Source organism: Alnus glutinosa, chromosome 13 (assembly GCF_958979055.1).
Source record: "Alnus glutinosa chromosome 13, dhAlnGlut1.1, whole genome shotgun sequence".
In the NCBI taxonomy this organism is placed as follows: Eukaryota; Viridiplantae; Streptophyta; class Magnoliopsida; order Fagales; family Betulaceae; genus Alnus; species Alnus glutinosa.
Window position 1 is genome coordinate 23,860,634 of NC_084898.1, and position 71,093 is coordinate 23,931,726.

A 71,093-nucleotide genomic window follows, 5' to 3' on the forward strand; every position below is an offset into this window, starting at 1 on the left:
TTGCGCACGGAGCTATCTGCGAAAATGAGCACATCTGATCATCAGCATATATTGAAGAAAGAAAGAAGTGCCTTAATTAATTCCCTATAAACTACAAAAGCAATATTGAACATGAATCCATATTTTATATATAATTAAAGACACTCATCCAACGTTCAAGATTAATGCATAACTAGACTGATTAATTTATATATATATATATATATATATATATATATATATATATAACATGATAAACTCAAATTAAAAAAAAAAAAAAAAAAAAAAAAACTGCAATAACATAGAAAAAGGCAAAGAACCTTAGAAGTGAAATAATCATCCAGTTAGAAACAACTACATACGAACTCTATTGAAGAAAAACACAACCTATATAAACCCTAAGCGACATTTTATTTCAATGAAACACCAACGATGCACTTGAAACCATTTATTTTGTGGGTTACGACTCTGTCTCACAATGAATGCCTTTGAATCATGACAACAAGCAGAAAGCGTTATTTAATTCTTTCCAAAAATTTGCTATGCCCGATGAAACTTAATGAAGCAAATACTATGAAACTTATACTTCGTTGGGTTCAGCATAAAACGGTTTTCATTGTAAAATAATTTTTAGGAAGTTATTTTTCAGAAAAATGTTTTCTGCCGAAAATATTTGTCGGTGTTTGACACGTACGGAAAATAATAAATATTTTTTATATTTTCATCCATTCATATTAACTTATAAAAATCAATATTTATTCACAATATAAAAACTATTAATCTAAAATAATATTATAAAAAAAAAACTAAAAAATTATGTTTAACTAAGATATACACATTAACTAACAATAATCATATATTTTACAAATTGAGATTATTTTAAAAATTTATTTTTAAAGTGGTAAGAATCTGACCATTTGAGCCAGATTCCAACCAAAATGACTAGATCCCGACCATCTGGCAGAACGGCCAAATCATGGCGATCAAGCAACGTAACCTCTCTCATTCGACGAAAAGTGACACCCTTGGCCTTGATTGATTCTCCACATTCTCTACATCCATGTTTAATGTCTGTACGTGGGCTACCATAAATGCATATTCTATCATCCTACTTACTTAGGTGCTGATCAAGCGGATATTTCAGAATTATTAGGTGCACGCATCCGCTTCTCAAAGTATGGTTGGTTACTCTTATAACTCGGGATATTGATGGAAGCATCTTTTTCTTCAATCCTTTTACAAAGCTAAAAAGTGGAACTTCCTACATTTTTCGATATACCGCACTTAATCATGCCAATGTGCTTTTCCTCACCCCCAACATCGATCTTCGTACTGTTTTGTTCTTGTACTCGGTTTCCCCAAGTTGGACTTTTCATTATACTAGGAGTGTTGGACGAATTTTTGTTCCATCAACTTGCAATCCCATTTTATACAGAGGGTTATATATGTTATTGCTTAGAAAATATAAGAGCAAATGTAGCTGTATTTGATCCGAATGGTGATGATGACCCATGTCACATGACTGTTCATATTCTCGAAACTCCCCTTTTTAGATGGGTGGTTGAATATTCAGTTCGCGAAAATTACTTGGTGTAAAGAGATGATGGCAAGTTATTCACAGTGTTCATGGTGGATGATCACGAGAGATCAATTTATGTTTTAAGACTAAATAAAATAATTGGCATGCGTAATATACTAAGATTTGCTCTGATGGGCTGTTTTGTCATTTGTGGGTCGAAAGTCAAAACCGCGTGGATTTGATCCGGACATTTTCACATGGTTTGTGAGGTATAGTCGTTTTGCGCAAGAAGAAAGTTGGCTTGACAAGAGAGAAGTTTAGAGCCTTCACGTCTGATTAACTAAATGTTTAGCCAAAAAACTTTTATTATTATTATTATTATTATTATTATTATTATTATTATTTTATTTTAGTTACTAACTTTTTCAAAGCATTGCAGCTGGTTGAACATTTTTATCGATTACTTTTACTATTCCCATTTATTTTTATCTATTTTTACTATTGTCAAAGATGAGAGACAATAAATTGATATTTTTTTTAATGCATTGTTATGCTATACAATGCTCAACAATAGTGGCAAGCTGGATGAGGATAATCTTAAAAAAAAAGCTGGATGAGGATCGAATTTTTTTTTTTTTTAAAAAAATATTTTTTGTCACATAGTTAGTTAAAATAATATTTTAGATATTTTGGTTAGGCAAATGTAAGTGCTCTAAAGAATGTCGAGTTAGGGTTTTGAGAGCTTTTGCTTTGATTTACAGATATAAACCTCACAGAGGTAAAGGTGACTTTAAAAATAGAAAAATGAGGTAAAGACATAAGGAAAAAATAAATAATATATCTTAGTGTTTAGACTTTAGTCAAGCAAAATCTAAAGAGTGTTCTTTAGTGGGCCCCATCTCCAAGGGGAGAGAAATTTGTTGACCGGGCAAGATGTAGAAGAGCTGAGGGAGGGAAAATTACTCTGAATGTGCGACGTTACTATATATCATTTATAATTTTTTATGTGTTTTTAAAAGGTAATTAGTTCAATCGGCTAGGAGCCATGCCTCATGAAGCGGAGGTTATTAGTTTTCGAATCCTTCTTCCTCTTTTGTGTGGATATATCATAAGGAAAAAAAAAAAAAAAAAAACATAAACGTATTGTACATCTTCTTCTTCTTCAAATTCTCTTATCATTTTTCTATTTTTTAAAATCACTACTGAAATTTATAGGATCAATGTGAGTTTCTTGCATGGAAAATATCTCTCTCTCTTAGAGGATAAGCTAGTACATACAAAGGAGGATTTTTCTACTCCTACACTAAATCTAAAGGAAGAGAGAAAGGGAGAATAAAGGAAGGGCTTTTCAAATTGGGTTCCACCCTTCCTTCTTATCGTGAAGCTGGTGGAACCGTGGAAATGTAAAATTATCATCGTCACCGAAGCACATTAGGTCATTTGAAGATGTAAAAAGTACAGATTCTTTGTCATCTTAACGGAATTATGTTCTTACTCTTAGCGTTCATTTATTATATTTATTTTATTATAGTTAATGCACTGTGTTTAAGTAAAAAAAAAAAAAATTAAGTTAATTACATAAAAAGTCACTTAAAACATATTATATTAATTGATGTAAAATGAGCATAAAAAATAGCTTTACTCAATTGCTAAAACGCAATATTGAAACTTCATCAACCCAATTTTGATGTTTTTTTCAATAAGACACTAAATGAAAATACCAGATGTAATCATTCATCTTATAGTGGATGGGTTTTTTTTTTTTTTTTAATATCAAATTTGAAGTGAACTTATCTCTAGATTCTCAACTTTGGGGCTTGGCTCCTTCATCGGATAGGTGAGACCCTGTCCACCAGGGTATTAATGGAATGTGATTTACATTAATTAGGCATGTAAATTCTTATTAGGGGATTTGAATCTATGCCCTAATGTGTGGATTTAGATTCTCTCCCGTTCAAATAAATTGGAGAGTATACAATAGTGTAATGTGAATGGCAAAATTGTCCACAAAAATGTGTAAATATAATTTTTGCCCATCACATTATACTAACTGAATACTCTCTGATTCATTTGAACTGGAGATGATCCTTGTTCCTAATATATACAGTGTACCTAACCACTTTAAAAAAATTTCTAGGCCATTAAACCACCACTTTATATAGTTTAGATATATAAATTTTTAAACAAATAGTTCAGCACCCAAACACACATTCAGTGCAGAAATATATACATATATATATATATATATATATATATATATATATATATATATAGTATGAGCCAAATAGAATTTTTAGAGCAAAGGACTACATAATTTGCTTTGTGTAGGCCTTTATAAGTCACCACATGCTAAGAGACTATAAGTCAAATTACATATTTGTATGGTCTTCGTGTACTTAGAGACGCCTTACGCTTTTAATGATATTATCGATTATTTATTAACAAAAACAAAAAATGTCCCCCTAAACTATTAACAGTTGCAATTGACCCCCGGAACTACTTGCTCCTCTCACTTAGCCCTGTTAAAATTTTTGTTTAAATTCGAGGAAAAATGAGTTACATGCTATGCACACCATCCAAAATATCTAAATATAATGTACTCTTTGACTCTCAGAGTCTAATATATTGGGTTTAGAGTGTGTAGGCTATCTGTTTGGGCAAACTAGATCATAACTTAGAAATCTTTAAGTCCTAAAGTTTTGTTTTTCAAGTTTATTTAAAAAATATCATATGGATCATAAATAATGTGTATGTTATCTATTGATTTTGTAGGAGGGTAAATTTTACTTTGCCTCTGAAGTTTTTTTTGTACTTTTGGGTGTGCGATTTTTTTTGTATTATATTATACTTTTCTTTACTATATTCAAATTTACATATATTGAGGAAATTTATTTTTTGAAATTATTTATTAATGGTTTAGAAAAATTGATACAAAATTGAAAAAAGTTGAACAAACTTGAATAGAGTTTAAGTTTAGCAAAACAATCCAAATATATATTACGAAAATAATAAAATATGATATAAAAAATGCTTTACCTAAACATGCTTTTCTCTAAAGCTTTGCGAAGCCACAGGAACGGGTTTTGATCTGTTTTCAAGAATTTTTTAAAAGTTGTTTCTTTAAGTTTTGATCCATTTAGCTAGAATTTTTGGGCCAAATTTGTGTTTTTTAATTTTGGGCCCAACTAAGTTAATGACAGTTTTATTATGGCCCTTAGTAATTAGGCCATACATGGGCTTAGTTAGATCAAAAGGAATGATACATGCACTCATAGTACGCAACAAGTGCATTAAGAGTATTTTGAGCATTTTCCTAAAATTATAAATGTTTTGTCAGTATAGGATAGCGGGAGAAATTTTTGTAGACAAAGAAATAATCTTAATATTTAATAGGAATAACTTCACTTATAACCTCTAATCTTTTATCACTTTTAATTGACAAAAGTATCCAAACTTTAAAAAATGTCAATTTAAGGTATCCATCTTTTAATTTTTTTTCAATTTCAACAATCAGTTAGAATTTATCGTTAAATCCTATCAAATTCCAAAAATACCCCTATTTTTTTTTTTTTTTGGGAAAAAAAGGATAAAAAAATTACTATAATTTAGGTATTGGTTAATAGAATTTAACGGAATTTACAAAAATATTCATGCCTGAATCTTTGAAACTTTATATATATATATATATATTTTTAAAAAAAATAAACACAAAGTGTTTGAAAATTTTGATAGAAATTAACAAAAAATTCTAACGAACGGTTGAAATTGAAAAAAAAAAAAAAAATTAAAAGATGAATATTTAAATTGATACTTTTTAAAGTTTAGGTTCTTTTTTTCAAAAGTAATAAAAGATCTAGGGTTATAAATGAGAATAATGCTTCACCACCACTACCCAAATATATCATTTTTCACCACCTTATCTATGTGATCAAAAGGTAGTTAGGTCACCCCACTACCTTTTGATAAGGTGATCCGTTCTGACGTTATGGTCAGAATGGATTTGGCCAGTTTGGCCGGAATCTGGCACAATATCACTGGAATCTGGCAACGGTGGCCAGACATTGTCGGATTTTAGCAGAAATTTCTAGATTTCGACACCGGCTGAATTCTAACCAATGCCAGAATCTGGTTTGTCGGAATCCGGTGATGGTCGACTGCGTTGTTTAAAAGAGCATCGACTGCATCTGCCGTTTGGGTAAAATGATTTACGCTTTTAAGAGCGTAAATAATTTTCCGAAATTTACTAAACATTTTTTGTCAAACGAAAATCATTTTTCGGTGATTATTATTTTTGCCCCTACTAAACACCAAAAAATGCGGAAATCATTTTTCAGAAACTATTTCCCGCCGAAACAAACATAGCATTAATGAATTTATATCTTAAGCAAAAACTGCAATTCAAAAATCACTACAATATGTCTATTTCCTTAAAATAAAAAAATAAAAAAACTTTTTTTTGATTAAAGAGCCAAATATAGGGGATGATCAAACTGATAATTAAACTACAACCCCCCCCCCCCCCCCCCCCCCCCCCCCCCCCCACATTGCATGCATATTGACTTTTTTTTTTTGGCCGACGACATTTTGTTCTCTCGCATCATCCTCCTTCACTTATGTGAAATTACAAAAAAAAAGAAAAAAAAGAAAAAAAAAAAAAAAAAAGGGTAAAGTGCAAATATCCCCCTCAAACTACTACTTAATTGTCAATATTCCCCATAAACTATCAATTGTGTTAATGTCCCCTTCAAATTACTATAAAATGTCAATATCCTCCATAAGACTAACAAAAAAACAAAAATAATCCTAAATTTTTTTTAATAAGACAAAAATGTCCTTATAAATTCGAAAAAAAACTAAAGCTAAAAAAAAAAAAAAACTAAAAGAAAAATTAAAAAAAAGGAAAAAAAAAATAATAACTGAATTTTTTTTTTAAAAAAAAAAATCATTTTTTTTAAAAAAAAAAATCATTTTTTTTAAAAAAAAAAAAATAAGAAGAAGAAAAACCATTTTTTATTTTTTTGTTTTTTTTTATAACTTTATGTTATTTTAGTTTTTTTTAATAATTTTTTAAAAATATTTTAATAATTTTATGAAGGGTATTTTTGTCATTAAGGGGGACATTGACATGTTTTGATAGTTTAAGGGAAGACATTGACACAATTGATAATTTAAGGGGAACATTAATAATAAGATAGAAGTTTGGGGAGTTACCTGTATTTTTCCAACAAAAAAATAATAATAAAAAAGGCCCAATCTCTAAGGGCATCTCCAACAGAGTTGCTATTTTAACCAGAATTGTTAAATTTGACTTCTTTTGCTATTTTTTTCAATCCAGCAGAATAGCTTCTTTAAGCTTTTTTCCTTAACAGTGAGCAGACACTGGCTATTCACTGTTCATCTGTTTACACTTTTTTTATTAATATTTTTTCTCTCCCCCTCTTCGTCCCTCTCTGCCGGCCATGAACAACCAACAAAATTAGGAACAACCAACCAAAATCGACCATGAACAAGCAACAAAAAATCATGAACAAACCAACCAAAATCAACCATGAACAACCAACCAAAATCATCAAAATCAACCATAAATATAGCTTTAGCCGTGACACATATAACCGAAACAGGGGAGACATTCAAGCTTCAAAATCAGATGGGTTCAACTAAAAATCATCAACCAAAATCATCAACCTATTTTACCAGTCGCCGGAAATCACCTCTGACTCGGCCGGATCCGCGCCTAGCTCAACCGGAACTCGTCTCAGGCCACCGAAGCTCGACTCATGAAGGATCGGGTTGATGGGTTTCGTCTGGGTTAGTCGAGTTCAGCGGTTCTCTCTCGGGTCTCTCCATCTCCAGCTCTCCCTAAATCCCTCGATCTCTCTCTCAGTGTGTTTCAGACGAAAAGAAAAAGGAAGAACAAGAAAGAGAGATCGGAAAGGAAAAATGAGGAGAATAAAAGAATAAAAAAAAATATAATAAAAAAAGAATAAGAAATAATATTTAAATGTAAGTAGAGAGTTGAATACTAAATCTGTTGGAGAGAATATTGGAAAAACAGTAGTTAAGTAGAGATTGATACTTTTTGAATAACTATTTTAACTTCAACTGCTGGAGATGCCCTATGAGGTTGTAGTCACTAAAACTAAAAGAAATCCTAATAATAAACCAGAAGCAATAGGGGAAGAAGCAGTCATTCAATTTTCATTTGAAAACCATAAACATACTCAAACTAGAGCACATGCAATTAAAAAAAATATGTGCTTCTAGCATACAAGGGATACATGTTACTATCAAAAGTGAGTTTGTACAAAATTTCCTACAAACTAATTTGTATGAAATGTATGTACCATAAAAAATGTAATGAAGTGTTATAATATTAAATTTCTAATTTCTAATCGATTTAAACCTTTAGTATTTAGAGAAGAGAGGCTGAGTTTGAATCTTATTTCGGATCTATTTGGGTTTGTGATTTAAAAATAACGATTTTAAAATGTGCCATTTGAAAAAATGATTTTAAAAAAACGTAGTTAAGTGTTTAGCAAAATTACAGTTTACCCTTTAAAATTCTACATTTTCAAAAAAACACCATTTACCTGCGATTTGAAAAATAAGTTTTATGCATTTTCAAATCTTAATTTTTTTAAAATGTAATTCTCTAACGATTTATTTTCTACAATTTGGTTTAAAATCACACATTTTGTCTATGAAATCGTAATCCTAAACGCTTCATTTCTTATTGAAAGGTTTTTTTTCTTTCCTAAATATGAAAGTTCCTTATTTTGGGCTTAGAATTTGAGCTTAACATATTAATTAAATCCCGACTTTACCATTGTGGGCTTAGAAAACATGCACCCTTTGCCCTTTGGGCCAGACAAGTTTTAACAACAATAGGAAAGAGCACGACTCCAATGCTTATGTATACCAGTGGGCCTACTGAATTCCAAGGCTGCCCGATGTGATAGTGTCAAATAGGGGTGGGTATCGGGTAAGTCGGTGTCGGAAACCCCTTCACCGACTTCCGACCGAAATAGTTGGGTAAAGTCGGGGAATTACCCGACTTTATTCCGAGAAAGAAATTTTTCGACATTTTCGGATAATTCGAAAGAATTGAAAAAATCGGTGAAGGGCGGTCGGAAAAATCGGTAGGATTACATATTTTCTGCCTAAAATTCCAACAAAGTGAACAAAGATTACAGATTCACCACACCATTCATTCAACAAGATTATAGATTTACAGCCTAAGATTCCAACAAAGTGAACAAACCCAATAACCCAAATTCGCCGAAAATGAATAAATCAAAGAAAAAAGAGGAAAAAATGAGCGCCTGAGCGGGAGTGCGGCTGTGCGGGACTGGTTTAACCGATGCCGATGGCTCGAATCTCGATTCAGTTGAAGACGAGAGTGAGAGAGACGTTCTAGATCCCCGTCGCCAGTCGGCCACTGCATCATCCGAGCGGCTGGGAGTGATTCTAGGGTTTTTTTAAGGGAGGCAGCACTGCAGCAGAAGGGGCCGGCAGAAGGGCTGACGCTGGGTTGAGACTTGAGAAATGTAGGGTTTTGCAAAAAATATGAATATATACTAGACAGCTGCCCGAGCCAACCTTCAAAGTTCAAATATAATAATCTTTCTTTTTATTTTTGTTTTGACTTTGTTGTCCTGATCTGAATAAAAAATAATAGAAAAATGGCAATGGTGGCCCATTACTAATGGTAGAGTTTTAGACTAAAAGAGAAGTGAACAGCGGCAAAAATAAAAAAATATAGTAGACTATTTATATACACAGTCGGTCGGTCGGTAATCGACGGAAATTTTTTTTTCTTCCGATTACCGACCGACAATGTAATCGGAAATAATTTTAATTTCGAATTTTGATTTTTTTTTTTTTCGGTAAGCGGTAGGCGGTTGAAGTCGGTTCGGTAGCGGTCGGTAAATTTTCGGTAGTCGGTAATCGGATAATTTGCCCACCCTAGTGTCAAAAGAGGGTTAAATAACTTTGACCCATGTGGTTTAAAGGCTTTGTTTTTTGCCCTTTATGCTTCATTTCGTATCATAGATGGTACCCTGTTTATGGCTAATGGCATAGATGGTAATTCTGTCTAACTTCTATCCAAAAATTGACGGAACTTCACGTCACTGGCCTTAAAACATCAACACATGTCGTTTGCCAAATTAAAAAAATAATAAAAACTTTACCAAATTAAAAAAAAAAATTGAAAAAAAGAGATGGATGACTCCCATGGCTTGTCTAGGAGTGGCTGAAACCACCCCAGACCTTGGCGGTGGCTCGGCCACCCTCATTTGGCCTAAGGGTGACTTCGGCCACCTTCACAAGGCCAAAAGTAAAAAGAAAAATAAAAAATCGTATAGGGTTCGACCACCTTCAGGCCGGCCATGGGGTAGGTGAGCCACCCATTTTTTTGTTTTTTTGTTTTTAATTTTTTTAAATTCTGTTAAAGCTTTTATTATTTTTAGATTTTAGATTTTTAATTAGGCAAGTGACACATGTTGATTTTTTAAGGCCAGTGACATGGACTTACGTCAATTTTTGGACGAAAGTTAGACAGAGGTACCATCTCCGTTTTTAACCATAAACAATCGATGTATCATCTATGGTACAAAATAAAGTATAGGGAGAAAAAAATAGTCTTTAAACCATAGGGGTCCAAAGGTATTTAACATTATTTTTTGTTTTTGTATTAAAGCTTCTTTTTTTTATAAAATAAAATATTCTTTTGTTTTGACACTTTAACCCCAAGACATTTTTGAACATTTTGGTAAAACAAAGTGACTTGATTTTCGTCCAAAGTGAATGACAACATGGATAGATCATGGATGGAATTTTTTTTGCCAATGTGAGATAGATTGGGGGTGAACAATCATCAATTTTTGAACATTTGGACGCCAAAATGCAAATGGGTGGATACTTTAAGGAGGTAAAATGTAATTTCCCACTATTAAAATAAATTAATAAAAAAAAGGATAAAAAAAATTAAGTGGAAGAAAAATTGTTTTTTGAAAACATGGTAGAGGACAGGGTAGAGTTAACATAATTCACTTTGACAAGTGTTTTAGGAGATTTTTTAGGGTTTAATTGCTTTTCTAGAGGCCATTGCTCATGCAAAGATTACTGGTGACCTCATTTATCTTGTATCTTCTAAACCTTTTAACTTTCATTCTTATGGTTGAAAAGTTCCAAACAATTGTATTATAATTGTATATAGATGTGTCATTTTGCATAGAAAATTCATTACAAACATTTGAGTAAATAACTTTCAATTATTGATTTACTGTTGATCAATATGTCAGGATAATTCATGTCAAAATCAAAGAAATTTTCATGTGATTGCTACTGAGCCCCTGTAGTAAGCAATACTTGAAAATGATATTGTGAATGAAACAGATCAAAGTTGGACCTTCATGCTTGTGGGTTTTGTATCTGTTTTGATTGATTATTTGGCAATGACTAACTCCACTTTAGAGTAGAAGCTGCCGCTCACGTTTTGTGAAAATGAGTGTCACGTGATAGTTTACATTTTTGTAATTGATGTGATTAGTGTCACAAATGTCATAAGTGCCATGTTCATGGCATAATCAATTATGATGATTATAAAACAGTCAGGAAACAAGGAGTTGTTACCACATACTTTAGTAGCTTATGAGAACAAACATGAAAAATTGTTGTATTGTGTGTATTAACACCCTTCTTATTCTTGGATATGGAGTGCCAAAACTGCACAAGATTTCTACTCAAATCAACTAAATGCAGCTTAATATTGACCTACCTACACGATTTTTTTTTTTTTTTTTTTTAGTTTGGGTGAATTAAATTAAATATAATTCATGTATTCTCTCCTTGGTTTTCGCGTGTGAATTCACTTTTAAAACAAATTCAGCTAAAATAAATTGAATTGAGTTGAGAAAAATAATAATTGAATTTTGAGTTTATTGACCCAAACATGAATTCAAAGAAAAAAAATAAAATTGAGTTGGATTAGTGGCTTCCCAAAAAATAAATTTCCCTTGGGAAAACATGACTATATGATAGAATTTAAGTGGGCTTTTCATCCTCTACGAAAAAAATTTTATAAAAGAAGTTAAGAAGCCTTAAAAATTTCATTTATTTTCGTTTTCCACACTTTCGCAGCACCCAAGCAACCCATAAACCAAAAATAAATAAATAAACAAGAAACAGTCAGATCTGTGGGTCACAGTATCTCATCGATGCATTACATACCAAAAGAAATCAAAATGAAAAAAAAAAAAAAAAAGAAAAGAAAAAAGAGAGAAGCTTACCTCTGTGGATTGATTGACGATTGTGGTGTTACTCGACTGTTCTGTAATGGAAAAAATAAAGAGACAGAGAGAACGAGAGGTGAGTTTCGAAGACTACCGAGAGAAAGTGAGAGACAATTGCCAACTTTCTGTTGTCAACTTTTTATTTTATTTTATTTTTTTAAAAATAAAAAAATAAAAAAATTTAGGGGTGGCATTGGGCTACATCGGGTGGCCGGTCACCCCCATTTTGGCCAAAGTAGTGTCAGTTTTGGAGGTGGCCGAACCACCCCAAAGGCCAGTTTTTGGGGTAGCCGAACCATTCCCATGGCCATTGGGGGTGGTTCGGCCACCCTCAAGGGCCAAAATGGGGGTGGTTGAAACCATTCCCATTTGGCCTAGTGTGTCTCGACCACTCCTATTGGCCAAAATCTCTCTTTTATTTTTTTTCTCAGTTTGTCCCATGGGGGTGGCCGAACCACCCCAGGCCAAATGGAAGTAGCTAGCCCCCCCATGTGGCTCAAAAGGAGTGGCTTAGCCACCACTACATTTTTGTTTTTTTTAAAAAAATTGTGTAGCCGCATATCTCAATTTCAATGGTGACACATGTCAGTTAACGTGAAAATCTGTCAGTTTTGGACGAAAAATTGACAGAGATACTATTTTTGTCTTTTTGCACAGCACAAATACCACGTATGAAAAAAAATGAAAATTGGTGAGGCAAAAAATAAAATTTTTAGATTTAAGGAGAAGGGGGGCCAATATTGGGGTTCGAGCGTTGCAAAATACATACGCACATATCGGAATATTTTCTATAATTTTTTATATGAAAAAATAATTAATGAAATTAAATCTAAACAGTTAAAAAAACTACTGTAATTTTTATTTTTATTTTATTTTATTTTAACACAAACCGAAAATTATCAAAATTTAAAACCTCCGTATTAATAAACATAAGTAGAATTGTCCATAATGGGCAAACCATCATAATCTCTTTTATTAAGTATATATGGAGTTCATCAAAACTAAAAGAACAATACATCCCGCTCTGTCGTAGCTACAACCAGAATCAGAGCACACAATACCATACAGAAAAAAATAAATAAATAAATAAATAAAAAATAAAGGTTTATAGGAACCTTCCCCCTATATTTTCTCAGCACTTTATAGAACACTGATAAAAGAACATTAGAAGATGTTCAAACTTGTTAGCTGATATCAAATGGACTCCACGTCAACTAAGGGAAAATAACATAATTTAAGTCAAATGGATATGGCATTTAGAATTACTCCTATCTAAATATTATTCACGAGCTTAAACCGAACTAAGCCGAACTTGATTATGTGAGTTTGACTCATTTAGATAGACGTATATTAAAGGCATTGTCCTCCTAGAGTATGAACATTGAACAATACTGTAAAAAATGTAGCTCAGTACGTTGAATAGTACGTAAGCTTATCTAATTACTTCAATAAATATTTGCTTTCTTTATTACAAAGCAATACAACAAATATGAAATGAGTGCGTCCGTCTCGTATGAATGTTATTTGAACTTATAATCTCTATGATTCATATATATTACTTTTTACATCACTACTAAATCAACAATGCTTTTCCATTCACCAATATTACATGCATTGGGCACTGTCTGCTTGCCAGCTTCCCATCAATATGATGGATATAGGGTTTCATGTCTAACTTACAGCCTATTAGTGATCTACCAGCTATATATTGTTCAAAATCAACCATTGGAACTTTTAAGATAACCAAATCAACACATTTTAGAATGCGAGGGAGGGGGCAATTTAATGAAATAAGAAACTAACATTCAGTCGGCTGTGCTAGAAAAGAACACAGGAACTTGTACCTGGTGGTAGAGTTCTTCAGCTCTGCCTGATAGATATTGTATGTGACAAACTTTTAGGAGAAAAAATGTGCATCCGAGAAGCTGTGAATTTTGATATTGTCAACAAGCTTCAACATATTGATAGCAGAACATAAGCATTGAAGGAAGTCTTCTAGAAAGAGAATACCAGCACACAAACTGGAAAGATAATAAGAGCATGCTCAGTGAGCCACTGACGGATGCGACAGGGAAATGGCTTATAACGCTCAACTAACAAGTCTGGTCACTTCAACTCTATGATACTATCTTTTAAAAAAAAAAAAAGGAATGATCAGGAAACATCCAACCTGAGGACCTACAGCATTCATTAAATCTTAGACTTGAAATTGAAGATGGAATGGTATACCCATGAGGATTTCTCCTTGTCTCCAATAATCTGCCAACAGCATCCATTGCCCTTTGTTTTGTATACATATAGGTCGCACTGTCCAAGCCAACATTTTTCATCAGCTCATGTCCATCTAACTCCTTCCATACATCATCCTCTCTTACCTGAAAAAGGGGTATATAATTAGAACTACAAATGTTGTCAACAGAACTCAAATACGTTGCATTCACTCGTATACAATAAAACAATAATATAGAACCAATTTTGATGAAGTTGAGAGGTTGGCAAAGGTGACAGACCCAAACTGTCCCAATTCCATCGCACAAAAATTGAGCATATGCTTCACAAAGATGAACTTCTACCCACTCCGACTGCAATTTCATTATATATATAAATCATGAATTAGAAAAATGTACATGATATTCAGAGCTAAATTTGCAATTTTCTAATCCAACTGCCCAAACACATCAGTATACAAGAGTGAATAAGTTTTCCTAGGACACACAAGTTTCTTAGCTGTTTCATTAATATCTCCATCTTCTACACAGAACTTACCATGCTTTCTATAACCTCGCACACATTCCAACTTGCCTTGATAACATTCTCCATTACTTGGACAACGCTCAAAGAAATCTGTACATGATGCAAATTGATTAAAATTTAATATCAATAGAAGTAGTAAACATCACACAGCAGCCTATTTCTCAGGACCGCTGTATTTAATATTGGAAATGGTAGTATACAACAGCAGAAAAGATTAAAGAAGGCACTGAATAGCACAAAATCAAGGGTAAAAAATGTGTTCATAAGAACATGCTTGAGGAGGGGAAAGACCAATAAGCATTGCACAGAGCATATGTAGAGAAAAGGCATGAGCTATCAACTGAAATGAGGCAGGAATACAAATGTGAGACACTCCTAAATGAAAATGGAGCTATATGGAAGATGGCACTTCAAAACAAGATATTCATACCACGCAGAAGCAAATACTAGATGGAACACCAATATATGATCGTTATACCAAGATGACCATCTATCCTCAGTAGATTATAATTCAAGAAAGTTGCAACATACATCTATTCTTGCTTTGAGACCCATAAAGGTGTTCTATACCCAAAGGAATACCAATCCACTTTACATCTTATTGCTTTATGTTAATTAAAAAAAAAAAATCAGTCTATGAAATTTTATTCAGATGACATATATAGATCATAATCCAAAAACCCGATTGCCTAATCCAACCATCAGAACTTACAGACTTCGAATGAACAAGGCATAGCTTGGAGCCCATTTCACAAGCTCGCTCATTCTCGAAAACTGCAGGAACCTTGTCATCCGTTATTCGTTTACCAGTTACCAGTAAATAAGATAACTAAGTCCAGCTCGAACCACCTACCACGCAACTCAGTTTGCCATGATAATGGTGAAATTCTATCATCTTGTTCTATAGAAATAATTGAGTTATAACCCACTAATTATTAAACGAAGACATATATAAAATCATAATTCACGTGGAGAATCAGTCACATTGTTCACAAATTGAGCCACACCTCACACAATCACGCATATTTAAACGTTTAATCCATAAAATAAACACAGAACCAAGAAATCAATACCCCATCGACTAACTACCCAGAAAGCAAATAAATTTGGGTTTGAAACTACAAATAGAGTCAGAAACTTTCATTTTCCTAGATTTATCTAACTTAACAACAGGCCAAGAGGTTGCAGCCCAGAGCGACGAACGTGGCGATGGCGAGCACTGCCACAAGCCGCAGGAACTCATCCATGGAGTGAAAGAAACTCTGTGGAGGTTCCATCAAAGAGCTCAGCGAAGCCCTTGAAGAAGAAGAAGAAGTCGGTTTAGCATTGGGTTTTGGCCTTTGGGCGCTTCTTTGGAGTGGAAGACATGGTTTCATTTGTAAGTTGTGGGTAGGGATGTACTTGATGGCTTTTAAGATTTTAAGGCCGGTTGGTTTATGACTTGAGTTTGGATTCTAACTAAGCTTTAAAATGCGTGTTCAAACTCAACTCATTTAAAATTTAGGCGAGTTTGAGTTTAAGCTCGACTCGACTTGAGTGGAGTCGGATTACTCTACAAGCTCGACTCAACTACAGCTTAATGTAGGCTATTAAATTTTCAATGTGCGATCAAAGAGGAATTCAAACTTGAATTTGTGAACAACCTCCATACTAACTATTAATAACTTAGTATGTTAGTTTAACATACTAAATACTATTATCAAAGTATTATAATTAGTATATAATACAATTCTTACTTAGCTAGTATAGTTTATGCTTATTAGTGTGTGCGTGTATATAATATATATCAAAAAAATGACCTATAAACTATAATTAACTACTATATGTATATAATATACAAAAAAAATATCAAGTAACATATTGTTAATTACATTTACTTAGTATATGTTAATTAACTAGATAATAAGTTAGTTTATGAACTAACTAGTTAGTATTTTAACTAATATACACACGTATAAATATTAAGTAACATAAATAACATATATTAGTTAATTACTAATATACATGCTTAATATAAACGAGCTAACAAGTTGGAGCGAGCCCTTATCAAGTTTTGTTGAGCGAGTCGGGTATGTATCACTTACTAATCGAGCAAATTTCTACAATAACGAGCGAGTTTTTGCAATATCGAGCTCAAGTTCGAATCAAACTAAACCGAGCAAGTATCGAACAAGTTATCAAACGAACTAGCTTATTTACATCCCTAGTTGTGGGAGTAGAGTTGTGGACAAAGTGGAAAGAAAGGACACCAACGTGTGTAAAAAGTAAAAAGAGAAAAATAGAGAGAGAGAGGGAAAAAAAACTTGCCGGAGGCCAATCATATATATATTTTTGCCATAAATGAAATTAGTAACCAGCATATATATATATATATATATACATATCAATTAGGTACAGGATTCAACCAACACAATATCCAACTACACAACAGGATTTCCTCCGTAATGACATATTTTTCGTTAAGAATTAGTGCTTCTTTTAGAAGTCGGTAGGTTGCTTCATTTCTATTATGTTCTACATTATTAATCTCTAGTGTTGTAGATAACTTAATGCACATCGAGTATCATCAATGAGGATACCATACATGCTCCAATCCATATCATCTCTCCGCAACGCCTGAACTACCTAAAGAGCATCACCTTCCAATTCTATCATTTGTGGCCCCAACTCCCTACATAAAATTGCAACCTTCAGAGTTGTAGAGGCTTCTACAGTAACAAGGTTTATGATATACATTTTGAGGGCAAGTAAGGTTGCCAACACCTTTCCTGAGCTATTTATGACTATCACACTAATACTCATCTTCGTCAATGACTTATTCGCAGCGACATTCCAATTAACCTTGACAAAACCTGTAATTGGAGCTTTGCAACAATGGGGCCTCTGGATACTAGCTTCTTCCGCTGTACATAGACGCTCCTAGGCGCTGCGTAAGGTTGCAAGTGACTCCGAGGCTTTTTCCACCATTAAGGAATGATGGATAAGAGGTCCACCAAAAATTACTTCGTTCTGACGTAACCACAAACTTCTTGCAACCCTCATTCTTCTCTTTCCAACCGCGGGCGTATTTTTCCGAAATAAATGCAAAGTCCTCGTAGTCAATGCAACTCTTTTGGATCTTACTACTACACATTCTTCATGTAGCTTTTGTTGCCTGACAACTCCAAAAGATATGCCATGTAGTCTCCGCCTCTGTACCACATAGCGGGTAGAGAGGATCCTCGATCACTTTCATGAGAAAAATATTCCCTTTAGTTGCAAAGCATTGAGGCAGGCTCTCCACATAAAGACTTTTACAACCTAAGGAGTGTCCATTTTTCATATTTGTTTCCATAGCAGCCTAAACTGTCCCGCCTTTGAGGATTCACCTTTAGTCGCATCTCAAGCCTCTCCTTATGTTGATGATAGGCACTTATCATTGTAAAATCTACATTGCTTGTTGCCCTCCAAATCTGTCTATCCCTATTATTATTAGCACCAATAGGAATTTGGCATATATCATTGATGGTTTCTTCGCCAAAGACACATTTAGTAATGTTATTTAGTAGATTAATCTATGACTATCATATAACTTAATAACGTTTAAATAAAGATAAGTCATTGAATCAGCACTTATAAAATAATAATAAAGAAAAGTCAAGAGCTAACTATTACTGCCACTTCATGTAACATCTCGCCATCTCGGCCTAAACTAGGGTTAATAAATTCGTAATTTAGACCCAAAAGTTAACAATAAATAAGGTTTGGCTTAAAGGATGGAAATATGGACTCGAATCGATACTCGGGCCAATTTTTGGCTTTGGCGATCGAAACCCTAGTGATTGATCATAACCTTTTTGGTGATCATTTGCAACTTGCCACTATGCGATTTGAGTGTTTTCATGACTCTTAGACAATGGTTTTTTCCTATAACTTCATTATTAGGCTAACCCTAACCTCTATTTTGACTGCCTAGCCTCTTTGAGTGCCCGGAAGAAAGAGAAATAGAAAGAGGAGTGAGAAATAGAGAACTGTGGTGTTTGTGAAGGATTTTTGGGAGTTTAAAGTCCAACAAGAGAGGAAATTACAAAAAAAAATAAAAACATTTGAGAACATTGTAAAAATGGTGACAACTTTAAGCTAAAAAGAGCATATAGCTAATTCAATGATAATGCTCTAAGTAAACCTTACCATGTTTGCATTTTTTCTTTAAGAAAAGTTCAAATACCCTCATCAAACTATCATCTAACTGTCATTGTATTTCCAAATTATAAATTGCAACAATGTCCCTTAATGACAAAAATACCTTTAATTGAAAAAAAAAAAAAAAAAAAAAAAACCATATATTGGCCTAACCACCCTCAAACTTGGGATGGCGGTCGGACCACCCCTAGGTGGTTTGGGGTGGCCGATTCACCCTCGTCCCCCAAGCATTTTTTTGGGGTGGCTTGGCCATATCCCATATGAGTTTTGGCTCTTTTTATTATTATTATTATTATTTTATTTATTGTTCTTATTTATTTTTCATTTTTTTCTTCGAATTTATAAGTGTATTTTTGTATTATTGAAAATTTTTCATAATATTTTTATCTTTTTGTTGATTACTTTGAAAGAAAATTGACAATTTCTGATAATGTAAAGGGTAATTACCTTTTTCCCCCATGAACTATCAAGTTTTGCAATAATCATTAACGAACTACTAACTTGACCAAAATAGAGCATCCAACTATTAAAGTTACAAGTTTTTCCCTTTTCATCAGTTAAAGGGGTTAAATCCGATGGTCAACGCTTCATGTGATCGTCGCATGCCGTCTTACAATTTTTTTTCTTCCTATTTTACCCTTATATTCGTTGTCAGTTCATAAGGGCATACTGGAAGAGGGGGGTAATTCATTAGAGGAAAAGGTAACTACCCCAAAGAATTAGAATCTACGCTAACAAATTTTTTTTTTTTTATTATTTTATTTTATTTTATAAGTAAACTCCATATCTCATTCTCTCTCTACTCACAAGTCTCAAACAACATAAAAATCCCCCAAACTCACACACACAAAGAACAAAAAAACCACAAACACAGAGGTTGAATTGTGAGAATGGCATCTAGGGTTTCGATTTGCTTCGTGGTGTTCGTTGTGTGTCTCTTCACGTCATCTCTGACAAGGATCGGTGCAGAGGATTCAGAATCGAAGGAGTTCATGCTTACCTTGGACCATTCGAACTTCTTCGAAATTGTCAGCAAGCACGACTTCATCGTCGTCAAGTTCTGCTACTTATTATCCAATGCGGAACACTAAGGTCCCAAAATTAACTATCATAACTTGTGTTTCATCTTTGTTGTTATTGTTCTGTTGTTGCTGCTCTACTTTCATAATCTTGGTTTCTTTCTCAATATATATATTTATGCCATTTGTTGTTTATTATTCTCAAGAAGTGTTCAAGAGGGTCATACTATGGCCTGGGCCACCTGAAAGTTTTGCACTACAGACAATTCAAGAAGTTGTTTATTATTCTGAAGAGTTAGTTGCTGTAGATTACAATTTGGAGTTGAGAGAACTATTTTATTTTATTTTTGGTTTTTATGAACAAAATGTGTCTCAGACAATTGAGATTAATTGAGTCAAGTTTGGTTGAGTTAAGTTTTTTTATCTGGAAATGTTATTTTAGATCTTTCTATTCCTATCAAGTAACTGTTGTTTTGTAACTTTCCTTTGAGTGTCTGATTCTGGAATGAAAATCTGCATGTATCTGTCAACCAATACATAATGCATGTAGTCTCTTTACAACTGGTATTACCTCTTTTATCATCCAATACCATGGCAGGTGGATAATGCTATTGTTTCTCAGATAACACTAGCATTATTATGTAAGATAGAACACAGATTTATGGACACATGATGCTTTTTTGTCTGTATCATAAATGGGAAGGTGTTTTAAAATTTTATTGAATTGGTTTTTGTGAAGCATGCATCCCTTATATATATTTTTAAAAGAAGAATTTAAATATAAAATTTTAATTACATAAACTTAAACCTTTTAAGATAAAAGAATGAAGAAATTGATTTGAATTGTAGAAAGAATTGTTGGCATTTACTTATAAAAAAATAAAAAAAATTGTTGGCGTAAATTATAATTTTTTGGGATAATTATATTTTTCCTTCATGAACTACCACCCTCTTTCAACATGCCCTAATGAACTGACAACGAAGACGAAGGTAAAATAGAAAGAAAAATTGTAAAACGACATGTGACGATCACGTGAGGCGTTGACCATTAGATTTAATCCCTCTGACTGACGGAAGGGGGGAAACCTATAACTATGATAGTTGGATATTCTATTTTAATCGAATTGGTAGTTTGTGAGAAATTAGCACAAAAATTAGTAATTCATGAAGAAAAAGATAATTATCCCTGATGTAGAAAAAAATTGACGCAATTTATAATTCCAAAAGACGTTGGAAATTCGGTAGTGTAATTTGAGAAAGGTGGGTGGACTTTTCTCCTTTACTTTGATTTTCCTCTTATCCCTTATCCATGACCAAAATTAAGATGACAAAAAGACAAGAGGTACAACATGAACAGAGTCCCAGATTCAGCCAACCTACACCTGCTGTTCCTTCAGACTTCAGTTTTGGATCCTTGTGTGCCCTTCCAAACGGTCCGCTGTTATTTTAGCATTTGACTGACCGCCAAGCAAAAGCCAAAATCAAGGATCCAAATCACCTGCACTACTATTTCTCTCCAATGTCTCCAACACCCTCTCTTAAACCGCCACCACAATCGTGTCTTTTAACTAAATAATTCTAATTTTATCACCTTAATTATTTATTTTATATTTATTAAACTTTATGGCATCGAATTCAATTATATTTTTTATTTTTCATTTTTATCGATCAAACGTTTATTATCTCAATATTTACCATATTTTACTAGATAGTGTTTCATTGCAGGAATTCTAAATCATTAAAAAGGAATAAAAACTTATTATTCAAACATTTATTGAATTGTAAAATTTCTTGATTTAAATTTTTTAAATTGTTTTATAACTTATCATTTACCATTAATTAAGTACAAGGATTAAAAACTCTAGAATCACCTAATTAATTATTCTATCCTCTCGCACCGCCAAGTCAACTTGGGCCCAGCGGGTTCCTTTGAGCATGATGGACCTCACTCCTACCGTTCACAACTTTCCCTCTAAGCTCTGTTATTTTTGGTCGCTGTACCCATAAAAGCCGATCACACTGTCTGGTAGATTCCACGGCCATGGCTTAGAACTTCAGAGAACCCCAAATCGAAAAACCGCGTTTCAGTGTAAACGTGTTGGAGAACACTCTGTGAATCCGATTCTGGTAAGCTCACATTCCTCAAAAGTTTTTACTTTGGTGTTTTTCGATCTGTTTTCTGTTTGTATATTTTTATTGATGCGATGAGGAGGAGATTGTGATTACTGGGTGTAATTTACACCGTAATTTTATTGTTGAAAGAGGTTCTTACGGTTTAGACTTATGGAGTTAATCGGAATTACAATGTTATACGCTGGAATTGTAGAGAAGAAACGAAGAACAACTTCTGCTTATGATGATTTTGCTCTGCGAAGTGAAATTAATGGACTTTGTAGTATTTTCTGAAATTATGTATGTGATTTTCAACTGGGTTTTTTTCTTTGGGTTTTAAGTATTCTCTTAGATTTCTCGAATTGTGTCAATCTACAGGAAATGTATGGTTGCCTGTGGTTCATCTTTTAGCTATGATATCTATTATGTGTAAATCTAAAAGAATAACCTTATTGATTTTGCGTACATTTCATGAGATCATGATGATTTTTAATGTCATGTATGTAAATCGAAAATTGTAGTATGTATTTTGCTATTAATATACTTTCTGGCATCATTGGCTATTTGTGCAATATAGTTCATGTTTTTTTTTTTCAACTATATTTATCTTTTATTTCTCCAAAAGATGCACTTATAAGGAACACTGATCTTACAGAATATTCATGTAGTAATTGCTAATACTAGGTACTCAAAACAGCTAACTCAAACAAAGCTTCACAATTATTATATGTTGTTCACTTGCAAGTTGTATGGCTGCTTGGTCTTGAGTCCCTAGTTCATTTCTTCATGTGATAACACTGTTATATGCAATTAAGAACTTTTGGAATTGATTTTCAAGAAATGTTTTACTGTATGGGTATGTTCTGTGTGTCTGACTAATGCAACTAAAAATCCGTTCTCTTGGTTGCACCCACGTTTCTAAATATTTGACCCTAAACATCACATGAACTTGTTCTTAAGAGGAAAATAGATTGGAAATCTGGTAAATAAATGGCTTGCTCAAATTTGCGATCATTGTGGTATGACATAATATATGATGGATGTGCTTCTTAAATTTCTGCTTTAATACTTAATAGCATGTTCTGTTTCAGTTGTTCTCCTATATGAGGTGAGGCAGACAAGTTTGATGATGGCAGACCTACCAGGTTATATGCGATCGTGCTTGCATACTGGAAAACTTGCTTTCTTGGCAATTTTGGTCTCAGGAGGGATTGTCTTGCAAATTTTGGTCAGTGGTGCCCTTTCTTTCTGATCATTTTTCAATTATAAATACAAACTGAAGTAAAAAAAGTTACTGTGACAAAGTCTATTTGCTATTTTCTTACTTAGTATGTCTGATGCTGCAGGCATGCGCTTTGTACGACAATTGGTGGCCGATGCTAACGGGTAAGTGATTGAAGTTTTTGGTCTTGGATTTTAGCAGTGGATTAGTTACCAAGGGACTCTGTGTACTGGTGGTGCCACTCTGGTGCTTCTTAATAGATTTGCGCTTTCAAATATGGGTATTGTTTGTGTGTGTGTGAGAGTGAGAGAGGGAGAGAGTAGGAATGGTTTGGAGTCATATATTGGCTTCGTTGCTATCTTCAATTACGCTTCAACTTCACCTTCCTTGATCAGGTACAGTTGCTTCATGTCCAACTTGAGGATACTGGGGGATGCAGGTAATGATGAGAGTAGGAATGGTTTGGAGGACGTCGCAAAACCACGACATAAAGCGCTTCAACAGATTCAAAAGAAGTTCAAACTAAGGAGATAAGGTTACGAGTATGGGAAAGACATACCAGAAGAGTGACGATGGAAGAAAGAGGGAGGCCAGCAATGAAAGAGTGAGGGGAGGACTGGAGAAATGCCCTGCCCTCAACCGAACTGGCTCTACACTAAGAGTAAGAGGGAGCTTGACAGAGGTGAAGAGGAAGACTAGTATGGCAATGGCAAGAAATAGACATGCCATCACCAAGAATATTGGATTACTCGAGTTAGAATCTTGGGCCCAAGGCTTGGCTTGGAGTTTGAGGAGATTGATGAGTGGAGGAACAACATACCGCAAATCCACCAAAACCACCATCTTTCTATGCTCGGGAAGTACTACAGTTGAGGTTTTAGTTTTGCTAAATAGTTTGAGGCTTGTCTGGGGAAGCCGGAGGTAATGTGAATGTGGTATTTATGGACACCTACATACAGAGATTTCACATTGAGAAAAGACATTTTTAGTAAAATGGTATTATGAAGGATGAAGAGACTGTTTGGTAAATGAACGAGATTGTGACAGTCTATATAAAAGCCTCAAATTTATATAAATTTGGCGTCAAGCCGTGTTATAAAATTGTGACAGTCTATATAAGGCGTAAATGAACAATATGTCCTCAAACATGCTTTATATAGACTGTCACAATTTTATAATAGGGCTTAACGTCAAATTTATATAAATTTGAGGCTTTTATATAGACTGTCACAATCTCGTTCATTTACCAAACAGTCTCAATCTCCTCAAACTCCAAGCCAAGCCTTGGGCCCAAGTTCCTAATTACTTGAATAATCCAATCTTTGAGTTTGTGATGGCATGTTTGTTTCTTGCCATTGCCATACTAGTCTTCCTCTTCACCTCTGTCAAGCTCCCTCTTACTCTTAGTGTGGAGCCAGTTCGGTTGAGGGCAGGACATTTCTCCAATCCTCCCCTCACTCTTGCATTGCTGGCCTCCCTCTTTCTCCCATCATCACTCTTCTGGTATGTCTTTCCCATACTCGTAATCTTATCTCCTTGGTCTGAAATTCTTTTGTATCTGTTGAAGCACTTTATGTTGTGGTTTTGCGACACCCTCCAAGCCATTCCTACTCTCACCATTACCTGCATCCCCTAGTATCCTGACGTTGAACATGAAGCAATATTTGTGCCTCAAGTTGAACTCGAAGCAATTGTCATTGAAGAGAGCAATGAAGCCAATATATGACTTCTTTAGTTCTTTCTTTAATGGAGCCTCATCGTCCCTGTCTTAAATATATGGTATTCGTTGTACGTATGTGTAATAATAATAACGGATGGATAGTGTGTTTTTTAGGATCTTTAATAGAATATTAAGTTGATCTTCATATATATGGTCTTATTATAGCAGGTTGTAGCTACAACAGATCAAGCCATATTGTATGCCCTGCTTTTTTTGTTTTGTTGAGACTCCATATTTAATAAAATAGAATGTGATTTCGAGGTTTTAAATTTTGGTAATTTTCAGTTGTGTAAAAAAATAAAAAATAAATGATGAGACATTTAATGACTTTTATGACAAAATAAATGATATTCGTAATTCTATGATTAATCTTTGAAAGAAGGTTTCAAATGCTAAACTCATCAAAAAAATTTTGCGGCTTCTTCCTGAAAGATTCAGGATCAAATTAACTACTATTGAAGAGAGCAAAGACCTTGACACTATGAAAATTGCAGAGCTCATTGGCTCTCTACAAACCTATGAACTTTTTTTGCCTCAACCTAAGAAAAACAAGTCTATTGCTCTCAAAATTGTTAGAAAAGAGACAAATGAGTTATCTGATGATGAATCAATGGATGAAGACCTGTCATTGATTGTTAGGAAGTTAAATAGGCTCTTCAAAAGAGAAAATAACCATTGTAGCATCCAATGCCATGAGTGTGGGGGTTATGGTCACATTTCGGCTAAATGTGCAAATTTACAAGATAATGCTTTCAATGTTACTTTGTGTAATGAATCTGAGAGTGATAAAATTGAAGACACTTCTGGAAAAGACTTAAATTTCTTGGCTTTTGCTATTTCATATGACAGTCCTCATGAGTTCAATAATTATTATTCTGAAAATAGTGAGTCAGAAGATGAACAAAATGAACTTCAAAGTATTTACAATAAATTGTTTATGAAATATTATGAGTTAAGAGATCTAAACAAACAACATGTGAAAAGGCTTAATGAATTTGAAAGTGAAAGAAGCAAATTGATTGAAAACGCTAAGTGTCTAGAAGATGAATTGAATAAATCACAGAGTCATTTGAAATTTTTTTTCTAATAATAAGTTGGTTAAATTGCTAAATGATCAAAAATGTTCTTCTGACAAATCTGGCTTAGGCTTTTGATAATAGCTTAAAAGTGTATATTTTCTCTATTAAAATTTATGTTTTATTTTAATTCCTACATTTTAGATTCAATTAAGGAAAAATGTTGAATTATTAATCTTGAGCATAAAAAATATTCTAATGCAAGAAATTGAATTATCCAACCAAGCGTCGAAAAGAAGTGGATAAAAAGGAGTCAAGCCAAGCTAATAAAACCAAGCCAAGCAAACAAATGAAAGACAAAGCAAGGAAGAAGGAAAAGAAGAAGAAAGAGGCGTAGAGAACCAAGCAAATAAGGAAGAAAATTGTGAGGCCCACTAGAAAAAAACAAAACATGAGAAAAATAAGAAGGATTTCCATAACTGGCAGACTTGTGGGTACCTATCTCACATGATTTTCTTACCAAACCTGGCAGCACAAAGATCGTGTGGAGTTATTGCCCTGATTACATTTGATTCTTTCCAAAAGGAGGAATGCTAGACATCCAAACACTTTTTTTTTTTTTTTTTTTTTTTTTTTTTTTTTTTTTTTTCCAGAATTTGGTTCCAACCTAATGTGTCACAATCCCATGAGATCTATCATTTTGAAAAATATGTCACAATTTCATAAGATTGTGACACATCAAGTTGGAACCAAATTCTGAAAAAAATGAAGGTGTTAGGATGTCAAGCATTTCTCTTCCAAAAGAAGTCAGGCCAGTGATAAGTCTTGAATTATTCGATTCAAGACCCCTTAATTTGCATTTGTTAGACCTATTTTGTGTTGTATATATAACGTTTTGTTGTAGTTTTGTGTTATGTTTTATTTTCAGGTCTTAGTTGAAATCTAGTTCAAAACACTTGAATTAGACCTAAAAATACATTAAGGGCAATTTGATTATTTTTAGAATTCGAGGTTGACCTTGAAAAGATGAAAATCGTCCAAGACATTTTGATTGATCGATTATTTGTACAACCAATAATTCGATTGATCGACTTTTAGTCGACACAACTTCGATCAATCTAGATACGATCGATCGATTCTCAGAGCATAAAAAATCCATCGATCGAAGTTTGATCGATCGACATATATTCGATCGATCGACTTCGTATCTTCCAGAAGATCTAGATATTTCCAAAATTTTGTGCGATCCAAATCAAAAGTTGAGTTCTATGGACAGAAATGGACGGTGACCAGCTCTGTTTGTGCGGCTAGAATTGACCCTTGATGAGTCTTTTGTAAATCAAAATCTCTATATATATGAGATGAGGGTTTAGGGTTAGGTGATGCATCTTTTGGGGGTTTCGAATTTTCTCAGGTGTATCACTTTAATTTCTTGTGTTTTAGTTTACTTTGATGCACGTTTTCTGGACTTAATTCCAGAGAGCTTGTTTCCTTTGCATTTCTTCTTTAAATTTCAAGTTCTAGCTTAGGCTTGTCTTTTCTTTTCATTTCTTTTGTGTAATCCGAATTTCATACTTTAAATATATTGTTCTTAGTTAATTTTTAGCTTGTTTCTTTACTGTCTGTGATTAATCTTCATGTCTAGATTAGTTTAATTATGTGTAGCTGAATTAGTTCTTAGGGTTTTGATCAAATCTTTTCCAAAAATCGTGGGATGTTCTTGATGTTCTTAGGATTTTCTTGACAAATGTTTGATGATTGTATAAGATTAAAAGATATCAAACTTATGCTAAAAGGTTTTGTTATCAATATTCCAATCTACTTATTCATGAAAAAGAGTTATACTTGTCTATGAGTTTTCTTGGATTCATGAATAAAACCAACATTTTTGAAAGAGAATGATGTCTTGTGCAATAATTCTATTTGACATGATGCATGTTTACTTATTAGAGTCACCTTATTGGGTATGGTAGGGAACACCGGTCGTTTCACACCTTTGGTAGCCTAAAATGTTTTTCAATTGTAGTGTAACTTTTACGTGATGTGATCGGTGTGAAACTAGATACCTTATCATTGTGATCTAATTAGAATTTTCATGTATTCTGTATGTTTATTAGGATGTTTTATATAGTAGTAAGTTAGAGAGCATTAATCACCCCACACCTTTTGTAGTGTAAACGTTTTCAATTATAGATTAATCTTTACGTGAGGTTGTTTAATGCGAAATTAGGTGCTCTACATTACGTCTTAACTAAAGTATTTTCATGTCGAGATCGTCGTAATGGTTGACGCCCATTACGCGCTCATATCATGCATGTTAGGAAGATCCACATAGACATGAAGCATTTCATTGATTGAGAATTAGATACGATCATTTCCCTAAGTTTCTTAAGTTTGTTTCATTTTCCGCTTTTCTTACTTTCTTGTTGTAACTTCAATTCTACAACTTTACTTTTGTTTTTATTTTTAAGTTAAGTTAAATACGTTCCTTTAACTATTTCGTTACGCAAAACAACCTCCTAATCCCTGTGGTTCGATAACCCTTACTATAGTACAATTGATTCGTACTATTGCGAAGTGGTAAAACTTATAAATTTAAAATTCACGTAGGCGAGTCGACTACCAGCCAGCATGTGTTTTGCTACACACGTTATTCTCATAAGGAAAAGCAGCGCAGGACGTGATTCTTTCCTAAGTAGAGGATAAGCAGCATCACACTCGATTTTCTCAAACCTAGCAAGCTCTATATATATTTTTCTTCTCTTCTTTGTGAATGGTAAGGGTAGAGAGGCGCAAGGAGGCGGTAGAGCCATTTTTTGCAGAGTTAAATTTTTTCTGTTTTTGTTCTTAATTCATTTTATGTTTAGTACTTTGATTATGGAATTTATTTTCATAAACATGAGTGGCTAAACCTCCAGCTAGGGCTAGAGGTGAAGCCTAGTATTTTTATTATATTTTCTTGGGACTATTTGTTTTTCATAGATGAATGATTAAATTTTGGAGATAATTTTTATTTGAGAGTAATTTAATGAGACAAGTTTATTTTTTATTCCTTATGATTTTTGTTTATATCAAATGCTTACTTTGTTTGATTTGATATGATTCGAAAATATATTGAATGCTTAATTTATTGTGTCATGTTTTTAAAATCAAATTCTCAATCAACCCATGTTTGATCTATTTTATATTTTATATGTCTAATGAATGCGTAATAAAATACTAGGTGGATCCTTGAAACCCTAGTATTTTCCGATATTTTCTTCCAAATCCAATTATTCATTTTAGTTTCATAGATTACTTTTTAATTTAAATTCTATTACTTTGCTCCACTTTCTAGCGGAAACCAAAAAATCAAATTTCTATTTTCTTCTTTTCTGCATAATAATAAAAATTATTCTCGTGTTTGATCATTCTCTGTGGATCAACCTCATACTTACTGAGAATTACTACTTACGAAAATCTACACTTGGGTTTGCACCCATTTTGGTCCAACAAAAAAGCTAAGATATCTAGTCAAGTAGGCTGAAATATCTTTTGAAGTGATAAGGTTGCTGCCCACAATCGTCTACCAGCCATCCAAGTTGATTAAAATATCAAATGTCATCATTTGAGTTATGCAGATATTTTGATGTTTCTGGAAGAACCGGGGGCGATAATTGTCAGCTTTTGGCGATCGATCCTCACTTCTAGCGATCGATTGACTTCAGTTTCTGCAGTGATCGATCTTCAATATTTTGGGGCTTGATCCACTTGATACTCTTCAGCTTTTCTTGATGCATCTTAAGCCTAATTTCAATGGTTTTGCTTATGTTTTCCATTAGGACTTAAAAATAAGATAAAACACAACAAAATATTATATTACAATACAAACTAAGGTCTAATATATGCGAATTAAGGGGTTTGAATGTGTAACATTCAGTGCTTATCATTAACCATTTCAAACCTATCAATCTTTGTAACATCATTTACAAGATCATAATAATATATCAAAAATTTTGGCAAACAAATCTAAGCTTCTCCCTCATCACTTCATTTCTCCTCTACAATATGCCTTTGCCCCTTCCAGAAACATTCAAGACAACTCCATCCATGCTCATGAGCTTCTCCACACTTTGAATGCAACAAAAGGTAGAGATGGTCTTATGGCTATCAAAATTGACATGGAAAAAGCCTTTGGCCGTATAGAATGAAACTTTCTCTTTGCCATTTTAGCTAAACTAGGCTTCCACTCTATATGGATTAACTGAATTCATATCTGCATCACTTCACCATCTTTTTCCGTTCTAATCAATGGAAGTCCCTTTGGTCTCTTCACTCTAGCCCGTGGATATCGGCAAGGTGATCCCTTATCTCCGTTCCTATTTATTTTAGAAACTGAAGTGTTCTCTTGTCTTCTTCAAAGGCAATCATCCCTTGGCCTCGTCAAATGTATAAAAATGGCTCGAACCAACCCTCCAATTACACATCTCTTGTTTGTAGATGATCTTCTCATTTTTGCCAAAGCCACTTCCTCTGAAGCTTCTACCATCAAAGACTGTCTGGACTCATATTACAACGAGTCTGGACAAGCTATTAACACTGCCAAATCCTTGATATTGTTCAGCAAAAACACAACAGCTTCTTCCATCAACAGTATCAAAAGCATTTTTCCTTATAAGGCTACTGCAGCAACTGCTTATTATTTAAGACTTCCATTTATCGTTGGAAAATCTAAAAATGAAGCTTTCCAATCTATCTTAGCAAGAGTCCTAGGGAAAATTGGCGTGCCAAAACCCTACCCCAAGTTGGAAGGACAATACTCATTAAAGCTACTGCTTCTTCCATCCCCTCATATACAATGGGTACTTCCTTTTTCCCCAACTCTCTGTGCACAACTCTGTACAAGTGCTTTAAAGATTTATGGTGGGGATTTCCAAAAGGAAAAACTTGAAATCTCTCGCTCCAATCTTGGCGTTCTATTTGCATTCCTCGTCATCTTGGAGGCTTGGGTATCCGGAATTTGTGTGATGTCAATCTAGCATTGATTACAAAACTTGGATGAAAACTTTTATCCAATGTTGATTGTGTCTGGGTTAATCAACTTTGTGAGAAATATATTCGCTATGAATCCTTCTTATCTTCTCCAGATGTTTCCAATGCTTCTTGGCTATGGAAAGTTATTCTTCAATGCAAATCACTCCTCATCTCTGGATCATGCCTGCAGGTTTTAGTCCACTCTCATCTCCCCATATGGACCACTGTTTGGATTCCTACTTTACCAAATTTCAGGCCTACTCCAAAATATCCAGGTAATAAGGAACTCCCTTCCTTACTTATCTCGGATCTCTTTGTTCCAGGTACATCTCGGTGTAGTATTTCTACAATTATTTCCTTATTTGACGACCTCTCTGCACAGGAGATTCTCAAACTCACATATCTCTTTCCCCATCTCCTATATATATATATATGGACTCTTGCAATTTCAGGAAATTTCTCCATCAATTCAGTTTACCTCTCTATCTTGACAATAAATTGTCCAAAGTTGATTTTCCCCGCCTCCCAATCCTTTTGGAAAAGTCTCTGGAAATTAAACCTTAATGATAGGTTAATATTATTCTTATGGAAAATTGCTTGGAATATTCTCCCCACAACTTCTAGGATAAATTCCATATTACCATTTCCAAATAGAATACCTACATGCTTACTCTGTAAAATTGCTGATAATCTCTTCATCACTTTTTTTTCAACTGCATTGTTGCACAGTTTGTATGGAGACACTCCTCTTGGCCTCTAGATTCCTCAGCCTTCAATTTTAATAATATGGCAAATTGGGTTCAACAGATTATTTCTCTAGGGACCTTTCTAAACATCCCTACAGTTGATCATCATAAATTTCAAATCTTTGCAGCGGTGGCTTGTGATCTCCTATGGTTTTATAGAAATAAATCCCATTATGAAGTTATCAATATTGATATCCACCTGAGCTCAAACCATATCAATATGGTTACTATGGAACACTTTCATGCTTGACATCCTTCTCTGCCCATCATTGTGGAGAAATGGTTTCCTCCCAAATTAAAGCTCAAGATCAATTTTAATACGGCCATCAGAGATTCCTTCTCTACCCAAGTAGAGGTATGCCGAAACTCTCAAGGAAATATCATCCATATGGTATCTCGACTTTCCCCTCCGTGTCAACCAAATTTTGGAGAGGCTCTTGCTGCCAGTTTAGCAGTCTCGTTGGCATCATCAATCCAACTTGATTATTTTATTGGAAGGTGTAGAGATGTTTTAATGTTTTAAAAACAAAATCTCTCCCTCAGGGGAGTTGTAGGTCAAGCTTGGTGGTTAGGTTCCATATCTTTGGAGCGAGTTAAATAACGCTTGCTGCTTGCTCCAACAATTTAAAAGCATCCATTGTGAAACGGGAAAGCAGTACAACACAGTCGGAGAGAGATGTTGTCTGGACTGTCGGCAGACAGGACGCATAATATTATGGTTTAAGGTTACTCCACGTTATGTGGGTTCTTAATTTAAACTAAAGTGGGAATTTCGAGTGCATGTACATGTCGTTAGTTGGTGTTTCATAGAAATAAAATGTCGTTTAGGGTTGGTTTAGGTTGTTTTTTCTTCAATAGGCTAGGATATGTCGTTGTTTTTCCAAGTTGTAAGGATATCCATGGTTTTTTGCCTTTTTCTATGTTATTGCAGGTTTTTTGTTTGAGTTTATTCTATTATATTAATTAATCAGTCTATTAATGCATTAATCTTGAACGTTGGATGAGTGTCTTTATAAAATATGGAATGCTTTTGTACTGCAAAGGGAATTAAGGAACGGATTTCTTTCTTCTTTTTTCCTTTTTCCTTTTTGATTGAAAAATTTCGGTCTCAACAACTGTAGGCAGCTGCAGTGGAGGCGGCTCGAAATCCGAGGTCGACTGGTTGCCCTTCAACAATTTGCTCAGAAAAATAAATAACCCTTCAACAATTCCACAATTTGCAATTTTGGATTTCTTTCTTACCTCAAAAGCCTTCAATAATTCAAATTAATTCTGCTTACATGTAACTTTATCGGTTGGATTTGAAACCAATATGATATGATCTTCATTTTTCGAGTGAGTGGCAATGATCATCAGCACACAAAGTCACGAATATGATAGATCGATCATATAGCTGATAGAATTTATTCCTACATTTTCTCAAAAACAATTAACTAAAGCATCGAGCAAACACTCCTAACATATCCAAATTAAACAATTCAAAGTACATACATAAACTTCATGAATTTATATCTTAAGAAAAAATACAAAATCAATCCATGTGCATGGCCGTATCAAAATGAAGTAAGACGTCCCCGATGTATGATTTAACATATTCCATTAGCGTGATATGTTAATTAGAGTCATTAAATTATTAGATTTATCCATTCCTATCACATATTAAAAGAAAGTTTAAGCCAAGATTAAGATGTGTTGCATGTGGACACCATTGTTCCTAGCCGAGAGTTGAAAATTAGAGTCCAAGATGTCCAAGATGATGGCTCTGCCGAGAGTAGAAAATTGGAGCCTATATATATAGGGTAATATGTGACGGACAAAAAATACGTTGATATATTGCATCAACACCTTGTACAATCTCTCCTGGAATTTATCAATCAAAAAGGAAAAAAGAAGAAAGAAAAAGTGCCTTAATTAACTCCCTATAAACTACAAAAGCAGTATTGAACATGAATCCATATTTTATAATTAAAAACACTCATCCAACGTTCAAGATTAATGCATAACTAGACTGATTAATATATATATATATATATATATAAAACATAATAAACTCAAAACAAAAAAATTGCAATAACATAGAAAAAGGCAAGGAAACTTATATATATATATATATATATATATATATATATATATATATATATAAAACATAATAAACTCAAAACAAAAAAATTGCAATAACATAGAAAAAGGCAAGGAAACTTACAAGTAGGGGTGGGCACGGGGCAGCGGGGGCGGATTTCCGCCCTTTTTGCCCTCGTCCCACAACTTTGCGGTTTCAGAAATTCACACTCGTAGTCCGCTGAAATTCAGTTGTATTTGTGCGGGGCGGGGTGATGCGAGGCGGGGCGGTTTCCCTCATCTTCTCTAAAAGCTCGATGAATCAAACCCTAAGATTCAAAGCAATCCCCCAAAATCCCAATCAGAACCCAGAACGAAACCAATAAAATCGAAGCACCAGAAAACTTGCAAAATCAAACCCTAGGATCCAACCAATAAAACTTGCAAACCCAAACAACGAACTGCCAGAAAATCACTCGTGAGGATTGAAGAGTCGAAAAATTACAAAAATGAAGAAAGAAGGGACTCAGGAGGGAGGGATGATTCACAGGGGGGGTTGATTGAGTTAGGGTTTTGGTGAAGGTTGAAGAAAATGAAGAGGCGAAGATCGACTCAGTATGAAGAGAGGAGAAAAATGAAGAGAAGGGGAGGTTGTGCGGCGCTAGGGTGAAATCTCTAGAACTAGAAGAAAAGAAATGAAAAAATAAGAGGGGGGGGGGGGGGGGGGGGGGTGCGGCTAGGGTTAAGTGGTGGGATTTTTTTATTTATTTTCTTTTATTCATGCAGTGCAGGGCGGGGCGGGTCCCCAAGATTTTTCAAAATCCCAACCTGTAAACCACATCGCACCTGTATTGGGACTGGAAACCGCAAAAAATGAAAGAAATCCGGTTGCTTGCGGGGCGGGGGCTTCGGATCGAGTTGGGTCTTGCACAGCCCTACTTACAAGTGAAATAATCACCCACTTAGAAAAACTACATACCCTATTAAAGAAAAACACAACCTAAACCTTAAACGACATTTTATCCAACTAATAATGCACTTGAAACCATTTATTTTGTGGGTTCTGACTCTGTCTCACAATGGATACCTTTGACTTGTAATAGCAAGCAGAAAGCATTATTTAATTCTTTCCAAAAATTTGCCATGCCCGACGAAACTTAATGAAGCAAATACCATGAAACTTATATTCCGTTTGTTTCAGCGTAAAATGGTTTTCATCGTAAAATATTTTTTGGGAAGTCATTTTTCAGGAAAATGTTTTCGGCTGAAAACATTTTTTGGTGTTTGGCGCAAACGGAAAATCACAAATATTTTTTTATATTTTCATCCGATGATATTAACTAATAAAAATCAAATTTTATCCACAACAAAAAAAATATTAATGTAAAATAATATAAAAAAAACGACGAAAAAATTATGTTTAACTAAGATATACACATTGACTAATAATAATCATATATTTTACAAATTGAGATTATTTTAAAAAATTATTTTTAAAGTCGCCGGAATCTGGCCATTTGAGCCGAATTCCGGCCAAAACCCAAAATGGCCAGATCCCGTCCAGTTGACCAAATCTGGCCATAACCCAGCCAGAACTGGTAGGGATTTGGCCAGGATCCGGCCGTTCTGGCAAGATCCCGGCCATCCCTGCCGTTTTTGGCTTGATCTCAGCCAGTTGGCTAGGATCTGACCATTTTGGCCAGTTTGGTCAGAATCTGGTGACGGTGGCCAGACATCGCCGAATTCCGGCAGAAATTTTCAGATTTTGACATCAGCCGAATTCTGACCAATGCTAGAATCTAGCTTGTCGGAATTCAACGATGATCGACTGTGTAAGTGTGAAGGTCGACTGCGTCGTTGTGAAGGTCGACTGCGTCGTTTAAAAAAGGATCGACTGCGTTTGCTGTTTGGGGAAAATAATTTACGCTTTTAAAAAATGTAAATCATTTTCTTGAAATTTACTAAGTATTTTTGGTCAAACAGAAATTATTTTCCGGTTGACTATTATTTTCGCCCCCACCGAACATCGTTGAAACAAACTGAGCATTATTGAATTTATATCTTAAGCAAAAACTGCAATTCCAAAATCACTACAATATGTCTATTTCCTTCAAATCAAAACAAAGCTAATCTTAGATTCAATAGCAAAATATAGGGTAACACAAAATGATCAAATTGCTAATTAAACTTCAAAACCCCCCCTCTTCAATTGCATATTTATTTATTTATTTTTTGACAATGACATTTAGTTCTCTCACATCATCCTCCTTCACTTGTAGTGAAATTTTTTTTTTAAAAAAAAAAAAAAAAAAAAAAGAAAAAAGAAAAGAAAAGAAGAAGTACAAATATCCCCCTTAAACTACCACTCAATGATTATTGTCCCCCTAAACTACTAATTGTGTCGATATTCCTTCAAACTACTACAAAATATAAATATTTCCCCTAAGACTAACAAAAAGACAAAAATGATCCTAAATTTTTTTTCAATAAGACAAAAGTGTCCTTATAAATTCGAAAAGAAAACTAAAAATAATAAACAAAAACTAAAAGAAAAATTTTAAAAAACGAAAAAAGAAAAGAAAAGAAAATTATAAAAATTATATAAAAAAAACTGAAAATTATAAAAACCGATTTTTTTTTTTGAAAAAAAAAAGAAGAAAAATATTTTTTATTTTTTGATTTTCTTTTTTTATTTTTTAATAAATTTTTGTTATTTTAGATTTTTTTTAATATTTTTCAATTTTTTAAAAAGATTTTAATAATTTTATGAAAGGTATTTTTGTCATTATAGGGGACATTGACATGTTTTGATAATTAAATAAGGACATTAACACAATTAATAGTTTACGGAGGGGGGGTGGGGAGGGGGACATTAACAATAAGGTGGCATGCAAGGGACACATGTTACTATCAAAAGTGAGTTTGTAGAAAATTTCCTGCAAACTAATTTGTATGAATTGTATGTCCCATAAAAAATGTAACGAAGTGTTATGATATTAAATTTCTAATTTCTAATCGATTAAACCTTTAGTATTTAGAGAAGAGAGGCTGAGTTTGAATCTTATTTCGGGTACGTTTGGATTTGCGATTTTAAAATATGCCATTTGAAAAAATAATTTTAAAAAATGCAGTTAAACGTTTGGCAAAATTGCAGTTTAACCTTTACAATTCTACATTTTCAAAAAAAAAAAAAAAAAAAAAAAAAAAAAACATTTACCTGCGATTTGAAAAAGAAGTTTTTTGCATTTTCAGATCTCAATTTTTAATGCAATTCCCTAACGATTCATTTTCTGCAATTTGGTTTAAAATCACACTTTTTGTCTATGAAATAGTAATCTCAAACGCTCCCTTCTTATTGTATAGGCCTCACTTATTGAGAATTTTTTTTTTTTTTTTTTTTTTTTTTAAAATGGAAGGTCCTTATTTTGGGCTTAGAATTTGAGCTTAACATATTAATTAAATCCTGACTTTACCATTGTGGGCTTTGAAAACATGTACCCTTTGCTCTTTGGGCCGGACAAGTTTCAACAACAATAGCAAAGAGCCTGACTCCAATGCTTATGTATGCCAGTGGGCCTATTGACTTCCAAGGCTGCCCGATGTGATAGTGTCAAAAGAGGGTTAAATAACTTTGACTTCATGTGATTTAAAGACTTTATTTTTTGCCCCTATGCTTTATTTCGTATCATAGATGGTACCCCATTTATGGCTAAAGACGGAGATGGTAATTCCGTCTAACTTCCATCCAAAAATTGACGGAAGTCCACGTCACTGGCCTTAAAACATCGACACATATCCTTTGCCTAATTAAAAATTTAAAAACTAAAAAATAATAAAAGCTTTAAAAAAAAAAATTGAAAAGAAAGAAGAAGAGGGGTGGCTCCCATGGCCAGTCTAGGGGTGGCCGAAACCACCCTTGAAAGCCTTGGGGGCAACTCGGCCACCCTCGTTTGGCCTTCACAAGGCCAAAAGAAAAAAGAAAAATAAAAAATTGTTTAGGGTTCGGCTACCCTCAGACCGGCCATGGGGTGGCTTCTTCCTTTACACATAGACGCTTCTGGGCGCTGTGGAAGGTTGTATATGACTCCGAAGCTTTTTCCACCATTAAGGAATGATGGATAATAGGTCCACAAAAAATCATTGCGTTCTGCCGTAACCACAAACTTCTTGCAACTCTCATTCTTTTCTTTCCAACTGTGGACGTAGTTTTTCCGCAATAAATGCAAAGTCCTTGTAGTCAATGCAATTCTTTTGGATCTTATTACTACACCTGCTTCATGTAGCCTTTGCTGCTAGACAGCTCCATAAGATATGCCATGTAGTCTCTACCTCTGTACCACATAGCGGGTAGAGAGGATCCTCGGTCACTTTCATGCGGAAAATATTCCCTTTAGCTGGCAATGCATTGTGACATGATTACTAAAAGCCGTATGTGTGGTTGGGGATATGAGGGAGATTGTCTTTGTTCTTTTTGTCGAAGTGGTATGGAGTCAAGGGATCATCTCTTCTTTGAGTGTAGCTTTAGCTACAGAATATGGGAGGAAATTCTTGGCCTTTGTTTGATTTCTAAGCTGAAGAAATATTGGGAGGAAGTTGTTGATTGGAGTGTGTTTGAGATGAGGCATGACTGTCTTAGAAGTAGGTTGTGTATCTTGAGCTTGGGTGCTACGGTTTATAACTTGTGCAAGCATAGAAATGATATTCTACATGGGAATGTTTTGAGTTCGGAGGAGATGATTATAGCTAAAATTAAGGGGGAGGTTCGGGCTCGTATTATGGCTAAAGGCCCTTATAAAAAGTCTTCCATGAATGTGCAGCTTGAGGCTTTGTGGACTCTTCACAAGATCTTCAATTAATTTGATAGTTGTTGTTGTTTGTTTCATGTGTTTTGGTTCTTTGCGTTGTAAGGTGTTTTAAAGGTTTGTCTCTGTTGGGTTTGTTTGTAGGGCTTTTGAGTTTTAGTCTCTTTTCCCTTTGTAATGTTTGAAGTTTGAACCAGTTTTTACTGGTGTGGAATTTTGGTTGTTTGGGCTATAAAATTTTTTTCATTCATCAAAAAAAAAAAAAAAAAAAAGCGCATTGTGACATGCTCTCCACGTAAAGACTTTACAACCTAAGGAGCGTCCATTTTTCATATTTGTTTCCATGGCAGCCTAAATTGTCCCGCCCTTGAGGATTCACCTTTAGCCGCATCTCAAGCCTCCATATGTTGATGATAGGCACTTCTCATTGAAAAATCTACATTGCTTGTTGCCCTCCAAATCTGTCTATCCCTATTATTATTGGCACCAATAGGAATTTGGCATATATCATTGATGGTTTCTTCGCCAAAGACATGTTTAATAATGTCATTTATTAGACTACTCTATGACTGTCATATAACTTGATTATGTAGCAATTAAAATGAGCCATTGAATCAACTCTTGTAAATTATAATAATAAAAAGTCAAGGGTTAATTATCAGTGCCACTTCATGTAACATCTCAGCTTAAACTAGGGTTAATAAATCCTTAATTTAGACCCAAAGGTTAGCAATAAATAAGGCTGGGCTTAAAGGATGGAAAGATGGACCCGAACCGACATTCGGGCTAATTTTTGGCTTGGGTGATCAAAACCATGGTGATTGATCACAACCTTTTTAGTGATCAATCATAGCCCGTCAATATGTGATTTGAGCATTTTCATGACTCTTAGACAATGATTTTTTCCTATAAATTCATCATTAAGCTAACCCTAACCTTTATTTTGACTGCCTAGCCTCCCTTTGTGCCATGAAGAAAGAGAAATAGAAAGAGGAGTGAGAAATAGAGAAATGTGGTGTTTGTGAAGGATTTTTGAGAGTTAAATTTTTTTTTGAGGGCCATGGACCTCGACTGCTCCACCCTATTTAATAGTAATTTGAGAAAGGTTGCGTGGACTTTTCTCATTTTCTTTTATTTACCACTTGCCCCTTATCCAAGGCAAATTAAGATGCCAAAAGACAAAGAGGTACAACATGAACAAGAGTCCCAGATTCAGCCAACCTAATGTTCCTTCAGGCTTCAGTTTTGGATCCTTGTGTTGTGTGCCTTCCAAACGGTCCGCTGTTATTTTAGCATTTGACTGACCGCCAAGCAAAAGCCAAAATCGAGGATCCAAATCACCTGCACTAATTCTCTGCATCATCCTCTCTAAAACCGCAATCACAATCGTGTATTTTCACTAAATAATTCTAATTTTATCATCTTAATTATTTATTTTATATTTATTCAACTTTATCGAATTCAATTATATTTTTCATTTTTATCGATCAAACATTTATTATCTCAATATTTACCATATTTTACTAGATAGAGTTTCATTGCAGGAATTCTAAATCATTAAAAAGGAATAAAAACTTATTATTCAAACATTTATTGAATTCTAAAATTTCTTGATTTAATATTTTTAAATTGTTTTATAACTTATCATTTACCATTAATTAAGTACAAGGATTGAAAACTCTAGAATCACCTAATTAATTAATCTATCCTCTCGCACCGCCACGTCAACTTGGAACCAGCGGGATCCTTTGAGCATGATGGACCTCACTCCTACCGTTCACAACTTTCCCTCTAAGCTCTGTTTTTTTTGGTCGCCGTACCCATAAAAGCCGCTCACACTGTCTGGTAGATTCCACGGCCATGGCTTAGAACTTCAGAGAACCCCAAATCGAAAAACCGCATTTTGGTGTAAACGTGTTGGAGAACACTCTGTGAATCCGATTCTGGTAAGCTCACATTCCTCAAAAGTTTTTACTTTGGTGTTTTTCGATTTGTTTTCTGTTTGTATGTTTTTATTGATGTGATGAGGAGGAGATTGTGATTACTGGGTGTAATTTACACCGTAATTTTAGTGTTGAAAGAGGTTCTTACGGTTTAGACTTATGGAGTTAATCGGAATTACAATGTTTTACGCTGGAATTGTAGAGAAGAAACGAAGAACAACTTCTGCTTATGATGATTTTGCTCTACGAAGCGAAATTAATGGAATTTGTAGTATTTTCTGAAATTATGTATGTAATTTTCAACTGGGTTTTTTATTTTGGGTTTTAAGTATTCTCTTAGATTTCTCGAATTGTGCAAATCTACAGGAAATGTATGGTTGCCTATGGTTCATCTTTTAGCTATGATATCTATCATGTGTAAATCTAAAAGAATAACCTTATTGATTTTGCGTACATTTCATGAGGCCATGATGATTTTTAATGTCATGTATGTAAATCGAAAATTGTAGCATGTATTATGCTATCAATATACTTACTGGCATCATTGGCTATTTGTGCAATATAGTTCATGTTTTTTTTTTCAACTATATTTATCTTTTATTTCTCCAGAAGATGCACTTATAAGGAACGCTGATCTTACAGAATTTTCATGTGGTAATTGCTAATACTATGTACTCAAAACAGCTAACTCAAACAAAGCTCCATAATTATTATATGTTCACTTGCAAGTTGTATGGCTGCTTGGTCTTGAGTCCCTAGTTCATTTCTTCATGTGATAACACTATTATATGCAATTAAGAACTTTTGGAATTGATTTTCAAGGAAATGTTTTCAACTAAAAATCCGTTCTCTTGGTTGCACCCACGTTTCTAAATATCTGACCCTAAACATCACATGAACTTGTTCTTAAGAAGAAAATAGATTGGAAATCTGGTAAATAAATGGCTTGCTCAAATTTGCGATCATTGTGGTATGACATAATATATGATGGATGTGCTTCTTAAATTTCTGCTTTAATACTTAATAGCATGTTCTGTTTCAGTTGTTCTCCTATATGAGGTGAGGCAGACAAGTTTGATGATGGCAGACCTACCAGGTTATATGCGATCGTGCTTGCATACCGGAAAACTTGCTTTCTTGGCAATTTTGGTCTCTGGAGGGGTTGTATTGCAAATTTTGGTCAGTGTCGCTCTTTCCTTTTGATCATTTTTCAATTATTAATACAAACTGAAGTTAAAAAAGTTACTGTGACAAAGTCTATTTGCTATTTTCTTACTTAGTATGTCTGATGCTGCAGGCATGCGCTTTGTACGACAATTGGTGGCCGATGCTAACGGGTAAGTGACTGAAGTTTTTGGTCTTGGATTTTAGCATTGGATTAGTTACCAAGGGACTCTGTGTACTGGTGGTGCCACTCTGGTGCTTCTTAATAAATTTGCGCTTTCAAATATGGGTATTGTTTGTGTGTGCGTGTGTGAGAGAGAGAGAGAGCTGTGATTTATCAAGTTATGTTAAGGGCTGACATGCTAAAACCCAAACCGGTAATGTTGATCATGTTTTGTTGAATCCTATAAATTAGTTGAAAAAGAGTCATAATATACTTTCTCGTGAACTATACAGTATAGCAAAAGGATTTAGGTTGCCTGTTTACCAGAATGGTCCCACCCTAAATGACTAGGTGCAACTGTAGGAATGTATAAACATTGGATACAAAATACTTTATCGGAGGTGGTCAAGTTCAACTCAAAATACTTAATCCTAGGTTTATACTTTCTAATCTTGAATAAGGTACTGTTTGCGAGCAAGCAGAAAGGGTATGTATCTATGTATCTGTGTCGTTGTTGCTTGTAACTTGCGTATGTGTGGGAATATCCTTTTTCCTTGGTTTCATTAATCAGTTTGGTAATTTTCCTTTGCTGCGCATGTTGATATGATTGTTACTTGTGAGTGTGTAAGGCTTTTTGTTTCCATTTTGATTCTTCAATTGGATAAATGTTACTAACTCTGGAATATTTCCTTAGAATGGAATGGGGAAGGCTTGAGACTTCTTCTATGTTAGTGTTGGTCCTCTTCGCTTATTCTTTTGAAAATATGCACTGACAGTAATGTCGGCACTTCTTTTGCAGTATTGATGTATGTGCTTCTTCCCATGCCTTTGCTGTTTTTTGCGGGATCTAATAGTTCATCTCTATTTTCTGAATCTGAAAACGGGTATGTCCTTTCTTAAAACTAACCCGAAAGAAGACTTTTTGGTGAATTATTGAAATCTCATTCAACTTATATAATTGCTTCCTATGTAATGATGAAACAGCTGGGTGAATGCGACTAAGTTCTTGACTGGAGCTTCAACTGTTGGAAGCATTGCCATACCAGCCGTCTTAAAGCATGCTGGTGTTATTGGTTGGGGAGCCCTGGCCATGGAGTTCTCATCCTTTTTCATATTTGTATTAGCCATAATTTGTTACATTGGGATGAATAGTGAAGATGATTACAGTGTGCTTTGAGAATATGGCTCTCCAGGTGCCTTCCTCTATTTGTGTAAAAAAGTATCAGTCTCTGCTCCATATGCGAGGATTTTTGTTTCATGATTTGTTGAGCTTTGCCTTAGTCGATTTGGGGTGATGTTTTTTTTTTCCATGGTGGTGGCGAGTTCCTTTATTTCAACAGAACTGTTTTAAAGCATTTTGTTGCAGAAAGACTGACTTTATCACAACAAGAAAGCTATCCCTTCTTTTTCCATATTATGTTATCCAGAAAGGTTCTTGCTTCAAATTTCTGGGGTGAAATGATGATGAACTGTCTTTTAGTTTCTTTCTCGATATCCATGGTAAAAGAATAGGTTGGATTCAGTTGGATATATTGAAGTCCTAGTTGGAGGTAGGAAATTGGCACCTTTAGGACTTGTTAACGGTTATAAAATCTAGAATTTTCATAAATAGCATTAGTAGTAAGTATTACTTTAACAATTAATTTATTCAACTTGGTCAAGTTTAGTCACTAGGGTATAAAACCCTATTGCATTGAGCTCAATCTTACCCTTGGATGAGTCATTTTAAGAAAGAGATTTTACTTAAAAAGTTTCAAAATTGATTTCTTCTAAAACTGTTACTGTAATATCGTCACGTTATTATCTTTGTGGCGATCACTTTTATCATCATCACTATCACCGTCACTACCACTATTATCATTGTTGTTTTCATCGTTGTTATACCGATGTTATGAACAATGCTACATTCTATACTTATCACTACCATGACTGTCATTAATTCACTATTAAATTTTTAAAATATATTTATTAATTAATACAAAATTTAAATTGATAATATCATTTTAAGTATATTTCAAAACTTTCACCCCCACACAGCCCAGTGGGGTTTAAACTTTTACCTTAAAATCATCCTATCAAGGGATGGTAAGGATCAGACACCACCAAATCTGACCCATTCTAATCTACATATTACATCAACCTAGTTGATTCACAAAAAAAAAAAAAAAAAAAAAAAAAAAGAAAAAAGAAAAAAGAAAAAAAAAAAGAAAAAAGAAGAGAAAAGAAATAATTAGCAAAAATCCTAAAAAAAGAGAAAAAAACTCCCTTTTCTTAGGGCTACTACAAAAAGGCTATTACATACACCTTAAACTCGGCTCCATGGAAAGCATAGAAGCCAAAGAAGCCGAGCAACTCGGCCACGACCTCGCGTCACTCAGCTTAGACTCCGCACACCCACATCCGGACAACGATGCCACACCGAACGATGAAGAGTATAACTACGAATGGGTGCTCAGAACCAGTCTCTTCAACAACGTTGTTGTGGTGGACAATCTTCCAGTGGTCGGAGCTGGCGAAGTGGAAAAGCTTGAATCTTGGGTTCAGATGAACTGTGGCAAGCACGGTGTGATTAAGAAAGATGGGGTCTCGATGGCCCTCAATCGGCAAACCCAGCAGAACTTAGGTTATTGCTTCATCGACTATAACACCCGCAAGGTACTTGGTTTTCTTTAATTTCTATTTTCTCTGTTTCTAATATAAAGTATTTTTGTGTTTTTTTTTTTTTTTTCTTTGGATAGGATACCCAATTGGTCCTACAGCCAAGTATTTCTGAATATGTGTGTTAGAATAATGGTTAAATAATTAAATTTACTAATTAGCATCAGATAAGTAGAAATTTATCTTCGTATCAGAATATGTGCTCTGAGTTTGAACTCTACTCTAGTTATAGGTTTTTCTGTGTGGAAACGAAATGTAATTTGAAGCAACATCTTAGAGGTAGCAATGAATTGTGTATCTACAAAAAACTCTCAAGTACTTCTGCAAAAAAAGAAAAAGAAAAAACCCCCACCAGTCTAGTTTTTGATATTCTAGTTGTGAAGTTTGTCTTTGTTTTTTTTTTTTTTTTTTTTTTGTCTAATTTGTTTATGGCTGGCTCTTGATCTTAGGAAGCTGAGAATGCTCAGAAGAACATAAATGGTCAGAAGATGGACAAGGGGCAGACATTGTCAGCCTATTTATACAACGAATTCGACAGGATTATGGACACTCCAGATGGGAGGACTCCTCCGGAGACTGCACCCTACTTTGACAGGGTAATTGTCTCAATTTGATATCAAACTACCTCTTTCTTTTCAATTTGAGCAAGCAAATAAGTTATGTTATAATTTGAACTATTACATGAATCTTGACCACTTCAATGGTGAGGCAAGCACTCTAATTCATATAGTGTGGATTCCATATAATTTCGCCAATCACCGATATGTATCATACTTCTTCACATGATAAGGAGTGATTTCGTTGACAAAGCTTATGGGTGAAAAACACGGCTTTTGGGCCAACAAACTATTCTCCCTTGACTTCTCACTGTCGTTTGAAACCATTTGCTACTTAGCCATCAACTGTGGGCAAGTACAACTTTGCCACTTTAACTGCTTTCTAGAACAATCTCACTACACAGCTGTGCCATAGATGTATTTCAATGCCACAAATTTTAAATGCCTAAGGTACAACTCATCATAATGCATTAATTATGTAAGCACAACCTAGCTGCTCTATATATTGTGTTCTTCCAGGCCTCATGGTTCCCAAAATGGTGCTTAAAATAGGAGCACCATGACACTAGGCATGAGTACTGATGTTGCATTTATATCAAATATGGAATTAAATATAGGAATTAAGTTAGATTTAGTGAGATGTTTAGAATTTTCACTTTGACTATCATGTAGGGGAATTAAAGTGTAGAAGATGAAGCTTTAAGATTTATTTTTGCCAACTTGGTATAGGTGTATCATAACCTTCTTCCCCCCTCCCCTTGTTTTGGGTTTAATTCTAGTTTGTTTATATTAAGCAAATTATGAAGACATTTTTGTCTGGTTTATAACATAGAATTGGTTCTTTTCTTTTGCAACTTATGTAGAAAAGTAAATGAGTTTGCTTCTACATCCAATCTCATTCTTGCATGGTGTTGCAATTGGGTTTTATATGCTTCAAGCAAGAAATTGTTCATTCTTTTTTGCTATTCTTCATTTTAGTTCAGCACTTCTTTCTGTTGGTTTCTTTTTGCTGGTATTTTATATGCTAATCTTTTTGTTTTTGGTTTTGAAACTTGATATAACAAAAGAATTTGCTGATGTGTGTGTGTGGGGGGTGCATTGTGTTTATGTCTGTATCTCGACTTGGTTCAGTTAAGCATTGCAAGTTGCCTTTCTTATGGTGGAACCATATCTATAAAATACATTCTTGCTCGGTGGAGCTTAGTGAATGAATTTACTGGTATGCTTGCAAATGCTCTTGTGATGATAGCGTTGGAAAGGTTTTTCTTAGTCTACATGGCATATTGTCAGTTTCTTGCTTCATAGTTGTTCTTGCTTTAAGCATATAGGCTTTTCTGATGGAAACATCGGGACAGATTCTGGTACAATACTATCTTATGTTTTATTGAAGGAAAATTCGCAACAATGGGATGAAAAAGCTCGGGATCAGAAAATGTTGAGAGATGGAGAAGCAAATGAAGAGGGAGAGGAAGAGGAAGATGATTTTAACTCAGCTGACATTAAGGAAGTACCGACTGTTAAAGAGGAATTGCTCAATTAGGGGCGAATATGGACTGATGGTTTTGAGTCCTTTCAAAGTTAAGTACCTAAACTAATGCACTATGTAATGTTCCAAGTTTTGTGGAAAATTTTTTCTAACCGTTTACCTCATAGCTTTGTTTTGGTGTGCCATTTGTAACTTATTATTATTATTATTTTTCCAGTTTACATTAGCGAAAACTGTAATTAAAAAATGAGCACATATTCATAGTCAAGTCACCATCTCTTTTCTTTAAGTTGCTAGAGAAAGCGACTGCCATGGTGATTTGAGATGGAATTTATGAGAGAACCTGAAAGATTAATGATATAGTCATCGGTTTTTTTTTTTTTTTTTTGTTGTTGGAAGGATTTTTGTTTCTTTTGGTTGTATTTATATGGATGGAATGTCTAACAATGAGCATAATTCAAATCAAAATTCAGATCTCCAATGCCCTAATCAGGACTTAGGGTGCGAATAGGCTCTAGCCAACAGTATAGGCACATAAATGATACAAGTGTAGTGAGATCTATTTCACAGTTCATTTTAATGGTTTACACTATTAGATCTGAAAAATTTAGTATAGACTATGAAATGAATTCTCTCTATTTCACGAGAGGATCCCGATCCTTATGACAGGACCATCTAATGATTGGAGAATACCAAAGGCCTTCACCAATGCATATCTCCATCTCTAATCTATCATGAAACAAATATAAATTCACTATCAAAACCACATAATTTGAATCATTTTCATCACATCCTTGAATCTGAGAAGAGCCGCAAAGCAATTAATACTCATCAAGAAGCATTATGCTTGTAAAACAGTCAGGAAACAAGGAGTTATTACCACATACTTTTACTAGCTTATGAGAACAAACATGAAAAATTGTTGTATTGTCTGTATAACACTTCTAATTCTTGGATATGGAGTGCCAAAACTGCACAAGATTTCTACTCAAATCAACTAAATGCAGCTTAATATTAACCTACCTACACGATTTAGGCCTCGTTTGGTAACATGTTAAAAAACATTTTTTTTGTTTTCAAAACAATTAACAAACAATTCGGAACACAAAGCATTTTAAAATGTAAACCCCACCAACAAGATACTCAACTTCTATATTGCGTCAAATCACTTTTTCAAATCAAAAGCATAAACACTTTTCAAAACCATTATCAACCATACTGTTAGAGTAACCATTCAACTTATGACAACTAAAACAGAAATGTATTATCTAAAAACCCTCTCAATTATCAAAGGAATAGTGCAGATAACAAAATCCTAATCATACTTCAAGTATTTTACACTTCTTGTTATACACCTAAGCCTAAGGAATAGCAAGAAAGAAGCTCAATGTCAATGGTGCAAGTTATAAAAAACACTTGCAACAGAGAATACCCAACCACAACATCATTCCAATGAAACAAATGTATCCAAGAAACCCATAACCAAAACGTAAATCGTTTGCAACCCCTTCAACCACAAAGTACACAAATTTATCTCAAACCAGTCTAGCTCTAGAAAGCACAAAAAACTAAACTAAATAAAGCGCATTTTTAACAAGAACATGCGTCAAACTAAGCTAATCAAGAACAAACGCATACAAACTGATTTACCAAAAACCCATTTTGGATAAACAAATTATAGTTAAAAAAGCAGAAAGAAAAACCCATTTCTAACAAAATTATATGCAGAAACCTTTTCAAATTTCACATATATAACGAACAAACTCACAACAAGGGTCTCTCTAAGTTTCTGTTTCTTCTTACAGATAAAATAAGACTCTTTCTCACAGAGACACTCTCTAGCTCTCAGTCAGAAGACCACGCGGAACTGTGGCGCGTCGGAGGCACTCGCGGGGAGGATCTCCCAGCGGCAGGGCTCGAGGTCGTCGGAGACGGGGCAGTAGCCGGCGAGAGTGACCTTGTCGGCGGAGGCGGCCACCGACCCGAATTCGAACACCGTTATGTCAGCGGGTCGGGCCACCTCCACGGCTCCGTGCATGCCCGGCACTTCTGCGGCGGGTTTCGCTTTCGGACTCTCCGCGGGTTTGGGTTGCGAGTCGGGTTGCTGTGGCTTGCCTTTGAACCAAGAGAGAAGACCCATAGCTTGGATATGGTGCGTGTCCGTGTGAGTGAATGGGGGGCTTAGGGTTTTACTAAATACTATTGGGGATTGGGGATTGACAAAATGACGAAAATAGCCTTTGGATTTGACGGATGAATTTTCATTAATATTTAAAAAAAGAAAAAGAAAAAAAATAGTGAAAACATTGCGTTTGACGGAGGCACAGTAGATCATCAAATGGACGTTGCCTAATTGCCCAGTGCGTAGCCGTTGAAACCAGAGAGACAATCCACCACCACCATTGCTGATCATCAACCATGAACGAAGACCAACGCTCCCTCCTCCTCAGCTCCTCCTCTCGCTTCCCTCCTCCCCAAGGTTCCTCATTTCCTCTCTCTCTCTCTCTCTCTCTCTCTCTGTATTACACAAAACCCATCTCAAAACTTGATGATAATGAAATGATCTATAAATATATATGCATATATGTATGTATGTGTTTTTTTTTTTTTTTTTTTGCAGGGGTGAGGTTGTTATACGGTACGGCGGGATTCAGGGCTGATGCGGCGTTGCTGGGATCGACAGTGTACAGGGTGGGGATCCTAGCGGCGCTGAGGTCGCTGAAGATGGAGGGGTCGGTAATTGGGGTGATGCTCACGGCCTCGCATAATAGGGTCTCGGATAACGGAGTCAAAATCGCTGACCCAAGTGGTGGAATGCTGTCCCAGAGCTGGGAGCCCTTCGCTGACGCCCTTGCCAATGCCCCCACTTCCCAGCACCTCCTCCAAGTCTTTCTCTTTCCCACTCTCTCTTCTTTATGTTCAAGTATTTATGTACAAAGGATCTCATTTTGTTTGGGACAAAGAGAATGATAATTTTAGCTGGAAAGGGTGATACGCTGTTGTTTTGTTATAAATATTTTTGGTTGAATGGAAGTAACATTTTCTAGAAAGAGTTGAGGATTCCAAATTTACTACTTTTTGTGGGTTTCTTTTGTAAGAAGCTAAATGGGTATTAAACAAATGGAAGGTTAGAGACTCAAAGATACTAATTTGGAGGATTTTTTTTAATTAACGTTGAATTGGGGTTTTTTTTGGTGAGGATTAGCTCCTGAAAGTAGGTCTAGGGGGTGTACGTCTTTTTTGATTTTACTTGGAATGCCTGTATCGAAAAGTGGACTATGCTTATGTTGTTTTATTTTCTTTTGTGGGGACAGTTGATAACCGAATTTGTGGAGAAGGAAAACATCCCGTTGGAGGGAGTGAGGCGGCCCGAGATATTGTTGGGGAGAGACACGAGGCCTAGTGGAGAGTCTCTACTTGAAGCTGCTAAACAAGTACTACATAGCCTCTTTCCCCTTAATAATTATGAGCTTTGTACAAATGGATGTTTCTATTGCATTAAGTACGTTTTGCTTATGCTTTAAGTTTGGTTGAAGGGAATCAGTTCAATTCTTGGAGCGGTTGCCATTGATAAGGGAATTGTTACAACCCCACAACTACATTGGATGGTGCGTGCGAGAAATCAGGGCAAGAAATCATCAGAACTTGATTATTTTGAACAACTATCGAGCTCATTCAGGTTTGTTTGAGATAAAAGTGAATATGATTTGTTTGATATTAGTCTTTATGGGCATTCGCTATAGAGTTTATATTATTGGTTAGGTGCTTGATTGATTTGATCCCAAGTGGAAGTAAGATAAGTGAGGTGGATGAAAGATTGGTTGTTGATGGGGCTAATGGTGTGGGTGGAGAAAAGCTTGAGGTTTTAAGGGAAATGTTGGATGGTATGGTTGTTGAGATTCGTAATTCTGGGAAAGATGGAGGTGTGCTCAATGAAGGTGTTGGTGCTGATTACGTGCAGAAGGAGAAGTTTGCTCCACATAGCTTTGGTTCCCAGGACGTAGGACTAAGGTCAGCCATCTCTTCCTTGTTTGATAGTAAATGATTCTTGATTGTCAACGGTACAATAAAGGTATTCCTTTTTTCTAATTTGACTTTGACACGAATCAAACTTGAAAATTTATCAATTAGTTAATTATCTTTGATGCTTAGTATGACAATGACTGATGTGAGTTGGGGTTTAATTTCGTCGTTGGTTCTAGTATTTCAGGTGTGCTAGTTTAGATGGGGATGCTGATCGACTAGTATATTTTTCTGTGCCATCAAAAAGTTGCAATAAGATTGATCTTGTTGATGGGGACAAGATATTATCTTTGTTTGCTATCTTCATCAAAGAGCAACTAAACACTTTCAGCGAGGAGGGTGGTGAAAATATGAGCAGTACTTATCATGCTCGTCTTGGTGTTGTACAGACAGCATATGCGAATGGAGCATCCACAGATTACCTCAAAAAGTTGGGCTTAGAAGTTGTGTTTACTCCAACAGGAGTCAAATACTTGCACGAGAAAGCAGCTGAGTATGATATTGGGATCTATTTTGAGGCTAATGGCCATGGAACCATCCTATTCTCAGAATCTTTCTTATGTTGGTTAGAGGCCAGATGTGGGGAGTTTTCTTCAGTATCTAAAGGTTACATCATTTTCATCCATTGTAGCAGTCCTAATATGTTGATTAAGTGATGTGCTTCATGAATTATTTCGTTGTTTGATTCAGGTTCAGAACAGCAAAAGGCTGCTTTGAGACTATTGGCAGTCAGTAAGTTGATTAACCAAGCAGTTGGAGATGCTCTGAGTGGGTTGCTCTTGGTGGAGGCCATTTTGCAACATATGGGTTGGTCAATACAGAGATGGAGTGAGCTTTATAAGGATCTACCGAGTAGGCAGCTTAAGGTCAGTTTTCTTGATCACTTTCGATGAAGATAATCTTGTTATCCTGAAATTGGAAGGTGAATGTGCTTTTCCTTTTTCCACGCTCTAGATGAGCTCTTTGTAGGAAATTGTTGATTCTAAAATTCAAATAGAGCGCTTTACATGGGTCCGAGGTTTACCTGACAGGGGTGGGTACATGAAGTGACCCTGCCTTGAAGGGGTTCCTCATCATTAAAAAAAAAAATAATAATCAAATTGAGCTTTATGTACATAATTGGCAGTTCTAACTTTAGGGTCTAGTATGAAATATTCACGCATATGCTGAAAATAAAAGATTGTAGTTTTGTTAAAAAAAAAAGAAAAAGAAAAGAAGAGGTCCCAAATTCTTCAGTGTTAATATTTATGAAGAATAATTGTAACATCCTTTTCTGTCACCATGAAGAGATTTAATTGTTCTCTAATTGACATGGGTGTTGGAAGATTAATTTGATCTCCAATCTTTTTAGCGTCTGAATGGAAATGGTTTAGAAACATATTTAATTAAAAATAACGGACATGCTAGGATTATTTCCTCTAAACGAGTCAAGTACCTTCAGACCCAAAAAAGAGTAGAAAAAAAAAAAAAAAAAACTAGCCAAGTACATGATTTTGGATTTAGGATATTTTCAGAAATGTCTCAATTTCCTCAATGGTTTGTAGAGGTTAACAAGAGGAAAAAAATCTCCACCCCAACAAAATCCCCTGTTTTTGTTACCTGACAAAAGAAAAAAAGAAGAAAAAAGATGCCAAATTATGAACATAAACAGCGAAATGCAAAAGTTCAATGGTGCTTAGAAATAATCACATGTAAATATACGATATTGATTTTTTATTTTTTATTTTTAAAAAAGTAATCAAAAAATCATAATAACTAATCACTAAAAGATAAACAAAAGCAGTTGTCTAAAGATACAATGTGTTGAAAAATATAGATTAATCTCCTCTAAAGTCCTCTCACGGTCCTCAAAACTTATATACTCAATAACGTATATAATGTATAATAACATAAATATACATTATTGAGTTAATCTACAGAATCATACATGAAGAGATCTCTTATCAAAAAAGAGATCTCTATCTATGCATGTCACTCATTGGAAAATCTTCCTTTCTAATTTCAATGGTAAAATAATATAATTAACTCATCCACTACTTTTCCTAGATAAAATCCATTACTCTCAAACTTCTCCAATAGCTGCACAAGGTAGAGCAAACAACTAAAGTTAGTAGGGGTACATAAACAAGGTAGGGTGATTCACGTAGTGTGTTCAGCCATGTGTAAGTTAAATGGACTGAATAGATGATGGCTGTGAGACTGACCAGCCATGTCATAGCATACCCAATTCTGGGGGAAAAAACGGATGTTGAGCTGGATCAGGAACAAGGGAAGACCCTGACATGCTATAATAAACATATTTTGTTAAGTGGATTGGCTGCAACAGATGTGGACTGATTAATGAAGTTAGCAAATCAGAGTTGTTTAAATTGGCCCAACTTTAATTGGAAAGACTGAAATGTGAATAGTTCAAAGGATTTGAAAAAAGAAAAGAAAGTCAATCATATATCCCGTGCCATGGTTATATGTAGGCCAGAACTGTGAAAAAGTTTTATTGCAGTAAACCTCAAGTTGTTGGGATAATGATTTGTTTAGTTAAGTATGAATCCTGCTTTCTCCTTGATGACTCAACAAAACCTGACCCCATTTGTTGGAAATCATGTGTGCTTTACTTGATGTTGGACATTGGGGTGGAACAAGTTCCACATGCTTATGTTTGGACAGGGCTCACTATGTAACAAGTTTTACATGCTGCATCTTCTGCTTGAGACCAGATCATGTCATGATAACAAAGTTTAGTTTTTGTCTGATGGCTTTCATCAAAACCAGTAGAGCTTGTCTAATAGTGACATTATCTACAAAGGTGTACTGGTACCTAGTAGTTAGAGTTTCTTGTATTCTGCTTCTAGTCGCATGGTCCTTTATATAGTTTGATGTTCCTTCAATATTTTTATGCCGGAGGAGGGAATTTGCCCTGAAGAACAGGGATGTATTTTTTTATAGCTTACATTAGCATCTTTACAATGAAATATAATTGTTCTATTGTTATTGTTATTATAGTTCAGAAATTGAATCCCATTGCCTTTCCTATGCTGTCAGGTAAAAGTTGTGGACAGAACTGCTGTTATCACAGCGAATGCAGAAACTATGGTCGTGAGGCCCCCTGGCATTCAAGAAGCCATTAATGCTGAGGCCGGTAATAACATATTATTGATAACTGGTTTAAATAAAACTGATATGATGTTATTAATCCTTGGTCATGCATCATGATTAGTCAATATAATCATTGGTCTAGACAATCCAAGCGCACTTAAGCTACTATCAAGATTTCAACTATAGAATACAAGACATAAATTTACCCATATATACCCCAAGGTCATGACAGTGTGTGTTTTCCGTGTCCCTTGGCCCTGCATGGCTAGAAAAACTTGCACATGTAGGAATCCTGGTCCTGGATAGTTTCATGAGGGTTTGATATAATCATAACTTCTTTAACTACTGATTTCTCCAATATTATAGTGGGATGAAGCCATGATTAATTGTTAATGAGATTTTTTTTTTTTAATCAATAATGCAGCAAAATACCCTCAAGGCCGATGTTTCATACGACCATCAGGTACCGAGGATGTGATACGTGTGTATGCAGAAGCATCCACGCAAGAAGCAGCTGACAGCCTAGCCAACTCTGTAGCAAGACTTGTGGACCAGTTCCTAGGGTTTGGCAGTTCTTCAAAGTAACCTCCATCTTTTGTCCTGCAACTAAGTTGACAGTTGTGCTACATAGAAAGGGTCATCACTGGAACAGTTTGATTTTTGATATTGTGATATTGATCATTGCAAATGTGGCCAATTACTTAATAATATGGTTTTTACCTTCTCTAAATTTGATGAATTAGAACAAAATGGAATATGCAGTGAATCCTTGTCTGTCCCTCCTCTTGCCACACAAGCAGATTTTTCGCTCTCTCCAAGATGAAGGAGGAAACAGGAAAAAAATAAAAAAGGAGATAAAAGAATTAACCGATATTTGTCTTTATAACATAAAATTTCACATGTATTTTGTATAGAATTAACCGATTATATGCATTTTCACATAACAGAGTGTCTCACATTCATTTTTAATAAAATAAACACTATTTGTTTATAATATATGAGCTATGATACATTGTCTGTCTCGCATTCATTTTTAATAAAATAAACACAATATTTGTTTATAATATATATGAGCTATGATACATGGTCACTTCAAGACATAACTCTTGACCACATTGTTCACATGACAACTTTTATTTTATTTTTTTTTTAAAAAAACAAACCCTAAAGCTAGCTGGGAAAAAGTTGCGACGTGGTCAATGTGGTACAACTCCAACAACTTTTTTTTTTTTTTTTTTTCAAACTAACCATTGGATTTGCTTTTCTACACGTGGGTCTTACATATTTAATAGTTGATTTTTGTTTTTTTTTTTTAAAAAAAAATTGTTAGAGTTGTACCGAAGTTGTAAACGTATTATATCTCATATATATATATATATAGAATAATTATGTTTAGTAGATTCATGTACAAAATACAGCTTAATGATGTAGTAGATATACAAAAGTATTAAATTACATTACTCGTATATAATCTAGGTGATTAAAAAAAGAATCCTAAGAGCCTTGAACGGCTAGTATAACTATACCACCACGAAGTAATATATAAAACAATTTTATGAAAGTTAGGGTGATAATAATAAGTACAAAGTTTGTCAAGTTAAAAAAATTAATAAACAATCTTCAACTTAATTTATTAAACTGCATATTTTTACAAAAGTAATTCTATTTAAAAGATTTCTGTATAATTGCTATATAACTGGATGACATTTTGTTTTTTTTGAAATACTAATCTAATAATATATTAATTGTTATTGTCATGTTATCTAGTTGTATAACAGCTATATAAGAGTCTAATAAATATATTACTTACATACTTAATTATATTCAAAGTACTTGAAGACAGAAATACAGTTGCATTCTTTGTGAGCGCTTATCATTAATCCTGTTAATATCTTATTAAACACCAATTCTAATATGGAAAAAGTTTTTCTCCAATTGGATCGAATGAGATATGTAAATGGGTAATGTTAGAGACTATATTTTTATCTATAACTATCTCAAAATGTTGACGTGATAGTCATAACAAACACTTGAATCAGTCACATTGTTAAAAAAAATAAAATCCAAACAGTTGGTTAGGATTAATTGTGGAATAAATGTGTGATTTCTAGCATTAGTACTCTATGTAAATGCATCCACATTTCAAGCTATAAACCACGTTTTTATCCTATACTATCTCGTTATGCCGACGTGACAGTGTCAATCCACACAAAAAAAAAAAAAAAAAAAAACAAAGGTGGGTTAACACTATCATGTCAACATGTGTTTGAAGAATCAAATGCATTTTAAACACAAATCATTTTAATATATATTTTGGATTAAAAGAAATTCATTTAACCAAATTTAGAGGAAAATGTGTCCTTCAAGTATTGAATTACTTGTAATCTTGTATCATACTTCGAGTGGGATTTGTTTCACAAGTCAATCGCTTGTATTTTATGCAATATAACCAAATCATTACTTCGATCATATAAGTTGTCATTTTATATGTGATTCATTCTGATTTTTTTTTTTTTTTTTTTATTATTATTGTTTTTAAGATTTTATTAATTAAAAATTAAACTTTTTGAATGAAAAGGATAATTTACCAAAAATTATGTAACCAGAATTTATCCTTTTCCTCTTTGTCAGAATAATAGACAAAAAAACAAATTTATATTTGTATGGGCACCGATCGAGTTTGGCCCAGATAGCATTGGTGTTGGATATGGAGATAGAGAGGTATTCTTCATCTCAATGATCTCTTTCTTTTATCTCATTCTAGTCTTCTAGATGGACATGAATTGGATTATCAGTTAATTTTATCCAATAATGATGAAAGATGTCGCATTATAGATTACATGAATGATGAGTAACTGTTTTAGATTAACTATAATTCTCTAATCTTAATCCAATTCAATTACTTCAACTCTTGTATAAATAAGTCATGATCATGAACTCTATTTTCACATTCTATTTCGTGATCCCATTGTTACTTTAATTCTTCTGCAACGATGGCCTCTATTTTCTTATTGATCTCTGCTTTCTTTTTCTTCAGTTTACCTTCTTTCCATGCCCTTAATGTTTCACATGATGGAAGAGCAATTACTATCGATGGAGAAAGGAGAATTCTATTGTCTGGTTCAATTCATTATCCCCGCAGTACTCCTGGAGTAAGTTCTGATCATATCTAGCTACAATGTTAATTTTCTTTTCTAATTAATGTTTTCTTTTCTAAAATATTGTTTGCTTTTACCGTCACAATATATATGCAAAGACCTGACTAGGGGAACCGTCCCTATTCCGTCTCAAATTATGCACAAATTTTAGAATCGGGAGATATATAGAGCTATACTTTCCCGGCCCGGATGGTATATAGTTGGACTGTTTTTATTATTTAGATATTTACGTACTAATTATATTTACTTATTTCTTGCTTATAGATGTGGCCATCCTTGATTAAAAAAGCAAAAGAGGGTGGGATAAATACAATTGAGACTTATGTTTTTTGGAATGCTCATGAAGCTCAACGTCGTCAGGTTCTCTCTATTTCTTCCCTCTCTTTTTTTTTTTTTTTTAAAATAATAATTAATTTCCAATTATTTGGTTTTATAAATAGAAATCATGATAATTGACATTTTTTTTTTTAATTTATATTTTTTAGTATGACTTCAAAGGAAATCTTGACCTTGTAAGATTTCTCAAAACCATACAAGATGAAGGACTTTATGCCGTTCTTAGGATTGGGCCATATGTCTGTGCAGAATGGAATTACGGGTAATTAATTATATTAACTTTAAATATGTCAATTTTTTTTTCTATCTTTATTTTTTTTTTCTCTTATTTTAATTTTAATTTAATTTAATTTTTTTTAAAATCTCGCCAGAGGGTTTCCAGTATGGTTGCACAACATTCCAGGCATCAAGTTCAGGACCAAAAATGATGTGTTTATGGTAATCTAAAAACTTTGATACTTATAATTAAATTAAATTCTCTTATAATAACAATAATTTAATCAACCTCCTCAAATATATTAGAACGAGATGTCAAATTTTACGACGGTGATTGTAGACATGATGAAACATGAGAATCTCTTTGCTTCACAAGGCGGGCCTATAATTATTTCTCAGGTTTGTGAATTATAATTTTTTTTTTTCTTCATTTATTTATTTATTTATTTTTTTGCTTATACCTATTTTAATTAATTTTTTCTTATTTTTCTTCGCATGATCAAAAGATTGAAAACGAGTACGGGAATGTTATTGGGTCGTATGGAAATGATGGAAAAGAATACGTTCAATGGTGTGCTACTTTGGCTGAATCTTACCAAATCGGTGTTCCTTGGGTTATGTGTCAAGAATCGGATGCTCCATCCCCAATGGTATATACTGTATAATATTGCCCTTTTTTTTAATATATATATATATATATATATATATATATATTTAAAAAATTATTAATCTTGTTTATATTTTTTACAGATCAATACTTGCAATGGTTGGTATTGTGATCAATTCACCCCTAACAATCCCAATAGTCCTAAAATGTGGACTGAGAATTGGACTGGCTGGTATTTTTTTCTTTTATCTATCCCTTAGTTTTGTTGACTAATTAAGAATATTGTAGCATTTTCTTTCATATACCGGATATCTAATAAAATTATATGAACATAGGTTCAAGGGTTGGGGTTTGCAAGATCCACACAGAACCGCTGAAGACCTTTCTTTTGCTGTTGCACGGTTTTTTCAATATGGTGGCACTTTTCAAAACTATTACATGGTATGATGCACTTGGTACTCATACTAGTCGGCTAGGGTTTAGCTCGTTTTAACGAGTTTAATTTTAACTAAAACTGAATCCAAGTCGAATTTGTCCCGTCCCTTACAAGTTTGATGTATTTAGTTTACTAATAATTTGATACTAATTAATGTGGTTTTTTTCCATCTTCCTAGTACCATGGTGGCACTAATTTTGGCCGCACATCAGGGGGTCCATACATTACCACATCATATGATTACGATGCACCACTAGATGAATATGGTAAGAGAAAAAAAAAAAAAATAATAAATAAAAATAAATAAATAAAAATTAGACCCTTTTTCTTTTTTGATAAAACTCCTATTTTGAAGGTTTTTTTTTTTAGTTATTATTTCTTTAACCTTATGACATGTTTAGGGAACTTGAACCAACCAAAGTGGGGACATCTAAAGCAACTTCATCTCCTTCTAAGAGGGATGGAGAAGGTTCTAACTCACGGTTCTGTGAGAAGTATTGAATATGGGAATATGATGACGGTGAGTTTTTTGTTTTTATTATTTATTTTCTAATATATTAATTTGAGAAAGTAATAATGTTGAACATTCTTTTGCATGCAATTGCAGGCCACAATTTACAGTTATGGTGGACAATCAAGTTGTTTCTTTGGAAATGCAAATTCAAAAGACGATGCAACAATCAACTTCGAGAACACCATGTACAATGTACCAGCTTGGTCTGTCACCATCCTTCCTGATTGCTTTACTGAAGTCTACAACACTGCTAAGGTGAGCGACAATGGTGGTCTTTATATCTTTTCTGTAGAATAATCTTTCAATGTTTACTATTATACGTGTTTATTTATTATTTTATAAAACTATTGACAGGTTAATAGTCAAACATCAGTAATGGTGAAGAAGGAAAATGTAGCAGATAATTTTGAAGAACCTTACACATTGAAATGGCAATGGAGAGATGAAGGCTTTGAGCATAGCAACAAAAATGGCATTGTTGAAGATAGTCTAATGACCGTTGAACAACTTTTAGACCAAAAGGCTGTCTCAAATGATACCAGTGACTACCTCTGGTATATCACCAGGTAATGCATCTATAGGGTTTTTAATTCTCTGTTTTTTTTTTTTTTAATAAAAAAAATTACCTTTATTAATTTTATCTAATTCTTATTTTTCATGTATTTGTGTTTAGTTTCCATGTCAATAATACTGACCCAATTTTGGGCAAAGAGACAACGTTGCAAGTAAATACCGCTGGACATGTAATTCATGCATTCGTCAATGGAAGACATGTTGGTAATTTTCATTTAAATTTCTCTAATAACTCTTTTTAGGATGAGGATCCCCTCTCATTCTCAGCTCAAATGCAGGGTCATGGTTCTCAATTGGTTTTGTTATCATTTTCTTTCACCCAACTTCACTAATTGTCTAATTGTGTATGTCTCAGGATCCCAATATGCTCAAAATGGAAAATACAGCTTCACTTTTGAGAGTAAAATAAAATTGAACGTTGGGAGGAATGAAATAGCTTTGCTTAGTGTCACCGTTGGACTGCCCGTAAGTGTGAATTATTTCATGCAAGTTATAATAATAACAATCTTCTTTTTGTCATAAACTAACAATAATTTATTTTTTCAATTTTGGTAGAATTACGGTGCAAACTTTGATTTGGTGCAAACTGGTATTTCTGGTCCGGTTAATGTGGTCGGGAGAGAGAGACTTGATGAACTTACCCAAAAATTGGGTGACCAGAAGTATATCATTCAGGATGTAACCAAGGAACTAGCTTTCAGCAAATGGACGTATAAGATTGGATTGCGCGGTGAACGACAACAACTCCATGATCCTATACTCTCGCATAGATGGAGGTGGATTGGAGATAATCTTCCAACAAACAAGATGTTTGTTTGGTACAAGGTACTTTATCATTCATTACTATTGCTTGCGTTCAGTGTCATGGGCGCACAAGATGCCATTCATGTCTTCTTGTTTGCATCAATGACACATGACACGAACCAAAGCCGACATTTTGTTAGTATAATCCTAACATGTTTTTCCGGTTTTAGACAACGTTTAAGGCGCCAATAGGGAGTGATCCAGTTGTGGTGGATTTGATGGGTTTGGGGAAGGGACATGCATGGGTGAATGGCCAGAGCATTGGGAGGTATTGGCTAAGTTACCTCGCAAATGAAGATGGGTGTTCTCCAACGTGTGATTATCGTGGAACATACTCTAACAGTAAATGCTTGACTAATTGTGGGAAGCCTTCTCAACGATGGTAATCAATTTTCTTAATCATTTCATGCTTTTGGTTATGCTTGTGCTTCAAAATTTTCTTAAATATCGAAAATTTCAGGTACCATGTGCCTCGAGATTTTCTCAAAGACGATGACAACACCTTAGTTGTGTTTGAAGAGTTCGGAGGAAGCCCTTGGAATGTTAAGTTTCAGACTGTCACTGTTGGTACAGCTTGTGCAAATGCTTATGAAGGAAACACCTTGGATTTGTCATGCCAAGGAGGCAGTGTTATATCCCAAATCAGATTTGCTAGCTTTGGTTCACCAAAAGGTGCTTGTGGATCTTTCAGTGCTGGCCAGTGTGAGTCTCCTAGTGCTTTGTCAGCCATCCAAAAGGTAATTAATCTCTTTATTCTTTAAACTAAGTTTCTCTTTAATTGCCATTAATACTCTTTGGATTGATTGATTTTTTTTTCCATGAATCACAGGTGTGTGTCGGCAAAGAAAGTTGTTCCATTGATGTCTCAGAAAACCACCTTGGACCTACTGGTTGCAAAGACACTAATAGACTGGCTGTTGAAATTATCTGTTAGGGAAACTAGTTTATGTTTAGGTTATTTGGTTCTCTTTAGAGAGTTTATTCTCAATAAGGTTATGGAAGCTAGTTAGTTTAGGTTATTTGGTTCTCTTTAGAGAGTTTATTCTCAATAAGGTTAGGAAGCAAGTTAGTTTAGGTTATTTGACCCTCTTTAGAGAGTTTCTCTTGCTATAATTTGGATAAGAAATGAATAAAATATTTCTATTGTTAGTTTAATAAATGGCTGCAATTTTTCAGTTTTAATCCGTTCTATTTTGATACATAATCATCATATTTGAAACCTCTCATTTTGGATGTGAATGTGCCATGTACATGGCACTTATGACGTTTGTGACACTAATCACATCAATTGCTAAAATGTAAATTACCACATGGCACTCATTTTCACAGAACTTGAACGGCAGCTCCTTCTCTAAAGTGGAGTTATTCATGGCCAAGTAAACAAGCAAAACTGATACAAAACCCACGAGCATGAAGGTCTAACTTTACTCTGTTTGATATCACAAACAATTCTCAACTTCTTAGTCATTCACAATATCATTTTCAAGTATTGCTAACTACAGGTACTCAGACATATCCATCAACAACAATTGAAAGTTATTTATTCAAATATTTGTAATGAATTTTCTATGCAAAATTACACATCTATATACAATTATAATACAATTGCTTGGAACTTTTCAACCATAAGAATGGAAGATAAAAGGTTGGAAGATACAAGATAAAGGGGGTCACCAGTAATCTTTGCATGAGCAATGGCTTCTAGAAAAGCAATAAAACCCTAAAGAATCTCCTAAAAACACTTGTCAAACTGAATTTTGTTAACTCTACCCCGTCCTCTACCATGTTTTCAAAAAAAAAAAATTCATCCACTTTATTTATTTATTTATTAATTAATAAGGAAAATTACATTTTACCCCCTTGAAGTATTAATCTATTTGCGTTTTGGCGTCCAATGTTCAAAATGGATGATTCTTCACCCCCAATCTATCTCACGTTGGCAAAAGAATACCATCTGTCCATATTGTCTGTCACTTTGGATGGAAACAAAGTCACGTGTACGACACGTGACTTTGATTTACCAAAAAGTTCGAAAATGCCCTCACCGAAAGGTGGTTCGGCCACCCTCAAATCGGTCATAGGGGTCTAGGACACATGTCGATTTTTATATATATATATTTTAATTTTGTTAAAGTTTTTAGTATTTTTAGTTTTTTAATTTTAATTAGGCAAATGACAAGTGTCTATTTTTTAAGGACAAGGTCGTGGACTTCCGTCAAGTTTTGGATGGAAGTTAGATGGAATTATTATCTTCGTCTTTAGCCATAAACGGGGTACTATTTATGATACGAAATGAAACATAGAGGTCAAAAAATAAAGTCTTTAAACCAAGGGAGTCAAAGTTATTAAACCCTATTTTTTTTTATTTTGTATTGATTTTTTTATTTTTTATTTTTTTATCTTCTTTTGTTTTGACACTTTACCCACCCCCCAAGGCATTTTCGAACATTTTGATAAAAAAAAGTCACGTGACTTGATATCCGTCCAAAGTGATTGACAACATGGACATATGATATTTTTTTTGCCAACGTGAGATATGTTTTTTTGGGGCGGGATTGGTCATCAATTTTTGAACATTGGATGCCAAAACGCAAATGAGTGGATACTTCAAGGATAAAATGTAATTTCCCCGGCCTTATTTATATGTCATTCTCTATATTCCCTTTTTGTTTAGATGAAGAGTAATGTTAAATTTACTACTCTTTTATAACTTGCTATCATGAGTCAGCATGTAATTTGAGCCACGCCAACTACTAAAAAAAAAATTCACACTCTAATCATGTGTTTGACCCAAGTTAACAAGTTGTAAAAGAAGAGTTGTAGATAATAATAATAATAATAATAATAATAATAATAATAATAATAAAAGATAGTAATAGAATGATTAGATTATATGGTATTTTTCCACGCAAAGAAACTTATAAACAATTAATGACCATAGTAACATCCCATTTAAGAGTAATCACATTATTATTATTATTTTTTATTGAAACTTATTGAACTTATTAAAACAATCTCTTAAGAGGTTAGATAGGCCAACATGCCAAAATAAAACAATTTTCACAAAATATTATAAAACATTTTAAATTGAAAATGTAAATAGTTTTAATATATTTTCAATTCCCCATACTCCGAAGTAATACTAGAAACCACACTTTTATTTAACAATTATTCCACCATACCGGTATAGCACTACTAATTAGATGTTGTCACAACTTTCATAATTGGGAGTTCTCTTTGGGCCTAGGATGGGTTCAGTAGGCCCACTAGGATACATAAGCATTGGAGTCAGGCTCTTTGCTATTGTTGTTGAAACTTGTCCGGCCCAAAGAGCAAAAGGTGCATATTTTGGAAGCCCAAAATGGTAAAGTCAGGATTTAATTAATACGTTAAGCTCAATTTCTAAGCCCAAAATTAGGAGCTTTCATATTTAGAAAAAAAGAAAAAAAGAAAAAAAAAAAGAAAAAAAGAAAAAAGAAAACCCTCTCAATAAGGCCTAAGTGATATGAATGGAGGATTTGAGATTGCGATTTCATAAATAAAAAATACAATTTTAAACCAAATTACAAAAAATGAATTGTTTGAGAATTGCGTTTTTAAAAAATTGCGATTTGAAAATATAAAACACTATTTTTTTAAATCACAGGCAATGTATTTTTTTAAAAAAAAAATGAAAAATTTTAAAGGCTAACTTGCGATTTTAAAGGTCAAACTGCAATTTTGCCAAATGCTTAATTGATTTTTTTAAAATTGCTATTTTTTAATCGAACTTTTTGAAATCGTAAACCCAAACAGACCCGAAATAAGATTCAAATTCAGCCTCTCTTCTCGAAATACTAAAAGTTTAAATCGATTTGAAATTAGAAATTTAATTATTTATTTAATATTACAACACTTCGTTCAATTTTTTATGGGACATAAATTTCTTACAAATTAGTTTATAAGGAATTTCTTACAAACTAACTTCTAATAGTGACATGTGCCCCTTGCATGCCAGAAGCATATATTTTTTTAATTGCATGTGATCCCGTTGGAGTATGTTTATGATTTTCAAATGAAAATTGAATCTCTGCTTCTTCTCCTAGTGCTTATGGTTTAGGCTTATTAGGCTTTCTTTTAGTTTTAGTGACTGCAACTTCCTGAGATTGAAGATTGGGCTTTCTTTTTTGTTTAATTGGCAGTTTGATCATTAATTTTGTGTTACCCTATATTTGGCTCTTGAATCTAAGATTAGCTTAGTTTTGATTTTAAGGAAATAGATGTATTGTAGTGATTTTTGAATTATAGTTTTTGCTTAGTTAAGATATAAATTCATTAAGGTCTCGTTTAGTTTGCGAAATGGCTATTTCATTAGGAAAAAGAATAGTTATTCCTAGGAATAGAAGGTGGCGGAATGGAATAGTTATTTTTAATCTTTAGTTTGGTAACAACTCATATATTTTAATTAGAATCCAATCAAAATTACTAAAAAACCCCTACATTTAAAAAAATCAAATATTAAAAAAAACAAAAAAAACAAACAAACAAAAAAAAAAAAGAAAACCCTTGGGTGGCCGACCACCCATTGGCCGGCCACCCCTAAAATACCCGTCGGGGGTGGCCGCGGTCACGTACCCCCGAAGCCAACCCGGGGTGGGTGCAGCCACCCCTAAAAGCGCTGGGGGTGGTCGCACCACTCTCGGCTCCATATATGGGTTGGCTGGCCAGCCAATGAAGGGTAGTTTGGTTTTTGGTTTTTTTTTTTTTTTTCTAAAATATATATATATATAAAATATAAAATAAATGATTTTTTTTTTGAAAATATTGCATTTACTCTAAGGAATAGCTATTCCTCTCATTTTTTAGAGGAACAAGTATTCTTTTTCGTAAAGGAATAGGCATTCCAATGGAAATAACTATTCCAATAAATAGACCTTTTACCAAATAAAAGAATGACTATTCCATATATAGGAATAGCCATTCCATTCCAGGGGTTTATTTCACAAACCAAACGGGGCCTAAGTTCCATGGTATTTGCTTCATTTATGTACTTTGAATTGTTTAGTTTTGATATATATGTTAGAAGTACGTGTTTGCTTGATGCTTTGTTTAATTATTTTTGAGAAAATGTAGGAATCAACTATCAGCTATCATCTATCATATTTGCATCAGTCGTGACTTTGTGTGCTGATGACCATTTCCAGTAAAAGAAGACAATGACTCACTCACAAAAAATAAATATAAGATATCGGTTTCAAACCCAACATAAAGTTCACAGATAAGGCAATGATTCTGCAGATCATTCGAATTCAAACTTCAATTTTTTATTTTTTCTTTAAAAAAATTTTCAAGTCATTAGGGTCGACATATGGTATCAGTTCTAAAACCTAAAGCGTCGACCCAAAATATTATTAGCGGTTGTTGGCTAATCATCAGCGTCGACTTTGATGATCAAAGCGTTGGAGTTTTGGCGCCGACCTCATTAGTGTCGACATAAGCACTATTGATTAATAGCATTGCCTTTAGCACTTGTAGCATTTTTGTCGACAATAATGATCAATTTTTTTGTTTTTTATTTATTATTTATTATTTATTATTTTTTTGTAGCGAGAAGTAGAAGTTTGAATTCCATGTATGGTGATATGAGATAGCTAGATTACGTGTATAAAGATTACATTTGTTTACATACATATCAAAATGTAACAGAATGATAATGATATGTACGATATAATTTAAATTTAAAAAACAAATTCTGTTAATTAATGATACGATATAATTAATTTAAATTTAAAATACAAATTTGATCTTCTATAGCCTATATATAATACGAGTCTAGGCGTCTAGCTAGCTACCGAGTTTAATTATCTTAGAAATTAGTTTCAAGTTTCAACCATGATGAAGAAAGATCATTTAGTTGCAGCTATCTTGTTCTTCGTTATTTTCTCTTTCTCAGTGTCAGTCAAAGGGCTCAGCGTACAATCTTACTTGAAATGTCTTTCCGACTTCGACCACACAATAAAAAAATGTGTTCTCCTCAACTTTGATGCCTTTGTGTCTCTCAAAGGACAGAAAGTCCACATAAACTCAGCATGCTGCGGGGCTATCAGAGAATTTGATGAAGCTTGTGCTTCTGAAAGCTTAGTTTTTGAATCTGAAGCTTTGTTCATTCGTTGGTTGGTGGATAGTTGTGGCCGTGATAACCAGCAGGCTCCACCAACTCCATCATCATCATCTTCCTCTTCACCTCCGATTCCTCCGACTCCGACTACTCCGGTATCGGGCAACCAGTCATCCCCACAATTTGTGCCGCCACCAATGGAGCTGCCTGAAATTATTGTTTCTCGAGGGCCGAGTTGTTGGTCAAGCTCCTCGGCCATAGCACATGATTGGAAAGAATTAAATGACACTTACTGTTTGCTATCACGATTCAAAGGCATCTACTGTGAGACAGGAGAGCCCTACGACAGAGTCCAAGAGAAATGTTGTGTGAACTGCAGCTTTGAAAACCCACAAAGAAAATGGTTTCAAGTTACTCCACGTTATGTGGGTACTTTGGGTTAAAGTCGGAGAAATAAAATGTCGTTTAGGGTTTAGGTTGTGTTTTTCTTCAATTAATTAGTTTTACGTTTTTCTAAGTGGGTGATTATTTCACTTGTAAGATTCTTTGCCTTTCTCCATGTTATTGCAGTTTTTTTTTTAATAAAAAGTTTATTATGTTCTATTAATTAATTAATCAGTCTAACTATGCATTAATCTTGTAAGTTCGATGAGTGTCTTTAATTATAAAATTTGGATTCATGTACAAGGTGTTGATGCAATCAACATACACTCCTCCAATTTTCAACTTAATTACCCATCGGCTTAAACTTTTGTTTAATATGTGATAGGAATGGGTAAATCTAATAACTTATATATAATTGGCTCTAACATGTCACACTAATACGTCATGGACGTCTTGATTCATTTTGTTACTATGCACATGGATTGATTTGTATTTTTTCTTACCCGATATTTAATTTGGCTCTTCAATCTAATGAGCTTAAATTAGTTTGGATTTTAAGATAATAAACATATTGTAGTGATTTTTGGATTACAGTTTTTGCATGCTTAGGATATAAATTCATGAAGTTTCATTGTATTTGCTTCATATATATATATATATATATATATATATATATATATATATATATATATATATATATATTGAATTGTTTAATTTGGATATGTTTGAAGTGTTTGCTCGATGATTTATTTAATTGTTTTTGAGAAAATGTAGGAATCAATTAATTCTATCAGCTATATAATCGATCTATCATATTCGTGAGTACTTTGTGTGCCAATGATCATTTCCACTCACTTGAAAAATGGATCCGATATTGGTTTCAAATCCAACCGATAAAGCTACATGTCAGCGAAATTTGAATTTTACAGATTTAGAGCCTTCTTTTTAGCCTTATCAATTTTTACTAGCTCAAATAATTAAAAATCGTCTTTTGCTATTTTAGCCATTCAGTTCTTAATTTACCATTTTAGCTATTTACTATCACTATTATATTTAAATGATCTTTTTCAAAATGGGGATGACTATGTGTACGTGATGCATGAGACCTAGAGAGATAAATAAAAAAGAAAAAAGGAAGAGATAAGGGTTATGGTTGAGGGCTTTGACATGTTCAATTAAATGGGTCAGGTTATGGTTTACTTGTATACAATGGTGGAGCTATGATTTTGATTTAGAGGGGTCAAGAATTTATTTTTTTTTATTTTTTTTAAAAAAAAAGTAATAAAAAAAATTATGAGTGTAAAAAACTAAAGTTGAAAAAGATTGATTAAAAATATTAAATAATATAACTAACGGAAGAAATAAACAATTCAAAAAAAATTTAATTATTGTTTAAAACATACAAATGTAACTTACAATTTATTTTACCATTTGCGCGTTAATCTAGAATTTTATTGGAATTCAATAGAATCGTTGTTGTTCTCCATAATGTTAGATAACTATAATTATATATTTCATATAATTAAAATATGTAACAAAAACTATATATTTCTATAAACTGTTTATTAAAAGAGCAATCTAAATATAAGAGCTTAATTAACATAAAAGTCTGATTACATACCTCTTACTTCTTAGGCTCTCATTAATAATAATAATAATAATAATAATAATAATAATAAAAGAAGCTAAGTAATTCATTTGAATTATTGAAGGGCTATTATCTGTTTGTGCAATGTGCACCAACATTTCAGCCGGCCTCTCAACAAACAGCAAAGCATAGATAGTTTTTGGTGTTGATAAGCTAAGCGTATCAGCTAAAACAAGAAGAATTCAAATCTGTACATATCTTCAACACGTTAATTATTTTATCAATTTGACCCGTATGAGAAAAATCCTAAACTCTGCCATTATTGTTTTGAGATATGTTATTTACACAACTCTTACACAATAATTGTATAATAATATTGATGTGTTCAACATTTTTTAAAAAATAAAATAAAAATAAAAATATTGACACATCAGCATTATTGTGCAGCTAACATATTTCTATTGTTTGTTGTGTCATGGTGCCAGGTGTCCACATACGCAACACGAGTAGAAAGCTCGTATTTGGTTTGATTATTTCAAGAATCTTATGCCTCTTTACTTTAGTATATTTCAAGAAATCCTAAGCCACGTAAACATTTGATAAATTTACTCATTTATAACTTCATTAACTCTTTAAATAGACATGTACAATAAGATGGATAAGATAAAAAAAATACCAATTAATGATAAACCTAATTTTAAGATAAAACTAATCTAAATCATAATTAATAACTAATAATCCTTATTAAATAAAGAGAAATGATATTTGTACATCTCATTTTCAAATTTACCATTAGATTTATAGAACTCACATTTGGTCCTACAAATTCAATGGTGAATTTGAAACTTAGTTGTATAGAGATGTACAAATATCATTTCTCTTAAATAAATGGGATATGTTAAACATCCATCTCTTACCTATCTTGAGTAAGTTTCAAATCTATTATTAGATTTGTAGGACCCAATGTAGGTTCCACAAATCCAATAGTAAATTTGAAAATAAGATGAGTTGCTGATGTGTCTATTGAGACACACATAAAATATGACAAACTATTAATTTTGAGGAAAAAAGTGACATAGGAGCCTATTTAAAATTTGTGCAAAACCTAAGAACCATATTACTGAAATTAGAAACTCAATAACTAAATTCAAATAAAAATAAAACCTAAGGACTAAATATAATTTTTCCCAATTTTACTAGCCCAAATAAGTATAAACCATTTTTCTCTATTTTAGCCATTCAGTTCTTAATTTAAAGCATCCCAGCAGTCTCACAATTTTAACTATCTACTATCACTATTCCATTTAAATAATCATTTTCAAAATGGGGATGGCTATGTGTGATGCATGAGAGAGAGAGAAAGGAGAAGATAAAATTTTAATAGTGTTTTATTGATTTGGTGAGTGAACATTGCTTACTATTGTTGGTGAGTATTATTCAGTCACCAAATTGGTGAGGCTGCTGGAGAGTCATTTTGGATAATTTCATCAAATTGGCTCAACAAAAAACAATGATTTTGCAGAAGCAGAAATTAGAATTCTATGTCTGGTGATATAACCTCTCCAAAGAAATAATTTATAAAGAGTTTGGTTTAAATTAGGGTTGAAATTTTTTGACATAAACCACAAACCCAACATGAACCCAACACGGAATTAAAGGGTTAAGGTTAAGAAATTTGACCCATTTAATTAAATGTTTCAGGTTATGGTTGACTTATTTGCTTTTATATTCATTCTTCGACAAAACTTGAACCCGACACATGACATAATGGTTCGCAATTTTTAATGACCTGCGACTCCCATACGAATCTAATACAAAATTATAGGGTTATAGTTGAGAGCTTCGACACATTTAATTAAATGGGTCGGATTAGAATTTACCTATATAAAATGTCAGAGCCAAGATTTTGATTCGGAGGGGTCATGAAGATTTTTTATTTAAAAATAAAAAATAAAAAACTTATGAGTTAAAAATACTAAAGTTGAAAAAAATTGATTAAAAATATTCAATAACATAACTAATGGAATAAATAAACAATTCAACAAAATTTTTTTAAAACATACTTTAGGGTATTTCAAGAAATCATAAGGACCATAAATTTTTGATAAATTTACTCATTTATAACTTCATTAACTCTTTAAATAGACATTTACAATAAGTTGGATAAGATAAAAAATACCAATTAATGATAAACATAATTTTAAAATAAAACAAATCTAAATCATAATTAATAATTAATAATCCTTATTAAATAAAGAGAAATGATATTTGTACATCTTATTTTCAAATTTACCATTGGATTTATATGATCCATATTGGGTGACACAAATTCAATGGTGAATTTGAAATTTAGTTGTATGGAGATGTATAAATATAATTTCTCTTAAATAAATAGGATATGTTAAACATCCATCAAATCAACTATTTGATCTGTACGACCCAATGTAGGTCCCACAAATTCAATAGTGAATTTGAAAATATATGAGTTGCTGACATGTCAATTGAGACACACATGAAATATGACAAACTATTAATTTTGAAGGAAAAAGTGACATAGGAGCCTATTTAAAATTTGTACAAAAACTAATGACCATATTATTAAAATTAGAAACTCAATGACTAAATTCAAATAAGATAAAAACGTAAGGACTAAATATAATTTTTTCCAATTTTATTAGCCCAAATAGCTATAAACATTTTTTTCTCTATTTTAGCCAACCAGTTCTTAATTTAAAGCACCCTAGTAGCCTTACCATTTTAGCTATCTACTATTACTATTCCATTGATATAATCTTTTCCAAAATGGGGATGGACTATGTGTGATGCATGAGAGAGAAGAAGAAAAAAAAAAAAAGG

At 33.7% G+C, this 71,093-nt stretch overlaps 7 protein-coding genes and 1 long non-coding RNA gene across 11 annotated transcripts; 6 read left to right on the top strand and 2 right to left on the bottom strand.

Annotated features, from left to right (window-relative positions):
- Positions 1-13,367: 13,367 nt before the first annotated feature.
- LOC133855028 (uncharacterized) lies at positions 13,368-15,400 on the bottom strand. 4 transcript variants are annotated; one of them, XR_009896916.1, is made up of 6 exons: positions 15,260-15,400; positions 14,481-14,637; positions 14,304-14,375; positions 14,023-14,168; positions 13,804-13,922; positions 13,368-13,718 (listed from the first exon to the last, which is right to left on the bottom strand). XR_009896916.1 is itself a non-coding variant. In XM_062291321.1 (6 exons), exons 1-5 carry the CDS (start codon positions 15,293-15,295, stop codon positions 13,919-13,921), a joined length of 336 nt encoding a protein of 111 aa, XP_062147305.1. In that variant the 5' UTR covers positions 15,296-15,397; the 3' UTR covers positions 13,368-13,718; positions 13,804-13,918. The 4 variants fall into 4 exon arrangements, 3 of the variants coding, with proteins under 3 accessions (XP_062147305.1, XP_062147303.1, XP_062147304.1); XM_062291321.1 differs by having other exon boundaries at positions 14,560-14,637; positions 15,260-15,397; XM_062291319.1 differs by having other exon boundaries at positions 14,510-14,637; positions 15,260-15,395.
- Positions 15,401-21,701: 6,301 nt separating this feature from the next.
- Positions 21,702-25,071, top strand: LOC133853747 (uncharacterized). The gene is made up of 4 exons (XR_009896729.1): positions 21,702-21,875; positions 22,952-23,088; positions 23,207-23,246; positions 23,478-25,071. It is a non-coding gene; the product is annotated as an uncharacterized LOC133853747 (long non-coding RNA).
- A 12,964-nt stretch (positions 25,072-38,035) lies between these two features.
- LOC133854000 (uncharacterized) lies at positions 38,036-38,491 on the top strand. The gene has a single exon (XM_062290023.1). It carries the CDS (start codon positions 38,036-38,038, stop codon positions 38,489-38,491), a length of 456 nt encoding a protein of 151 aa, XP_062146007.1.
- Positions 38,492-40,204: 1,713 nt separating this feature from the next.
- LOC133854440 (vacuolar protein sorting-associated protein 55 homolog) lies at positions 40,205-43,015 on the top strand. The gene is made up of 5 exons (XM_062290648.1): positions 40,205-40,383; positions 41,423-41,559; positions 41,678-41,717; positions 42,507-42,591; positions 42,692-43,015. Exons 2-5 carry the CDS (start codon positions 41,458-41,460, stop codon positions 42,882-42,884), a joined length of 420 nt encoding a protein of 139 aa, XP_062146632.1. The 5' UTR covers positions 40,205-40,383; positions 41,423-41,457; the 3' UTR covers positions 42,885-43,015.
- Positions 43,016-43,997: 982 nt separating this feature from the next.
- Positions 43,998-46,792, top strand: LOC133854131 (eukaryotic translation initiation factor 3 subunit B-like). Its single transcript, XM_062290178.1, has 3 exons — positions 43,998-44,362; positions 44,815-44,961; positions 46,313-46,792. Exons 1-3 carry the CDS (start codon positions 44,027-44,029, stop codon positions 46,460-46,462), a joined length of 633 nt encoding a protein of 210 aa, XP_062146162.1. The 5' UTR covers positions 43,998-44,026; the 3' UTR covers positions 46,463-46,792.
- Positions 46,793-48,126: 1,334 nt separating this feature from the next.
- LOC133854132 (uncharacterized) lies at positions 48,127-48,594 on the bottom strand. The gene has a single exon (XM_062290179.1). The coding sequence runs from the start codon at positions 48,546-48,548 to the stop codon at positions 48,258-48,260; it is 291 nt and encodes a 96-aa protein (XP_062146163.1). The 5' UTR covers positions 48,549-48,594; the 3' UTR covers positions 48,127-48,257.
- Positions 48,595-48,679: 85 nt separating this feature from the next.
- LOC133854130 (phosphoacetylglucosamine mutase) lies at positions 48,680-54,254 on the top strand. Its single transcript, XM_062290176.1, has 9 exons — positions 48,680-48,887; positions 49,029-49,294; positions 49,723-49,842; positions 49,945-50,087; positions 50,171-50,419; positions 50,619-51,037; positions 51,122-51,297; positions 53,471-53,567; positions 53,949-54,254. Exons 1-9 carry the CDS (start codon positions 48,827-48,829, stop codon positions 54,107-54,109), a joined length of 1,692 nt encoding a protein of 563 aa, XP_062146160.1. The 5' UTR covers positions 48,680-48,826; the 3' UTR covers positions 54,110-54,254.
- A 2,254-nt stretch (positions 54,255-56,508) lies between these two features.
- LOC133854299 (beta-galactosidase 15-like) lies at positions 56,509-61,153 on the top strand. The gene is made up of 18 exons (XM_062290428.1): positions 56,509-56,676; positions 56,947-57,042; positions 57,168-57,280; positions 57,390-57,456; positions 57,541-57,633; positions 57,741-57,884; positions 57,985-58,073; positions 58,177-58,282; positions 58,456-58,543; positions 58,679-58,797; positions 58,885-59,046; positions 59,146-59,357; positions 59,465-59,568; positions 59,720-59,829; positions 59,920-60,189; positions 60,339-60,550; positions 60,629-60,905; positions 60,998-61,153. Exons 1-18 carry the CDS (start codon positions 56,518-56,520, stop codon positions 61,100-61,102), a joined length of 2,526 nt encoding a protein of 841 aa, XP_062146412.1. The 5' UTR covers positions 56,509-56,517; the 3' UTR covers positions 61,103-61,153.
- Positions 61,154-71,093: the final 9,940 nt, after the last annotated feature.

Bases quoted from the DNA above. Each gene is read 5' to 3' on its own strand.
- LOC133855028 (XM_062291319.1), bottom strand. From the start codon at position 15,281: ATGCCTTGTTCATTCGAAGTCT. The intron at 14,376-14,509 runs GTGTGTCCTAGG...ATGAAATTGCAG, and splicing joins ATGAAACAGCTAAGAAACTT to TCGGAGTGGGTAGAAGTTCA. The intron at 14,169-14,303 runs GTCTGTCACCTT...CCCCTTTTTCAG, and splicing joins ATGGAATTGGGACAGTTTGG to GTAAGAGAGGATGATGTATG.
- LOC133854000 (XM_062290023.1), top strand. From the start codon at position 38,036: ATGCATTGTGACATGATTACTAAAAGCCGTATGTGTGGTTGGGGATAT.
- LOC133854440 (XM_062290648.1), top strand. From the start codon at position 41,458: ATGATGGCAGACCTACCAGGTTATATGCGATCGTGCTTGCATACCGGA. The intron at 41,718-42,506 runs GTAAGTGACTGA...CTTCTTTTGCAG, and splicing joins TTGGTGGCCGATGCTAACGG to TATTGATGTATGTGCTTCTT. The intron at 42,592-42,691 runs GTATGTCCTTTC...ATGATGAAACAG, and splicing joins TTTTCTGAATCTGAAAACGG to CTGGGTGAATGCGACTAAGT.
- LOC133854131 (XM_062290178.1), top strand. From the start codon at position 44,027: ATGGAAAGCATAGAAGCCAAAGAAGCCGAGCAACTCGGCCACGACCTC. The intron at 44,363-44,814 runs GTACTTGGTTTT...TCTTGATCTTAG, and splicing joins TCGACTATAACACCCGCAAG to GAAGCTGAGAATGCTCAGAA. The intron at 44,962-46,312 runs GTAATTGTCTCA...GTTTTATTGAAG, and splicing joins CTGCACCCTACTTTGACAGG to GAAAATTCGCAACAATGGGA.
- LOC133854132 (XM_062290179.1), bottom strand. From the start codon at position 48,548: ATGGGTCTTCTCTCTTGGTTCAAAGGCAAGCCACAGCAACCCGACTCG.
- LOC133854130 (XM_062290176.1), top strand. From the start codon at position 48,827: ATGAACGAAGACCAACGCTCCCTCCTCCTCAGCTCCTCCTCTCGCTTC. The intron at 50,088-50,170 runs GTTTGTTTGAGA...ATTATTGGTTAG, and splicing joins CAACTATCGAGCTCATTCAG to GTGCTTGATTGATTTGATCC. The intron at 51,298-53,470 runs GTCAGTTTTCTT...CTATGCTGTCAG, and splicing joins TACCGAGTAGGCAGCTTAAG to GTAAAAGTTGTGGACAGAAC.
- LOC133854299 (XM_062290428.1), top strand. From the start codon at position 56,518: ATGGCCTCTATTTTCTTATTGATCTCTGCTTTCTTTTTCTTCAGTTTA. The intron at 59,047-59,145 runs GTGAGCGACAAT...AACTATTGACAG, and splicing joins AAGTCTACAACACTGCTAAG to GTTAATAGTCAAACATCAGT. The intron at 60,906-60,997 runs GTAATTAATCTC...CATGAATCACAG, and splicing joins CTTTGTCAGCCATCCAAAAG to GTGTGTGTCGGCAAAGAAAG.